Consider the following 71185-nt stretch of genomic DNA (forward strand, 5'->3'; position numbering starts at 1 on the left):
AGAGACAGTCCCTACCGAACAGTGGGCTCACAGTCTAAAAGGGGAGACAGAGAACAAAACCAAACGTACTAACAAAATAAAATAAATAGAATAGATATGTACAAGTAAAATAAATAAATAAATGAATAGAGTAATAAATATGTGCAAACATATATACATATATACAGGTGTTGTGGGGAAGGGAAGGAGGTAAGATGGGGGGATGGGGAGGGGGACGAGAGGGAGAGGAAGCAAGGGGCTCACTCTGGGAAGGCCTCCTGGAGGAGTTGAGCTCTCAGCAGGGCCTTGAAGGGAGGAAGGGAACTAGCTTGGTGGATGGGCAGAGGGAGGCCATCAAGGCCCGAGGGTTGACGTGGGCCGGGGGTCGATGGCGGGACAGGCGAGAACGAGGTACGGTGAGGAGATTAGCGGCGGAGGAGTGGAGAGTGCGGGCTGGGCTGTAGAAGGAGAGAAGGGAGGTGAGGTAGGAGGGGGCGAGGTGATGGAGAGCCTTGAAGCCCAGGGTGAGGAGTTTCTGCCTGATGCGCAGATTGATTGGTAGCCACTGGAGATTTTTGAGGAGGGGAGTAATATGCCCAGAGCGTTTCTGGACAAAGATAATCCGGGCAGCAGCATGAAGTATGGATTGAAGTGGAGAGAGACACGAGGATGGGAGATCAGAGAGAAGGCTGGTGCAGTAGTCCAGACGGGATAGGATGAGAGCTTGAATGAGCAGGGTAGCGGTATGGATGGAGAGGAAAGGGCTGATCTTGGCAATGTTACGAAGCTGAGACCGGCAGGTTTTGGTGACGGCTTGGATGTGAGGGGTGAATGAGAGAGCGGAGTCGAGGATGACACCAAGGTTGCGGGCTTGTGAGACGGGAAGGATGGTCGTGCCGTCAACAGAGATGGGAAAGTCAGGGAGAGGACAAGGTTTGGGAGGGAAGACAAGGAGTTCAGTCTTCGACATGTTGAGCTTTAGAAGGCGGGCAGACATCCAGATGGAGATGTCCTGAAGGCAGGAGGAGATGCGCGCCTGGAGAGAGGGGGAGAGAGCAGGTGCAGAGATGTAGATCTGGGTGTCATCAGCGTAAAGATGATAGTTGAAGCCGTGGGAGCGAATGAGGTCACCAAGGGAGTGCGTGTAGATTGAGAACAGAAGGGGACCAAGCACTGAACCTTGGGGTACCCCCACAGTAAGGGGATGAGAGGGGGAGGAGGAGCTTGCAAAAGAGACTGAGAAAGAACGACCGGAGAGATAAGAGGAGAACCAGGAGAGGACGGAGTCTGTGAAGCCAAGGTCAGATAGCGTGTTGAGGAGAAGGGGGTGGACCACAGTGTCAAAGGCAGCTGAGAGGTCGAGGAGGATTTGGACAGAGTATGAGCCTACTCTGTCGGCTCTGTAGGATGAGGCTCCTACTTTATCCTAATCCTCCTCGACCACTCAGCTGCCTTCGACACTGTGGACTACCCCCTTCTACTCAACACGCTATCCAGCCTTGGCTTAATAGACTCCGTCCTCTCCTGGTTCCCCTCTGATCTCTCTAGCCGTTCATTCTCAGTCCCCTTTGCGAGCTCCTCCTCCCCCTACCATCCCCTTACTGTAGGGGTTCCTCAAGGGTCACTTCTTGGCCCTCTTCTGTTCTCTATCTACACTCACTCGCTTGGTGAACACATTGGCTCCCACGGCTTCAACTATCATCTCTACGCTGATGACACCCAAATCTACATCTCTGCCCCTGCTCTCTCTCCCTTCCTCCAGGCTCACATCTCCTCCTGCTTTCAGGACATCTCCATCTGGATGTCTGCCCACCATCTAAAACTCATTATGTCCAAGACTGAACTCCTTATCTTCCCTCCCGAACCCTGTCCTCTCCCTGACTTTCCTGTCACCGTAGACGGGAGAAGCAGATTCTTAGAGAAGCAGCGTGGCTCAGTGGAAAGAGCACGGGTTTTGGAATCAGAGGTGAGCTGTTAAAATCCCAGCTCCGCCAATTTTCAGCTGTGTGACTTTGGGCATGTCACAACTTCTCGGCCTCAGTTGCATCGTCTCTAAAATGGGGATTAAGACTGTGAGCCCCACGTGGGACAAGCTAATCACCTTGTAACCTCCCCAACGCTCAGAGCAGTGCTTTGCGCACAGTAAGCGCTTAATAAATGCCATCATTATTATTTTATTAGACGGCACTACAATCCTTCCCGTCTCACGAGCCCACAACTTTGATGTCATCCTCGACTCTGCTCTCTCGTTCACACCTCACATCCAATCCGTCACCAAAACCTGCCAGTCCCACCTCCGCAACATCGCAAAGATCCGCCATTTTATCTCCATCAAAACCACTACCCTTCTAGTTCAATCTCTCATCCTATCCCGACTGGATTACTGCATCAGCCTCTTCTCTGATCTCCCATCCTCATCCTCCTGCCACTTCAGTCTACTTAACGCTGCTGCCCGGATCATCTTTGTGCAGAAACGCTCTGGGCATGTTACTCCTTTCCTCAAAAATCTCCAGTGGCTACCAGTCAACCTACTCGTCAGGCAAAAATTCCTCACTCTCGACTTCAAGGCTTTCCACTACCTCGCCCCCTCCTACCTCACCTCCCTTCTCTCCTTCTACAGCCCAGCCCATACACTCCGCTCCTCTGCCGCTAACCTCCTCACTGTGCCTCGTTCTTGCCTGTCCTGCTGTTGACCCCCGGCCCACGTCCTCCCCCTGGCCTGGAATGTCCTCCCTATGCACATCTGCCAAGCTAGCTCTCTTCCTCCATTCAAAGCTCTACTGAGAGCTCATCTCCTCTAGGAGGCCTTCTCAGACTGAGCCCCCTCTTTCCTCTCCCTCTCCCCATCCCCCCGCCCTACCTCCTTCCCCTCCCCACAGCACCTGTATATATGTTTGGACAGATTTATTACTCTATTTATTTTACTTGTACATATTTACTATTCTATTTATTTTGTTAATGATATGCATGTAGCTTTACTTGTATTTATTCTGATGACTTGACACCTGTCCACATGTTTTGTTTTGTTGCCTATCTCCCCTCTCTAGACTGTGAGCCCGTTTTGGGGTAGGGGCCTTCTCTATATGTTGCCAACTTGTAGCTCCAAAACGCTTAGTATAGTGCTCTCACAGTAAGCGCTCAATAAATACGATTGAATAAATGAATGAACAAATGCTAATACTATTATTATTATCCCTGCCCTCAGGGAATTTGTGATTTCTGCTGTCTCAGTCTCATCAGCAAATTGCACTTGGGGTAGGGTCTCAGTCCTCTCTGTGAAATGAAGAGAACAGTTCCTGCTGATAAGAAAGGGACAAGAGATCACTGATTGGGGGCAGTTTGGAGAAAAAAAAACAGAAGGCTGAGTCTATCAGTTTTCCTTTTTTCCAGGTGCTGACAATTCTCCCTTCCATGCCGCTCATCAACACACCACAACTGCGACAGAAGAATTTACGATGAGCAGTCTTTCCTGTGGCAGCATTGCCTGCTGGCTGGTCGGACTACTCCAATTCATGGTCACCAGGGATCTCTAGGACCCTACCTCCCTGGAGTCACCTCTCAGGCTTCTCGGGGACTGGCCTAGTTGGGCTGGTACGGCTTGGCCCCTTTACTGAACTTGGTGCAACGATCTGACCCTGGAGGTTAATTAGCCCTGGAACCTCTTGGCACCAACTGGGCTACTGGTTGCATCAGGTGGTGCGATGCCCATCCATGGTATTTACCCCTTCTTTCACCCCTCTGAGGGCTTATTGATAATGGGCTGAGTCACCGGCCCTTTCCATGCTGCCTGGGGACCATGGGGAGATCACTTCGCTTCTGAGTGGGAGGTGCCAGTGTTGGAGAGCCTGAGTGAGTCTGGGGGTCCCTCTGGGTCAGGACAGAGCCTGGGACAGGGGAGCAAAGGGGAAGGGAGGGCCAGGATCAGGGCCAGTATGCTCAGCTGGGTCCCATTTCTGGCTTCTCTGAGTTCTCAGAGTTTGGAGACGGACCTCTATTCTAGTCCCAGCAGTGCACTGGTCTGCTGTGTGACCTCGGACAAGTCAACTGACCTCTCTGGGTCTCACATTCGTCTGTGAATTGAAATGAACAGTCCCTGTTGCTGGGAGGAGGACAAGAGCACTTAGAACAGTGATTAACACATAGTAAGCGCTTAATAAATGCCATAATTATTATTAGGAGATCCCTGATAGGGTGTAGTTTGGGGAAAGAAAACAGAAGGCTGGGCTTAGCAATTTTCCTTTTTTCCAGGTACTGGCAATTCCCCCTTCCACGCCACTCTTGAACATACAGCTCATAAACACCCAGATCATGAACACATCTGCGTGTCTACCCTGGCCTGCGGTCCTGTGTGTTAAGTAATGGCCACTAGCAGGGAGGTTGAACAACTGTAACCCACCTCCTGGGCAATCAGGGCCATCTGGAAGATTAGGCACCTAGCTGTGCGTGGCAGGTGACATAGTGCTGTGAATCTGTTCTCCAGGGTAGCCAAGGAATAATGCAGGAGCATCCTCTCTCATAGAGGGAAGTGGAGTGGGCAGAAAGAGGATTGGCGTAGGCAGAGATGGACAGAGGATAGGAGTATGGACAGCCTGGCCAAGATAAGGCTCGGTTACCCTGGTGCCACCCATAAGGAAACCCAAACTCTCAGAACTCGAGCCAAAATCCTCTGTGACCCCCAGACCCCAGACCCACAAACCCCCAGACTCCCAGTGGATTTCTCTGTGTGGAGCTTGCCATGGCCCTTGCCCATTTTCTAGCTAACACTGTGGGTGGATGCAGTAGGGCCCGGGAGAGAGAGTCTTCACTCCTTAGGGTCGGGTTCAGACAGGACGCTCCCAGGGGGGTGAAGTGATTAAGGTTAGAGGGAAGGGCCATGTCTTGGGGAAAGGACACTGGGGATGCTATGCAGAGGGAGAACTCCAACCTGCAGGGCCCAGTGCAGGTGGATAAATGTGGATCTGGAGCAGGCAGGGCAGTAGTCAAGGAGTTGTGCTCATACAACATGCTGTGAGAGAGAGTGTGTGGAGGGGGCGGGGAGGTGAGATGGGTCTGGGGACTGGGGGCTCTGGTCAAAATAAATACCCCCAGTGTGGGCGGGTATGACACACTCACTTCAGCCCCTAGCAGGTTCAGTCTTGTTCTGCCCACATTGGACTGTGGCTCAGAGCCAGGCCTGTTTCAGATTCACCCCAAACAAGAAGGTCCAACAGCGAAGGGGTGGACAGTATCGGTTGAGACGTAGCTCAGCCCAGGCCTGGAAGGTGGGTAGTTCCAGGGCTAAGGTCAACATCAGGGGCCACAACTGGACCATGACCTCAGAGAACACAGACCTAATTCCCTGTTCTTGGCTGGCCACAAGCCCCAGGCCTATACTACTGGGCTGGAATGGGCCCCGTATCCAGGCCAGATTGTAGGTGGGGTTAGTCTGTGAGCCTGGGCATGTTACCCACGGGTGGTGAGCAGGGCTCCCTTACATTTTCCGTTGGAATGGGAGTCCCACGCGAGCTTCCCCCTTCTTCACTCTGGTGCTAAAGGAGTCCAGAAATGGGGGAATGGGATCCGTCCTGCCTGGAAGCTGTCCAGGTATTTATTCAGGCAAAGGGCAGTCAATGGGAATGTCTCTCCAATCAATCAGGTTGCTAGGCAAATCTGCCAAAGGAACTCACAAGGAGAAACTGAGGCAATATCACCCAAAATAGCAGGAGGTATGAGGGCTATTGGGTGCTCATGGCTGGCGGGCCAGTGTCCTAGATGGTGTCCGGGACACTCACCTATCCTCACCTCTGCTTTCCTCTGTCTATGCCTTTCTCTTACTCTCTCCACCCTTCTGCCCCTTTCCTCTCCTCTGCCCTTCTTTCCCCTTCCCTGTTCATCCTCCATACTCTCTTTCTCTGCCTTTCCTTCCCTTTCCCCTTTCTCTGCTCTTCTCTCCCCCGCCTTTCTCGGTCCTTTCTCCCCTCTTATTTCTTTGACCTTCTCTCCCCTATCCTTTCTTTGCCCTTCTCTCCCCTATCCTTTCTTTCCCCTTCTCTCCCATCCCTTATTTCTTTGGAATTTTTTCCCCTATTCTTTCTCTGCTCTTCTCTCCCCTATGCTTTTTCTGCTCTTCCTTCCCCTATCTTTTCTCTATCCTTCTCTCCTCTCCCCTCTTTCTGTACCTTTCCTTCCCCCCTCATACTTTCTCCCCCCTTCTTCCCCCTCTCCATCCCTCCTCTCCCACTCCCGCGGGTGACCCGAGTCTGGGATTGAGCCCCATGATCCCTGGGAACCAGACCCCAGTCAGTGAGTTCATCCCGCTGGGTCTGTCCGAGCGCTCGGATTGGCAGCTGGCTGTCTTCGGGCTGATCCTGGCCATGTACCTACTCACGGTCACTAGCAACACCCTGATCATTACGGTCACCCTGATTGACCCCAAGCTGAAGGCCCCCATGTACTTCCTGCTCAACCGGTTGTCCTTCGTGGATATGGCCTTCACCTCCATCACTGTCCCGCAGAGGCTAGCCCACGTCCTCTCCACTAGCAAGGCCATCCCCTTCACCAACTGTCTGACCCAGCTCTTCTTCATCCTGCTCGTCGGCCCCATGGAGGGCTACCTGCTGGCCGCCATGACCTATGACTGCTACATGGCCGTTTGCGACCCACTGTGGTACGGTCATCCTGGTGATCCTCGGCCTCTGCCTGCGTATCATCGTGGGGTCGGGACTCGTGGTACCCGGGAGCGCCTTGCTCAACACTGTGCCCAGGGCGCACCTCGCCTTCTGCTCCCTCCGCATCCTGCAATTCTTCTGCGCCATCACGCCCATGCTCCAGCTCTCCTGCAGCCGCCCCTTCCTCAATGAGATGCTCACCTTCACCGAGGGCATGACCATCATCCTGAGGCCTTTCATCTTCATTCTGCCATCCTACGCCCGCACTGGGGCCACTGTGCTATGCCTGCGCTCCGCCGCGGGGCTGTGCAAGGCCACGTCCACTGTGGCTCTCATGTGCTGGTGGTGACACTGTTTTACGGCTCAGGCATGCCCATGTTCCTGCGCCCGGCACCGAGTGCCTCTGAGGGCCGGATGTGCCAGGTGGCCATCTTCTACACCCTGGTCACGCCCATGCTCAACTCGCTCATCTACTGCTTGAAGAACCACGAGGTCCAGGGCGCCCTATGGAGGCTGACCTCCAAGAGAGCAGCTGCCAGCATCTAGAGGCTTGTTTCCTTCACCCACTTCCCGGATAGAGAAGCCACCAGAGAACACAGTGTCACTGATAACTTTTATTTAGGGAATTCTGAGTGCAGAGAGCCATTCTGGGTGCCTACCGTGTGGAGAGCACTATATTGGATGTCTACAAGGTGTGGAGGGCTGTTCTAGCTTCCTACTGGATAAAGAGTCCTGTGTTGTGAGTCTACTCTGTGCAGATTATTGTACTAGCCACCAAATGTGTACAGAATGCTGTAATAGGTTCTTGCCGTGTATGGGACATGGGACTGTGACCACTGTTTGTAGACCATTGGATAAGGCACATAATGTGTGTAGAATGCTGCACCGAGCTCTTACTGTGTGTAGAGCACTATACTGGTCATTTACTGTGTCCAGTCCATTTTACTGGGCACCTACTGTAGGCAGAACGCCGCAATGGACTCTTGCTGTGGGCATAGAACTTTATTGGGCACTCACAGTACTATAGTGTTGTACTGTGCACCTAAAAATAATGATAACTGTGGTATTTGCTAAATGTTTATTATGAGCCACGCCCTATACTAAGTATGCTTTGGGGTAGATATAATTACTCAATTTGGACACAGTCTAAGCTGGTACCTATTCTGTGCAGAGCACTGTACTCTTTGTCTCCTGTCTGAAGAGCGCTGAATTGGACCCCTGCTGTGAGCAGAGTGCTGCGGTAAGTGCCTACTTCTTTCGGAGCATTTTGCTGGACACATGAGGGAACTAAATAACAGTAAAAGGCACAGCCCTAGTCATTCAGATGATAATCAGAAGGAAATGGGTGGTTGTTGGGGAGGGGAAGGATCCAGTGCTCTTGAACTGGCCTTCGGGGCTTCTGCCAAGAGTCCTCAGAGTAGAATCACCTGCTCAAATCTGGACAAGTCCCGAAATCATCCTCAAACCGAACAATAGCATGTAGTGCTCTCCTACCCTGTTTGAGGCACTGTACTGAGTACCCACTTGGTGTGGTGCACTGTTCTCTTTGAGAAGCTCAAAGAATTAAGTGTCACACTCCCCGTGCACTAGTACTTTTCCAGTGAATGGATATCCCATCCAGGCAGAGAATGTATCCTCTGGTCTCTGTGAATGGAGACCATATCACTCTCTCTTGCATCTCTTCCAGAATAGCATGGGTATATCATGGTATAACTCTTTTACGCCAGCCTGCCGTAGTGCCAGGCTCTGTTGGAATACCAACCCAGAAAATTCAGCTTGTCATCAAGTTGAAACCCTGGATCGTTTAGTGGTGAGCCTGTGTTTCACCACCTCACCAGGCTTGTGGGCTGGAAATTTCTTCCCTAGGTTTCCTGGGTGCACAATCTCTAAGTTGTCCCTGTTATATTCCATCTTGGTTTGATAGCGCTATTTTCCAGTCGATATAGACCACTCTTGAGGAAACCAAACTACTAGCAAAACCCTGCCCACAAGTAACTATCCCCTGTCTGCTCGGTTTAGTGACATTTGCAAATATGCCCTCACCCGGCTCATTAGACAAGTCAGTGGCCAGAGCCGACCCAGGCTCAATCCCCATTCGTCAGATCTTGCACTCACCCAGTCTCTGTAAGCCTTTGGGGGTGCTGGGGGACAGTCAGACTAGACATGCAGGAGAGTGGCCTTGAAGTAATCACCAACCTCTGGTGGACATTGAGGATCTGCAGTGATCACCAGTTCAGTGTGGAAGTCGAGGAGAATGGACCTGCACTGATCATTAACCCAGGGTGGACATCAAGGATGTAGGCTCTGCAGCAATGATCAACCTAAGATGGACATAGAGAAGAGAGGTCCTGCAGTATCCTGGGTTGGGTATTGAGGAAAACAGTCCCGCAGAGATCACCAACACCGGGTGGATGACAAGGAGCGCATCCTCGTACTGTGGCTATGGTGTCAAGACATGTTAGCCACTGCAGGTAATGGTCCAGATACCATACCACCTTGGTTAGTCATTCACACATTATAACAACCTTGGCTACTGGTCCTGTAGCCACCTCAATAAGCATCCAATACCGAACTAATTAGTCGATATTGTTACCCCAGCAGCAGAGACCAGCAAACAGTCATTGCAAGGATAGCAGTGATTCTGCTTTCATCGGGTTGTTTCCTCTATTAATTTATAATAATCATGGAATTTGTTAAGCACTACGTGCCAAGCACTGAATTAAGCACTGGAGTAGATACTACATAATCACGTTGAACTAGGTAAGAGGAAATCTACATAGGAAGGAGTAGGATTTAAACCACATTTTACAGTTGAAGAAACTGAGGCACAGATAAGTCAAGTGATTTCTCTAAAATAATCCAGCAGAGAAGTGGCAGAGCCAGGGTTAGAACTTTGGTCTTCTAACTCCCAGGCTTATGCTCTTTCCAGGAGGCCACACTGCAGTGAGAATATGGTTTCTTCATCATGCTGGATTGCCACAGGGCTGGGGTCTGATTTTTACTGTCCAACTGACCACCCATCCACCCTCATGAGATGCTCCTGTCACACTGGTCAGGAAGATGGAAAGGACAGACTTTCCAAGACCACAGTAGGAAAGTGAAAGAGGCCAAGGCCTGTCACTGGCCATGCTTCTACTCTGGCCACGTTCCCCATCTCTACTCCCCATATTCCTGCCCATGCTCTCAAACTGTCCATCCCCTCTCCTGCCTATGTTCCCTCCTTGGTCATGCTCCATCCCTGCACATGCTCACTCCCTATTCTTGCTCCCTCCCTAGTCATGCTCTGTCTTTAGCCATGCTTTTTCCCTGCCCACGGTCTCTCCCAGTCCCTGTTCCCCTGCCCATGCTCCCTCCCTGGTCTGGCTCCCTCCCTCGTTTTGTTCCCTCCCTGGCTCTGGGCAAGAGAAGGTCAAATGGGCTTTCTCATTCCACAGTTCACCGGATACCGTTAAAAGTTTAATTGTTGAGACTCCTTTCCCACCATTCAAATGCTGACCTCATGGCAGGTCTTTCAAAGTTGATGTTGCAATGAAGATGCACACCAACACCAGGCATTCTATACAGAGGCAACGTGGCTGCAAACCCCATCCCAGAGGAGGAGAACAACGCTGATGGAAAATACAAAGGGAAAAGACTCTTTGCCGTGGAAACCTCTTCTGAACCAATAGGGCCCTCCACTATATCGGCCCTTCCCTCAAAACGTTTGCTGCGGTCCTAGAAGGTCAGCTACTGTTGTTGGGCCCGCCCCATCCTCCAAAGGAAAGTCGCCCCACCATTGCCGGTAGCCTCCCCTCAGCTTCTGGAGTCTCCTTCACCCATACCAGGATCAAATCCACAAATGCAGAAACCACTCCTCAGCCAGGCCCAAGCAGTCTCTTGGTGATATCAGACAGACACAGGTGGAGGGGCTCAGGGAAATGGGTCGAACATCAACTGATGGAGAGATAATAGCAGTAATAGCAATTAGTAAGTGAAACTGTGTGCAATGAATCTTACTAAACGCTTCAGGAGTTCAAAACAAAGTGACATGCTGCTTGCCACATAGAGCTTATGTTCTCTTTGGGTAAGCAGACATATAAGCATTTACGGAGTAATCAAAATAAATGATTGAGTGCTGAGGAAGGGCATAAGTAAGTATATAAATTTTAGAGATGCCTGGTGAATTTATATGACTTAGGATGCTGGGAATTAACTGGGGAAGCCTTGTTGGAACAGGCGGACTTTGAATATGGGGAAGACTGTGGTCTGTTGGATTTGGGGTTGGGTAGAGAAAACAAGCATAAGCACGAGGATGGGGGCAGGGGAATCAAGTTTGAGGAACAGTTAGAAGGTTAGCTCAGGAAAATGAAGAGAGTAGGTTGAGGAGTAGAGGTTGATGAAGGAAGTTATGTAAGATGGGGTGGACTGGTGGAGAGCTTTGAAACTGAATTGTTTTATACAGAAGGGCTCTGGGAGCCAGTGGATGTGCCAAGGGTGTCTTAGGAAGAAGATCTTTGCAGCAGCTTGAGGTATACTTTGAAGAGGGGAGAGGCTGGAGGCTGGAAAATCTGCAAGGCAGTTGATGCAATGGTCTAGGGGTGATATAACCAGAGCTTTCACCAGGAGGGCAACTATTAGGGTGGAGAGGAAGAGACAAATCTGGGAGATGTCCTGTAGGAAGACTGACAGGTTTGGGCTCCAGACTGAATGTTGGAGTTGGAAGAAAGCAAGGAATCCAGGAGAGTTCCAAGGTTATGGACTTCTGGAATAGAGAGCATGGTGGGTTTTAATGTCTGAGATTGGAAAGTTAAGAAGATGAGTTGTTAGGCGAGATTAAGATATTTAGAAGATAAAATGAGTCATTTTCAGCATGTTGAGGTGGAGATACTGGCCGATCAACCAGATGACCTGGAGGCCAGAGATGTGGGATTGCAGGTTAGGTGAGATGTTAGAGCTAGAGAATCAGCGTGACTTAGTGGATAGACCTTGGGCCTGGGAGTCAGAAGGAACTGGGTTGTAATACCTGCTCTGCCACTTGTCTGTTGTGTGACCTTGGGCAAGTCACTTCTCTTCTCTGTGCCTCAGTTACCTTACCTGCAAAATGGAGATTAAGAGTGTGAGCCCCTTGTGGGAAAGGGGCTGTATACTACCTGATTAACTTGTATCTACTCCAGTGCTTAGAACAGTGCTTGGCACATAGTAAGTCTTTAACAAGTACTATTATTATTATTATTATCATTAGTGTGGTAGATTTGGGAGTCATTAAGGTGGAGATGGTATTGGAAGCCAAGGGAGCGGATGAGCTTCCCAAATCAGTGGGTGTATTGCTAGAGCCCACAGGGAGACCAACCCTCTCTCAATACCCACTGAAAACTTCTCCATCCATTGCTGACTGTGAAATACTGCACAATCACAATCAATTAATCAATCGTTTTTATTGAGCGCTTACTGTGTGCAGAGTACTGTACTAAGCGCTTGGGAAGTACAAGTTGGCAACATATAGAGATGGTCCCTACCCAACAGTGGGCTCACAGTCTAGAAGGGGGAGACAGAGAACAAAACCAAACATATGAACAAAATAAAATAAATAGAATAGATATGTACAAGTAAAATAAATAAATAAATAAATAGAGTAATAAATATGTACAAACATATATGCATATATGCAGGTGCTGTGGGGAAGGGAAGGATGTAACACGGGGGGATGGAGAGAGGGGCGAGGGCGAGAGGAAGGAGGGGGCTCAGTCTGAGAAGGCCTCCTGGAGGAGGTGAGCTCTCAGTAGGGCCTTGAAGGGAGGAAGAGAGCTAGCTTGGCGGATGTGGGGAGGGAGGGCATTCCAGGTCAGTGGGATCACGTGGGCCGGGGGTCGACGGCGGGACAGACGAGAACGAGGCTCGGTGAGAAGATTAGCGGCAGAGGAGTGGAGGGTGCGGGCTGGGCTGTAGAAGGAGAGAAGGGAGGTGAGGTAGGAGGGGGCGAGGTGTTGGAGAGCCTTGAAGCCATCGACCCCCGGCCCACGTCATCCCCCGGGCCTGGAATAGGGACTGTCTCTATATGTTGCCAACTTGTACTTCCCAAGCGCTTAGTACAGTGCTCTGCACACAGTAAGCGCTCAATAAATACGATTGATTAATTGATTGACTGGTTCCCCCCAGAATGAACCTGGCCCTTCCCACACAGGACCAATGACCGCAAGGACAGCTCCTGACAAGCCATCCATCAGACCACTCAGTGTCTTGTGGGTACCACGGCCAGAGACACAGGAACACGTGTTGAGGCAAAGACACTGGGGCACTGATGCAGAGTCAGTGGAGATAGAAGAGCCACTGGATGCGGTGACTGTTTCAGAGATCACTGTACAAATGGATTAGATCAGTAATGCTGAAGCGGCAGATGGGTAAGTCTCGCTCACACACATGTACACACACATATACAGACATACACCTAGGGACATGTACACACACATGTACACACGCAAACACACACACTCTCCCAGATCAGCCCCAGGGCCATGTGGACAGCATCTCCCAAGAGACCTGCCCCAAACCCTCCTGGAAGTGATATGGACCCAGTGATGGTCTCAGAGACCAGAGGCGCAGAATCCAGGGATTCCAGATGTTCCCAACCAGTACAGCCTCTAGGGGTCCCGTTTAGCATGGAGTCCCTTCCCCATGCAGACCCACCTCTACTGTTTCCTCCAAGGGAGAAAGGATGAAAAGGTCCTGGGTTCATGGGCAGGACTGCCCAGGGCCAGACCCAGCTACAGGAAGGACGGTGGAAGTCAGGTACCTGCTCTGTGAAATTTAGAGAAGGACAAGATCCCTGCTCTTGTGAGCTTCCAGCCTAACGGGGACTAGAACAGGCAGGAAGACAGAGAGAACTATCTGAGCCTCTTGACCACTTTGGACAGCTGAGACCCCAGCTGCCCAGCACAGCTGAGAGTTAGCCCCCAGAAGAAGGTCCCTTGGTCAGAGGCAAGGTCGAGGGAGATGGGCCAGTTTGGGCGAAAGAGTGATGGAGAATTGTGGATATGGCGAACAGACCTTGGATTTCCACCCTAGCCCTTGTCCAGACATCGAGATGTACCTCTGGACCTACTGGTAGAACGCTGAGAAATGGCAATCACTGAGAAATAGTTTAGGCTTTCCTGTGTTTCATATAACTAGGGATTTGGGGTTGTCTCCCAAATCCCCCAGGTCCAAGCAACGTAAATATACAGCCTCATTACAGAGTTCAGTCTCCTGTAATGTCTACAGCCTAATCAGTCCAGCATCAACTTTCCTGATTTTCCTTCCCTAAAATCCACCTCACTCAAGCAAAAGGCAGCAGTGGCTCATTTGTGTGCTGTTCCTGGGTCTATTGCTGGTTGCTGTCGGAGGGCAGGGGAAGCTGCTATCAAATTATGTCCAAACTGATTACCTCATAGCTACCCCATCGTATAGAACAGTGCTTGCCACATAATAAGCATTTAACAAGTATTGTAATAATAATTGTTAATTATTATAGTACAGGTGTCCTATACCTCAGGCCTTTCTCTGATGCTCTGGGCACTTTTGCTCCTGAGTAGTGGATCTGGATGTGGTCCCCATTTTTTGCCAAACTGCAGGCATCCTTCAGGAGGAAAGGGTGCCCCCCCCCCCCCCCGCAAAGTACCCCGGGCTGGGCCATGCCTACACACCCCATGTGTTTTGAAGAGAACGGCACTGAATCAGCTGAATCAATCAGCACTGAACACACCCAAAGCATGGATTTCTGGTTGGTTAATTCTGTCCCTCCGTGTCCCCCACTAGAATCCTTTCCTCCTTTTAGGGCCAGCACTTGTACAGAGCCATACACCCAGGTATGAGCGCTACCCTCGGGAGCACAGCTCTTTGTTGGCTCAAGTCCCAGGCCAGGGAGCTGGAGAGGCGGGGAGGCAGGGAGTCCAGGAGGGGTTTCTGTTGGAAGGAAGATCCCAAGCTGCTCCTGTCCCTCTCCGGGGGGCGGTCCTTGGGAGACCATGACTCAGGGTGTACCCCGGGGAGGGGGAAGGGCACTCCTAGCTGCATATCCCAGTGGCCCTGCACCATGGTAAATAATCCTAGTGATTGAAACCTACTCTGCGTCTTCCTGCCATCGAGGCAGGTGGAGCTCAGGGAAGACAGTAGATTCCATCCTGCAGTGGCAGCGGTGGTGATTGCTGGCCCGATCAGCCATGTTAGTAATGCTGGGGAGGCAGGTGGAAGGAACTCACTCAGACACTTGGGCACATATATCTCCCCTCCCCAAACCCCACAAATAGACAAAACACACACATACATGCACACTTGCACAGGTATATGCATGTATGCACATGCAGCCAACCGTGGTTTGGGGGCAATGGGCAGACTGGATCTTTCCATTATCCCTGTGGACCCTACCCTACAGCAGCTCTGCATACTCATACTGGGTCACTTGAGCCGGTCAGTAGTGGTATTTGTGAGTTCTAACTAGGTGCCAGGCATTATCCCAAGTGCGGTGGTGAGTGACAAGCGGCCTACCTTGCCATGGCCTCTGCCCCAACGGGACTCACCCTCTATGTAGGGAAGCAAAAACCCATGGGACAGTAAGAGGAAATTTTAACAACAAGGAGATACAACAGCAAGAGCAAATTTGAAAATTAAGAAAGGTTACTGCAGTGAAGAGCTTAGCATACCTATTACGGGATGCTACTCAGCATGGCATAGTGGAAAGAGCCCGGGCTTGGGAGTCAGAGGTCGTGTGTTCTAATCCTGGTTCCGCCACTTGTCAGCTGTGTGACTTTGGGCAAGTCACTTTACTTCTATGTGCCTCAGTTCCCTCATCTGTAAAATAAGGATCAAGACTGTGAGCCCCACGTGGGACAACCTGATCACCTTGTATGCCTCCAGCGTTTAGAACAGTGCTTGGCACATAGTAAGCGCTTAATAAATACCAATATTATTATTATTATTATTACTCTGGCTCTTGCCCACTCCAAGCAACTGTCCTAAAACCACTCAGGATCCCAGGAGCATCTGGGCACCAGGTGTGGGAGGCAGAACATATCCACGCTGCCAGAAGTGGCGAGGCTGGTCTAGAGACCCGATGAGCCCTGGTCCATCCAGCTCAGTTTAAAGTAACTCTGGTATTTGTTAAGCAATTGCTATGTGCCAGACACTGTACTAAGCTCTGGGGTAGACACAAGCTAATCAGGTTGGACACAGTTCCTGTCCCACGAGAGGCTCATAGTCTTAATCCCCATTTTACAGACGAGGTACGTGAGGCACAGAGAAGTTAAGTGATTTGCCCAAGATCACACAACAGATAAGTAGCAGAACTGGGTTTAGAACCCAGCTCCTTCTGACTCCCAGGCCCATGCTCTATCCTCTAGGGAATGCTTCTTCTCAAAAGCAGCAGTTGGCACAGCCTAGGAGCATAGAGTGGTGTTTTTAGGAGGCTTATGTCTCTTTTTTCTTCTTCCTTCCCTCTGCCTCAGTTTCCCCACATGAGAAACTCTAGACTCCCGGGGTCTGGAGTTTGGAGCAACAAACATTCATTCACTGATTCAATGCATTCATTCAATCATATTTAAAAGCAATGTACCCTTTGGAGAGTACAATACAATGACAAATATACATATTCCCTGCCCATAATGAGCTCACAGTCTACAGGGTGAGACAGACATTAATATACTTAAATCAAGAAATGAATAAATACATAAATTATAGATATATACATCTGTGCTCTGGGACTGGGAGGTAGGATGAATGAAGAGAGCAAGTCAGGGTGACGCAGAAGGGAGTGGGAGAGGAGGGCTTAGTCAGGGAAGGCTTCTTGGAGGAGATGTGCCTTCAATAAGATCTTGAAGTGGGGAAGAACAGTTATCCATCTGATTTGAGGAGGGAGGCCGATCCAGGCCAGAGCAGATGTGGGTGAGAGGTCCACAGTTAGATAAACAACACTGTGGACCACCCCCTTCTCCTCAACACGCTATCTGACCTTGGCTTCACAGACTCCGTCCTCTCCTGGTTCTCCTCTTATCTCTCCGGTCGTTCTTTCTCAGTCTCTTTTACAGGCTCCTCCTCCCCCTCCCATCCTCTTACTGTGGGGGTTCCCCAAGATTCAGTGCTTGGTCCCCTTCTGTTCTCAATCTACACTCACTCCCTTGGTGACCTCATTCGCTCCCACGGCTTCAACTATCATCTCTACGCTGATGACACCCAGATCTACATCTCTGCCCCTGCTCTCTCCCCCTCCCTCCAGGCTCGCATCTCCTCCTGCCTTCAGGACATCTCCATCTGGATGTCCGCCCGCCACCTAAAGCTCAACATGTCGAAGACTGAGCTCCTTGTCTTCCCTCCCAAACCTTGTCCTCTCCCTGACTTTCCCATCTCTGTTGACGGCACTACCATCCTTCCCGTCTCACAAGCCCGCAACCTTGGTGTCATCCTCGACTCCGCTCTCTCATTCACCCCTCACATCCAAGCCGTCACCAAAACCTGCCGGTCTCAGCTCCGCAACATTGCCAAGATCCGCCCTTTCCTCTCCATCCAAACTGCTACCCTGCTCATTCAAGCTCTCATCCTATCCCGTCTGGACTACTGCACCAGCCTTCTCTCTGATCTCCCATCCTCGTGTCTCTCTCCACTTCAATCCATACTTCATGCTGCTGCCCGGATTATCTTTGTCCAGAAACGCTCTGGGCATATTACTCCCCTCCTCAAAAATCTCCAGTGGCTACCAATCAATCTGCGCATCAGGCAGAAACTCCTCACCCTGGGCTTCAAGGCTCTCCATCACCTCGCCCCCTCTTACCTCACCTCCCTTCTCTCCTTCTACTGCCCAGCCCGCAACCTCCGCTCCTCCACCGCTAATCTCCTCACTGTACCTCGTTCTCGCCTGTCCCGCCGTCGACCCCCGGCCCATGTCATCCCCCGGGCCTGGAATGCCCTCCCTCTGCCCCTCCGCCAAGCTAGCTCTCTTCCTCCCTTCAAGACCCTGCTGAGAGCTCACCTCCTCCAGGAGGCCTTCCCAGACTGAGCCCCTTCCCTCCTCTCCCCCTCGTCCCCCTCTCCATCCCCCCATCTTACCTCCTTCCCTTCCCCACAGCACCTGTATATACGTATATATGGTTGTACATATTTATTACGCTATTTATTTATTTATTTATTTATTTATTTATTTTACTTGTACATTTCTATCCTATTTATTTTATTTTGTTGGTATGTTTGGTTCTGTTCTCTGTCTCCCCCTTTTAGACTGTGAGCCCACTGTTGGGTAGGGACTGTCTCTATGTGTTGCCAATTTGTACTTCCCAAGAGCTTAGTACAGCACTCTGCACATAGTAAGCGCTCAATAAATACGATTGATTGATTGATTGATAAACAAGAGTGTGGTAGATTGAGAAGGCTAGTATTAGAAGAACCAAGTGTTCTGATTGGGTTGTAGTAGGAAAAGTGAGGTGAGGGAGTAGGGGCAAGGTGGCTGGATGTTTTAAAGCCAATGGTGAGGAGTTTTTTGTTTGATGTGGTTGTGGAAGGGCAAACACTGGAGTTTTTTGAAGAGTGGGGTGACATGTCCTGAACGTTTTTGTAGAAAAATGATCTGGGTTGCAGAGTGGAGTCTGGACTGGAGTGCGGAGAGACAGGAGGAATGGAGGTCAGCAAGGAGGCTGATACAGTAATCAAGGAAGCATAAGTGCTTGTTATTACCACCTCTATGCAGATGATACCCAAATCTACATCTCCATACTTGATCTCTCTCCCTCTCCAGTCTTACATCTCCTCCTGCCTTCAAGAAATCTCTATTTGGATGTCCTCCCATTACCTCAGGTTTAACATTTTCAAAACAGAACACCTTATCTTCCCACTCAAACTCTGTCCTACCCCTGACTTTCCCATAACTATAGACTGTGCCACCATCCTTCCTATCTCACAAGCTCATAATCCTGGTGTTATCCTTGGCTCCTTTCTCATTTAACCCCTATATTCAATCCATTACTAAATCCTGTCTGTCTCAGCTTCATAATATAGCTAAAATCTGCCCTTTCCTCTCCATCCAAACGGCTATCATATTAATTCAATCACTCATCCTTTCCCTCCTGGATTAGTGCATCAGCCTCCTTGCTGCCCTCCAGCCTCTGTCTTTCTCCACTCCAATCCATACTTCACTCTGCTACCCCGATCATTTTTCTACAAAAACATTCTGGACATGTAATCCTGCACCTCAAAATACTCCAGTGGTGGCCCATCTACTTCCACATCAAATGAAAACTCCTCACCTTTGGCTTTTAAAAACTCCACCACCTTGATCCGTCTTACCTCATCTCGCTTGTCTGCTTCTAAGCCCAGCCAACACACTTTGCTCCTCTAGTGCTAACGTTCTCACTGCGCCTTGATCTCACCTATTTTGCTGCCAACCTCTAGCTTACATCCTGTCTCTGGCCTGGAAAGACGTACCCCCTCAAATCCAACAGACAATTACTCTCCCTCTGCTTCAAAGCCTTACTGAAGGCACATCTACTCCAAGAAACGTTTCCAGGCTAAGCCCCACATTTCCTCATCTCCCTCTCCCTTCTGCATCACCCTGATTTGCTCCCTTTATCTTGACACCTCCCAGCCCCAAATATACATAGTTTCATTTATTTGTATTCATGCCTGGCTCACTCCCCAGACTGTAAACTCACTGAGGGCAGGGAACGTGTCTCCTTATTGTTGTACTGTACTCTCCCAAGTGCTTAGTACAGTGTTCTGCACACAGTAAGTGCTCAATACAACTGAATGAATGGGTGAATGAATAATGTCATAATAGTTTGTATGGAGAAGAAGGGGTGGATTTTAGAGATATAAAGGTAGAACTGACCGGATTTAGTGATGGTTTGAATATGTAGGTTGAATGACAGAGAGGAGTCAAGGATGATGCCAAGGGTAGGGGCTTATGAGATGTAAGGAAGGTGGTGTTGCCAACAGTGATGAGAAAGTTAGCGGGAGGACATGGCTTGAGTGGGAAGGTAAGAAGTTCAGAAGGGAGGACATTCAAGTAGAGATGTCTGAAAGGCAGGAGAAAATGCAAGACTGCAGGGATGGAGAGAGTTCAAGACTGGAAATGTAGAATAGGGTAGCACCTGCATAGAGGTGGTAGTTAAAGCTGTGTGAGCGAATGGGTTCTCTAAGGGAGATTATAAGAAACACAAGGACTTCAATTCTACACCTGTTCTCCAAGCCATGAACAGTCTTTCTCTGCTTTCCTGATTTCTAGAGACAAAGTGTATCCTCAGTCTGGAAGTACCTAGCTCACTCCAGCTTGGGTGAGTGAGGAGACTGGGGATACTTGGAGGGATCTGAGAGGAGATGGGGGATCTGGGAAGACTGTGAAGATTAGGAACGCCTGGGAAACAGTGGGACTATGGAGACCTGGGTATATTGGGGAAAACGGGAGATACTAAGGAGATTTGGGGAGACTGGGGAAATCGTACCTGCAGAGTGGAGCAGAGAATGTGACAGAAGAGGGGCTGGGGTGGGGACCAGGTTCGCTGTTGTCCATGTCACGTGGTTACCCTGGGCGCTCAGTCCTCATACCCGGTGGACATGGTCGGGCTGGCACTGTCACGGGCCTGAGGACAGAATCCACTGCCCAGTGGCTGTAACCACTCAGACCAGCTACTCTTCAAGGGGCACCAGGGGCAGTTGGGAGGAAATAATTGCTGCCCCATGAATGGGCAGAACATTTGCTGCTTCCCATCCATTTGGCCCCAGGTCCTGGTTTGAATACTGGATGCCTGTGCCCATGTGCTGCCTCGCGCTGCTGGGGAAAATCTGATCAGGAGGGTAATAGGGTGCAGAAGGAGCAGGGGATGAGACATGAGGCCTACAAATCCCTGGTTCCCCTCCAGGAAACGCAACTCCTCACTGAGGGCTCTATCAACTCCCAGTCAATCAACAATCAGTAAATCATTCCATGTTATTTATTGAACAGTTACTCTGTACAGAGCAGTGTACTAAGGACTTGGGAGACTAAAGCAGAGTTGGTAGACATGTTCTCTGCCCACAGTGAACTTTCCATCTATAGAAGGAGACAGACATTATAATAAATTACAGATAGGGGACATAGTAAATTATAAGGATGTGTACATAAGTGCTGTGGAACTAGGGTGAGCATCAAAGTGCTTAAGGTGTACACATCCAAGTGTCTGGGAGGGCAGATAAGAGAAATGAGGGCTTGGTCAGTGAAGATCTTCTGGAGGATTTGTGAATTTAGGAGGGTTTTGAAAATGGGGAGAGTGGTGGACTGTCTGATATAAAGAGGGAGGGAGTTCCAGGACAAAAGGAGGAGGATACGGGCAATGGTAGGTCGTGGGATACATGAGACTGAGGTACAGGGAATTGGTTGGTGTTAGAGGAGCAGAGAGTGTGGGTTGCATTGTAATAGAAAATCAGAGAGTTAAGTCAAGGGTAATACCAAAGGTATGGGAAAGGGAGGATAGTGGTATTGTCTACAGTTGGAGTTGGAAGATAAGGAGTTTTGTTTTGGACACAGTAAATATGGTTTACCCTTAAGACAGGAGGAATTGTGAGAATGACAAGAAGGATAGAGTTTAGGACTGGAGATGTAGATTTGGGAATCATCCACATAGGGATAAAATTGAAGCTGTGAGAGTGAATGAGTTCTCCAAGGGAATGAGAGTAGCTGGAGAACAGAGGGGAATCCAGGACTGATCCTTGAAGTACCCTCACAGTTAAAAAGTGAGAGGCAGTGGAGAAGCCTGTGAAGGAGACTGAGAAGGAGCTACCAGAGAGATAGGAGGAGAACTAGGAAAGGACCATGTCAGTGAAGCCAAGTTTGGATGTTTCTAAGATAGTAGGTGATGGACAGTGTTGAAGGCAGCCGAAAAGTCGAGAAAGACTAGGAAGGAATAGGAGTCTCAGGATGTGGAAAGAAGAAGGTCATTGGTGACCTTAGAGGGAGTCCCATGATGAGTTGACAGAATGGGGAAGGTGGGAATCAATTCGAGAACTTTTTCTGGAGGAGGTGAGCTTATAATGGGGGCTTTGATTGACCTGAGTCTCCCCAGACCAGGGGTAAGCCAGCTCAAGATGCTGTCTTTGACTGACAGGTCTTCCAGGATGCTGGGAGATAACATGTGCTACTGTCTTCCTGGACACCAGCCTTCCGAGTTAGGGGTGGACCACCCCACTACCTTCTCTGTCCCCTCTCCATCCCTGACTCTCCTCCCAGTGACTCAACACAGTCCATACAAAACCCCTGACTCTCAGGCTCCACCTCTGAGACTCCCCCAGTGACCCAATAAGGACCATCCAGCAACCCTGACTCACCCAGCAACCTGTGCAATGAAATGACCAGGTGGTTCCAGGAAGTTTGGCTAGCTAAATGGAGGGGAAATTCCTAAAGGATGTGTGTGTGTGTGTGTGTGTGTGTGTGTGTGTGTTTGTGTATGTTGGTGAGGTGGTGGTGCACTTCCCCTCTTTGACCCTTGCCCGCCATCAGGAATTCTTCATCCCGGACGAAAAGTCTGTTTCCCGTGCCTCTTCCTTCCAGCTGTTTTCCATGCACCTTCCCTCCAACTGTTTCCTGTACCTCTTTCCTCTAGTCATTTCCAGTGCCCTTTAGTCTTTAGTTGTTTCTGGTGTCCCTGCCATTCCAGCTGTGTACGGTGAACATGCCTCTGCTGATGTTTCTCGTGCTCCCTGCCCTCCACCTCTATCATTTCCCCATGGAGACAAGAAACCAGACCAGTGGCTCCACATTCACGCTCCAAAGCATCGCCAACGCTGGGCAGCAGCGGCTTCTCTTTGTGCTCTTCCTGTGTCTGTACCTGGTCACCGTGGTGGGGAACCTGCTCATCGTCCTGGCCACCAGGACAGACTCCCGCCTCCACGCCCCCATGTACTTCTTCCTCGCCAACCTGTATCTGGTAGACATCGGCTTCTCCTCTACCACTTTGCCCAGCCTGCTGGGGACACTCTTCACTGGACGCCAAGACGTTCATTACCGTGGCTGCCTGGCCCAGATGTATTTCTTCATTACTTTTCGGGCCACCGAGAACTTCCTCCTGGCCGCGATGGCCTATGATCGCTACTTGGCCATCTGCAATCCGCTGTTACTCTGTGGTCATGAGCCCTCAGCATTGTGTCCCGCTGGTGGTTGCCTGCTGGCTGCTTTCTCACACCCACTCCCTGCTGCACGCCCTCCTGATGACCCAGATGACATTCTGTGCCTCCTGTGAAATTCCTCTCTACTTCCATGACATCTTACCCCTGTTGAAGATCTCCTGCTCCGATCCTCACATCAACGTCCCTATGGTGTACACAGAAGGGGCCGCCATAGTCAACATTGCCCTTCTGATGGTCCTGGCCTCCTATGCCCACATTATCACCGCTGTTCTGCGGGTGCCCTAGGCCCTTGGGAAGCGCAAAGCTTTCTCCACCTGTAGCTCCTACCTGGCTGCGGTCGGGCTCTTCTATGGCACCGTCATTTGGGTCTACTTCCAGTCATCATCCAACTTCTCCTCTCAGCGGAACACCGTCGCCACAGTCATTTACACAACTATCACCCCGCTCCTGAACCCTTTTATCTACAGCCTGCATAACAGAGACCTACACCAGGCTTTGCGCTCCTGGCCCTATGCCCTCAGACCCTGAATCCCTGCCCTTGGTCCCCAAGTTCCTGAAACCCCAGCCCGGAATGGCGACATGGGCTCTGAGCATCCAAATCCAGTCCTTCACCTCCTGTCTGTGCCCCTGACCCTATATACCCGATCCTGCTCCCTAGACCTCTCAGACCCTGTGACTCTAGCTCTGTGTCCCTTGCTTTGCACCCCCAACCCTGTGCCCCCAACTCTGCATCCCTAGACCATGTACACCCTGCCTTGGCAGTCGGGAGATTGTTTGGGGAGTCCCACTCGAAGATCAAGAACTTGGATCATGAGCCCACGAGAGAAGCTACCTGATGAGTCTCTGACATTTCTATTGAAAACACGCTCCTCTCACCGCTTGCACCCACAATCTGGAAGGTCATCACTTGTCAGGAAATGTCCTGGATGGTGGGACATTGGTGGGCACAGGACAGGAATTGTAGCCCTGAATAGGGAGTTGGGTGGGGTTGCTACGGCTGATAGCCACAGGGTTCGGAAGCCTGCAGCCCACGACGATGGTCTTCCCCACCCTCTCAAGCCTGCAGGCAGAGGGAAGGATGCATATCCCAGCACAAATCATGGTTGCCTCCAGGGGTCGACCTTCACTCTCTGTCTCTCAGTGGTCTGGATCAGTGTTGTAGACATTCTGACTGTGTTCGTCCTGACCATCGTCGACATCCAGACCCTGGGGCATCTCTTCCTCTCCACTGTAAGGCACTTACACTGGCATCAAACCATCACCACAACTGATGCCATACCTGAACATGGACCCTAGATGGCGAGTGGTGTCGAGGGGAGTGTAAGGACTCCTTCTCGAAAATCTGTTAAGCTACTTTGTGTCACGTTCCTACTATCTTACATTGTTACCTTCGCCATTATTGTTAATAATAATAATAATAATAATAATGACGGCATTTATTAAGTGCTTACTATGTGCAAAGCACTGTTCTAGGCGCTGGGGAGGATACAAGGTGATCAGGTTGTCCCATGTGGGACTCACAGTCTTAACCCCCATTTTACAGATGAGGGAACTGAGGCCCAGAGAAGTGAAGTGACTTGCCCAAAGTCACACAGCTGACAGTTGGCAGAGTCGGGATTCGAACCCACGACCTCTGACTCCAAAGCCCGGGCTCTTTCCACTGAGCCACGCTGCTTCTCTATTCTCTATTCTCTATTGTTGTTGTTGCTTTCACGCATTCATTCATTCAATTATATGTACTGGGCATTTACCGTGTGCAGAGCACTGTACTAAGTGCCGGAAAAACTGCAATACAATCAAAAACACATTCTCTGCTCTCAACGAGCTTACAGTCTGTAGGCATTCTTTTGGGTCTGGATTGGGAGCCCCATGCGGAGCTGGGATCCTGGCTATTTCATTTGCCTCGTATTTACCCCAGCACCTAGCACAATGCTTCACACGTGATAAGTGCTAATAAAAGACCACTGACACAGTTCTTGTCCCCAAGATGCTACTGAACACCTTCTGCCCAGTCAGCAGCGTGGCTTACTGGAACGAGCACTGATTTGGAAGACAGGAAACATGAGTTCTAATCCCGGCTCCCCCACTTATCAGCTGTGTGACTTAGGGCAAGTCACTTAACTTCTCTGGGCCTCAATTACTTTATTTGAAAAATGGGGATTAAGACTACGAGCCCCACTTGGGCAACCTGAATACCTTGTATCTACTCCAGCGCTTAGAACACTGCTTGGCACATAGTTACCATTTAACAAATACCATAATTATCAGTTATTATTAAAAGCAACTCTTATTCTGACTTCCTGGCTCTTAGCTGTTGAAGATAATGTCTCCCAGACCAGGACGGTTATGCCCCATCCCAGGCACCGACCTCATTCTTATACGTGTATTGTCCAAACTCTGTTCCATCCCTCAGCATCCACCCCCATCCCCTGCATCCAGCCCCATACTTCAGCATCCACCCCAATTTCCCTGCATTCATCCTCGTACCTCAGTAACCATCCCCATCCCCCTGCATCTGTCCCCATCCCTCAACATCCATTCTGATCTCTCACAATCGATTTCCATTCCTCAGCAGTCATCCCAATATCCCAGCATCTGACCCCACCCCTCAACATCCACCCCTATCTCAAGGCATCTGTCCCCATTCTTCGACATCTATTTCCCTCCCCTTGCATCCATCCCCCTACCTCAGGATCCATCCTACTCCTCCAGCATCCATCCTGGTTCTCCAACATTCATCCCCATCTTCCTGCACTCGTCCTTATTCCTCAATATTCAAGGCAATCTCCCAGCATTCTTCCCCGTCCCTCAACTTCCATCCTAGTCTCCCAGCATCCGTCTCAATTTTCTAGCAATGGTCCTAATTTTATGGTGTCTGCCCTACCCTTCAACATCTGTCCCTATCCCTTGGCATGCTTGTCTGTCCTCCAACATGTCTCATTGTCTTCTGTCCCTATGTAGTAGTAGTATTAGCATTTATAGAATGCCCTTTGAGTGCAGTGCACTATACTAAGCTCTTGGAAAGTACAAACCTAGCAAGTGTCATGCTCCTTGCCCACAGGGAGCTTGCACTCTAATTGTGGAGGCACACACAAAATGATTTACAAAGATTAACTAAAATTGATCATTGAATGTACAGTTGAATCAGCATGTATACACGAGAGCTGAGGCTAGGTATAAATAGTTCCGTAGGTACTACTGATGGTTGATAAGTTTATTTGTCTCAGGACAGTGGAAATTCATCGGGGATAACATTTTGGAAGAGAAAGCATTTCAGTACCCTTTGAATGTGGGAGATCTGTGGTCTGTAGGATTCAAGGAGAGAGAGTTCCAAGTCACGGGAACATTGTAAACAAAAGGATAGAACAGGGAGAATGGAGAGGGAGGTAGAATTAGAAGGTAAATTTGAGAGGAACGAATAGAGTGGATTAGGGAATGGCAGGTGAAGAGAGTAAATAAATGAATCGGGTGAGATAGCACTTAGCCTTGAACACAATTGTGAATAATTTTTGCTTGACATGGAGGGTCACGGGGAGATAGAGGAGGGTTTTGAGAAGTGAAGAAGTGAGCTCTGGGTGAAATTTCAAGAAGGTAATAGTGATGGTATTTGTTAAACACTTAATATGTGGTATTTGTGGTATTTGTTAAATGTTTACTATGTGCCAGGCACTGTATTAAGCCACGGAGGGGAATCCACAGTCCCTGTCCCTCATGGGGCTCACAGTCTTAATACCCATTTTACAGATGAGGTAGCGAGGCACAGAAAAGTGAACTGACATGCCCAAGGTCACCCAACAGATAAGTGGTGGAGCTGGGATTAATATTAATAATAATAATGATGACGGTACTTAAGTGTTTATTATGTGCAAAGGGCTGGGGAGGTTACCAGGTGATCAAGTTGTCCCACAGGGGGCTCACAGTCTCCGTCCTCATTTTACAGATGAGGTAACAGAGGCACAGATAAGTTAAGTGAGTCTCCCAAAGTCACACAGCTGACAAGTGGCAGAGCTGGGATTTGAACCCATGACCACTGACTCCAAAGCCCATGCTCTTTCCACTGAGCCATGCTGCTTCTCTATAGATTAGATTAGATTAATCTATAGATTAGATTAGATTCTATAGATTAGAACCTATAGACCTTCTGACTCTCAAGCTTGTGCTCGATCCACTAGGCCCTACCACTTTTCATAGCCCATAATAATAATAATAATAATAATTGGAATTTGTTAAGCACTTACTATGTGCAAAGCACTGTACTAAGCGCTGGGAAGAATACAGGGTGATCAGGTTGTCCCACGTGGGCCTCACAGTCTTAATTCCCATTTTACAGATGAGGTGACTGAGGCCCAGAGAAGTGAAGTGACTTGCCCAAGATCACAAAGCAGACATGTGGTGGAGTCGGGATTCGAACCCGTGACCTCTGACTCCAAAGCCCGAGCTCTTTCCACTCAGCCACGCTACTTCTCTAGCCCATGATATGTGTCAAGCACTATTCTAAACCCCGGAGAAGACACAAGTTGAACAGATCAGACACATTGCCTATTCCCCATAGAAATCAAAGTCTAAGGAAGATTTAAGCAGCAGTGTACAGAATAGATTGGAGTGGAGAGGGGTTGGTGGCTGGGAGACCAGTGAGGAGGCTAATACAATAATCTATCCATGGTTCATTCATTCATTCATTCATTCACTCAATCAATCATATTTATTATGTGCTTACTGTGTACAGACCACTATACTAAGTGCTTGGGAAATACAATGCAACAATAAAGAATGACAATCCCTGCCCAAAATGAGCTCACAGTCTAGAGGCGGGGAAATATACATCAATACAAATATACAGGCATCAATATAAATAAATAAAATTACAGCTGTGCACACAAGTGCTGTGGGGCAGGGAGATGGGGAAGAGCAAAGGGATCAGGTCAGGGTGATGCAGAAGGGAGTGGGAGATAAGGAAAAGTGAGGATTAGTCTAAGAAGGCCTCTTGGAGGAGATGTGCCTTTAGTAAGGCTTTGAATGCAGGGAGAGTAATTGTCTGGCAGATTTGAGGAGAGAGGGTGATCCAGGTCAGAGGTGGGACATGGGTCAGGAGTCAGCGGTGAAATAGGCGAGATCAAGGCACAGTGAGAAGGTTAGCAGCAGAGGAGTGAAGTCTGTGAGCAGGGTTGTAAAAGGAGAGAAATGAGATTAGGTAGGAGGGGGTAAGGTGATGGAGTGCTTTCTCATTATGACCAGAAAGGTAGATTTGTGAATTATCCTCGTAGAGGTGGTACCTGAAGCCTTGTAAGTGAATGAGCTCCCTGAGAGAGTAAGGTTCGAGCAAGAAGAACAGAGAACCTAAATATTGTGAGGCAGAAAACCAGACAACAAATTAAACTGAGGAGGGGTAAGAAAAGTAGGAGGAGAACCACATTGGTACCATGTCCACAAAACCAAGACCTGAAAATGTTTCGAGGTGGAGAGTAGGGTGTTACTTAAGGAAACATGATCTCACCAAAAAGAGGGGTGACCATAGATTCTGAATACTGCCTGGCCCAAATAGGACTATAGAATGTAAGGTAGAAGGCTAAATTGAAAACAAGACATAAGATGAAAATCAGGGAACACAGATAATAATAATGACAAAAAATAATAATGGCATTTATGAAGTGCTTACTGTGTGCAAAGCACTGTTCTAAGCGCTGAGGAGGTTACAAGGTGATCAGGTTGTCCCACGGGGGGGCTCAGAGTCTTAATCCCCATTTTACAGATGAGGGAACTGAGGCACAGAGAAATTAAGTGACTTGCCCAAAGTCACACAGCTAACAATTGGTGGAGCTGGGATTTGAATCCCTGACCTCTGACTCCAAAGCACGTGCTCTTTCCACTGAGCCACGCTACTTCCATGTAAGATAAAATATTTGGCAGAAAATCAGATGCAGAACCAAGGGTGCAGACGAGTTGTAATGGCTGTGTGTAAGAAGAAATGTCAGACTTGCAATATAGGTGAAGGGCCAACTACTGTGAAAAGATACAGACCACCAGGAGACAAGGATCAATGAAGGGGAATAACTCAACTACCTTTGAAACTGCCTGACTCTTCATGTCCTATTTCTTTGGGAAGAATGGGAAGCTTATCAGAAAATCCATGACACATCACCCTGCCATGGAGCCAAGGGCTAGGAGTACATAAAAAAAACATTCACCCTGTATCAAGTCTTCTTGCTTGCTGTAGGTTAAGTTGAGAGGCTCCCTTCGAAGTCTGCCCGACATAAAAAGGCAGGGAGATGAAGCATCAAAACAGCTTACTTTTGGGTTAATCTGTCAGGTGACTCCTTTCACCGGGCACTCTAAGTAGGATTGGGGATTGTAGCAATAAAGGATATTCTTGAACTAACCATGGGACTCAGGTTTTAGGGACTTGGGGCTGTGGAATAGACGGCTGTTGGAGCTCTTGGCCACCAAAAATAGGCTTTCTCATAGCAGGTGGTTCACTGGATCAAAGGCTGTCCAAAGGCTGTCAGAAGGAGGGTTAGAACAGAGTAGAGACCTTTAGGTCTTGAGGCCCAAAATTCTCAGTGGAGCCAAGTGGTCCCAAATCCTTGGAATGAATGAAGAAGCGGATTGGTCAGGAGGAAGTGAAAACATTGAGTGTCAAGAACTTTGAGTTCTCCACCCCACCCTACATACCTGTCCTGTGTCTGTGTCTGTCCCCATCTGCCACGTCTACTACTTCTCACCCAAACTCTAGGTCTCTCCACCCATGGATCTCAACTCGTTGTGACTCCCCTGTTCCCCGAGATACACAATGTGGGTCTCTTTCTGACAGTTGTACAAGTACTCAGCCGTCAGTGGATCCCCTAAGCCAGAAGTGAAGCCAGCCCCTGTGTCAGTCCACTAGTGTGGGTATTGTCAACCCTGTGCTGACCCCTTGGGGCAGAAGATGTATAGAGAGTAGTAGCAATAGTAGTTATTAGTTAGTAGTTGTTTATTGACTGCACATTGGGTGTGATGCCTTGTACCTAGCACTTGAGAAAGTACAAGAGAAACACGAAGCACATTTCAAAGTAGTTCTTATTCTAACTGGAGAGGCAAACATAACAGTATCTACAAACGTGGTCATCAAATGTGGGGGTCAAAAAAACCCAAAACCTGAGCCCCATGGCTGGTTCAAGAATATCCTTTTTGCCACAATCCCCAATCTTGCTGAGTTCATAAGTCATAAGGGAGAATATAAATAAATAAATATGAATAAACTAGAGATGGCTGTTGGGATGATGTGATTTGGTTTGGGGGGCCTAATGAAAAAAGAACTGTTGGAGAGTTTAGCCCTCGTTCCATGAGATACAGTAAAGTGGTCCCAGTTTCTGAGTGAGGAACAAACCACTTTGAAGTTTGTTCCTGTTTGCTGTGATGTCGCACCTCAGCATGACCTTGTTGGGTGGCCCACCCATCCCTCCCTTGGTGCAGGAGAGCAGTGTCTGAGGGCTCAACTGGGCTGGAGGTTCTTCCTGGTCTAAACAGAAGTGATCCAGGTTCACATCCAGTAGCGCTACTGGGCAGGTACAGTTTCCGCAGGGCTGTTGAGCAATGTAGGTCCAGCAGCTCAGGAGACCCTCACCCACCTTGGTACTTAAAGATGCAGTTATGGCTGGGTGAACCTCGGGGTGAGAACCCTCAAATCGTCTGAGCCAGGGCTCCCTTGGCTCCCAACGGAGTCTTGCCCACCTTCAACCCCCATTATGTTCCCATGGCAGGTGTGGACGGTTTTCGTAGCAGGAAGGGAAACAGCCAAGAGCCCAGAAAGGAGCACTAAAATGATACTTGCAGGGCAGAGCAAACCATGCAGTTCACAGCCCCCTTTGCTTGAAGACCACCGGTACTGAGCACAAACAGGAGTAAATGTGGTCATGAGCCTGTGGTGACCTTCAGGAAGAATAGCCACAAGAGCCCTAGCCCCAGGGGGAATAACAGAAATCTTGTGAATGCCCCTGCCTGCTAATCACATGCCAGGACACATTTTTGGACACACATCAGGCTAGTCTTCTTCCTGCCATGTGCCAGGCCTTATCTTTGGAAGGCCTCTGTGTGGCCTAGAGGCCAGAAGAAGGGGTGCATAATCCAGGAGAGGAGAAAAAGCCTTGTCTGGACATAGAAAGCAGACCCCTCACTTCCTTAGGGGTTACACCAAGGAGCCCCCCGCCTGAACCACAAGGAGGACCCTGGGATAGTTAAGGACCAGTCTGAGTAGACTCTGAGGCAGAGCAGAGTTGCAATTGTGCTCCTAGCAGATAAAACGACTAGAAGTCTTAATAGAGTAATGATTATTTCTGGGATTATTTTGGGAACTGTACTGAGCCCTAGCAAAAGGGGCTTATGTCCCTTGTTCCAACTTTCCTGCCTCCATCCTCCTGGCTCACACCTTTTTACCCTGCGTGAAATTTCCCCTGGCTCCTGGGAAACTCACCAAACCACCTCTCTTCCCACCAGAAATCCCTGAAATCCCACTTCCCCAGCTAATTCCCACCTCCCCCGTTTGTACCACCTCAGCCTTAGGAGCTGATTGTGTGTGTGTGTGTGTGTGTGTGTGTGTGTGTGTGTGTGTGTGTGTGTGCGAGTGCACAATGTTGTGGGGCTTTCAATTACATTTTTTATATTTGTTAACTGCTCAAAATGTGTCAGGCACTGTACTGAACTCTGGGGTAGATACAAGATGATCAGGTCCATGTGGGACGGTCCATGTCATTCATTCATTCAATTCATCTAATCATATTTATTGAGTCTTGCTGAGTGCAGAGCACTGTACTAAGTGCTTGGGAAGTACAAGTTGGCGACATTTAGAGACGGTCCCTACCCAACAACGGGCTCACTCACAGTCTTAATCCCCATTTTACAGATAGGGCAAATAAGCTATAATTCTATTTGTTCTGACGATTTTGACACCTGTCAACATGTTATGCTTTGTTGTCTGTCTCCCCCTTCTAGACTGTGAGCCCGTTGTTGGGTAGGGACCATCTCAATATGTTACCAACTAGTACTTCCCAAGCTCTTAGTACAGTGCTGTGCACACAGTAAGTGCTCAATAAATACGATTGAATGAATGAATGAATGAATAAGGTACAGAGAAATAAAGTGACTTGCTCAAGGTCATACAGCTGACAAGTTGTGGATCTTTGCAGGCCCACGAACCTCCATGGGTGAATTTCACCATTAATGGTGTCTTCTTTGAGAAACAGCTTTGTTTCTTCTCCTTATGCATTATCCATTCATTCATTGTTCACCATTGATATTTCCATTTACATCTGTGTGTTTCCTCCTGTTCCCACCATACAAGCACAATGGATGTGTACCGACTTCCGCATTAGATTTCCTGTCCAAATCCTGTCCAACCTGCCCCTCTGCAGAAAATAGATAACTAACTGGTAACTAATTTCTCCCCTTCCCTGCAGCTGCTACATAGCCCGGGCCTGAGTGTCTATCCAAGATTTTCAACTCTCCGCTTGAACGATGTCCCCGGGCTGCTGAATTATCAGAGAGCTTTTCTTCGGCAGAACATGCTCAGGGTCCGGCACAGTGCCTGGAGCAGGTCACAGTTGCGCAGGCAGTAGATGAAGGGGTTGAGCAATGGGGTTACTACCGTGTACAGCACAGCCACCACAGAGCCCTGCTCCGCTGAGCGGCCTATTACGGTCCCATAGAAAAGGGACACGATGGCCAAGTGGGAGCCACAAGTGGAGATGGCTTGACGCAGCCCCCGCACAGATGGCACCCTCAGGACTGCACAGAAGATGTGGGTGTAGGAGACCAGGATGCCAGAAAAGGTCCCACCACCACTGCTCCCCCTACAGTGATGATAACCAGTTTATTGACAGAGGTGTCAGAGCAGGAGAGATGCAGCAGATTGGATAGGTCACAGAAGAAGTGTGGGACCACCCTGTCTGTGCAGAAGGATAACCGAGCCAACAGGATGGCGTGGACCAGAGCATAGACAGCAGTGAGGACCCAACCCGTGACCACCATCAGTGCAGAAAGCCGGGGGCTCACGGTTGTGACATAACTCAGGGGCCGGCAGATGGCTACATAGCGGTCATATGCCATTACGGCCAACAGGAAATTGTCCAGATCTCCAAATAACAGGAAAAAGTAGATCTGGCCCAGGCATCCAGTGTAGGAGATGGCTGGGTTGTGTGTCTGCATGTTGGCCAGCATCTTGGGGACGGTGGTGGAGGAGAAGCAGATGTCAGCACAGGATAGGTTGACGAGAAAGAAGTACATGGGGAAGTGGAGGTGTGATTCGGTGCTGATGGCCATGACGGTTAGCAGGTTCCCCACTATGGTGACAAAGTACGGAGCCAGGAACAGCATGAAGCACAGCTCCTGTTGCCCTGGCGGGGTGGGTAGCCCCAGCAGGATGAACTCAGTGATGCGGCTCTCGTTCTCCATCTCCATGCTCTGTTGGACCAGCTGTGAGAGGGAAATGCACTCATCATGGTTGGGGAAATTAGTGGAAGCAGGAAGGCCCCTGAGCCCTGGGGTCGGGAGTGAGGAGGAACTAGAAGCAGCAGATTGAGTGCAGAAGGGAGAGACAACGAGTCAGAAAATGCTGTTCATCCCCGCCACTGCAGACAGGGATCTGGTCCAGGCTGCCCACAGATGGGATGGGACCTTCCTTCCATCCCACTCACCACCACCATGGAGAAGCCCGGGGACCAGGCTTAGTGAATACCTTAGTGAATGCAGAAATGTACAGATTGGGAAATGGCATTCCATGTAACCAATGTTCGATTACTGAGAATGGAAAGGCACAATGTCCTTTGAAAATTGTTAGAACATAGAATTTGGATACTAGGGGAATGTAATGTTGGGGAATGGATGACTAGAATTCACTATACCAACCGTTAGACTGTGCACAATGGAGGCAGGATCATGTGTAATGACCGTTAAAATGTTGGGAATGTTGTGATTGTGTGTTGTTGTTGGGGCGGGGGGCGGGGGGGGGCGGAGACGGTCATAGAATCTCCTATGTCGACCCTCCCTATCTTGCAAGCCCATAACTTTAGCGTTATTCTTGACTGCTCTCTCTCATTCAACCCACATATTCAATCCATCACTAAATCCTGTCAGTCCCACTTTCACAACATAGCTAAAATCCACCTCTTCCTCTCCATACAAATTGCTACCATGTTAATATAATCACTCATTATATCCTGCCTGTATTACTGCATCAGCCTCCTGGCTGACCTCCCAGGCTTCTGTCTCTTCCCACTCCCGGTCTTAATTCATTCTGCTGCCCAGTTAATTTTTCTGCAAAAACATTCAGGACATGTCACCCCGCTCCTCAAAAAAACTCCTGTAGTTGCCTACCCACCTCCACATCAAACAAAAACTTTTCACCATTGGCTTTAAAGACTCCACCACCTGGCCCCCTCAAAACTCACCTCACTACTCTCCTTTTTCAACCCAGGTAGCACACTTCTCTTCTCTAATGCTAGCCTTCTCACTGTGCCTCAGTCTTGCCTATCTCACCACCCACACCTAGCCTATGTCCTGTCTCTGGCTTGGAATGCGCTCCTTCCTCAAATCCAACAGCAAATTTCTCTCCTCTGATTCAAAGGTTTACTGAAGGCACATCTCCTCCAAGAGGCTTTCCCAGAATAATCTCACCCTTTCCTCTTCTCCCACTCCCTTCTGTATCACCCTGGCATGCTCCCTTTGTTCTTTCTCCCTCCCAGCTCCACAGGATGTATGTACATATCTCTCATTTCTTTATTTGTATTGATTTCTGTCTCTACCCCTCTAGACTCTAAACTCATTGTGGGCATTGGATGTGTCTGTTTATGGTTGTATTATATTCCCTCAAGTAAATCCACTTATACCTGTCATCCCCTATTGGTGAGTGTCCCTCAAGGCTCTGTGCTTGGCCTACTTCTTGTCTTCACTGTTATAGCTTCAGGTATCCCCTCTCCACTGACGATTCCCAAACCTATCTCTAGCCCTGGCTTCTCCCCAGCTACTTAATCTTTCATCTCCTCTTGCCTCCAAGACATCGCCACATGGCACGCATAACATTTCTAACTCAATATGCCCAAAATTGAACTTCACATCTTTCCTCCGAAGCCCTCCTATCCTCCCAATTTTCATTTCTCTTCTAAATACAAGAAAGAAGCATGGCATAGTGGAAAGAGCATGCGCCTGAGAGACAGAGGGTCTGGGTCTTATTCCCAATTCTTTCACTTGTCTGCTTGGGTAAGTAATTGAACTTACCTTGAGTAAGCTATTGAGTAAGTCATTTAACAATGAAGCAACAATGAACTTACCTTGGGTAAGTCATTTAACGTCTTTGTGACTCAGTTACTTCATATACAAAATGGAGATTAAATCATCCTCCCTCCAATTTAGATAGTGAGCTCCACGTGGGACAGAGATTGTGTCCAACCTTATTATCTTATGTCTACCTCCGTGATGATGATGATGGCATTTATTAATTGCTTACTGTGTGCAAAGCTGGGGAGGTTATAAGGTGATCAGCTTGTCCCACGGGGGGCTTACAGTCCTAAACCCCATTTTACAGATGAGGTAACTGAGGCTCAGAGAAGTGAAGTGACTTGCCCAAAGTCACACAGCTGACAATTGGTAGAGCTGGGATTTGAACCCATGACCTCTGACTCCAAAGCCCGTGCTATTTCCACTGAGCCATGCTGCTTCTCAGTGCTTAGTACTGTACCTGGCACATAGTGAACACTTAAGAACCATGAAAAAGATATCACTATCCTCTCTGTACCTGAAGCTTGCAACCTTGGTGTCATCTTGGATGACACCACTGATTACCTGGATGGCATCATTGTCGTTCTGCCCTTCTACCCAATCTATTTCTAAACTCTCCTGATTTTTCCTCAGAAAAATGGTCCAGATCCAGACCATGGTCTTCTCCATCCATACCGTCACCACTTGGGTTTAAGAACTCACCGTGTCAGGATTATACTAGCAAATCAACCTCCTCACTAGTCTCCCCATCTCCAGTCTTTCTCACTTTTCGATCCACCTGGACCTGCTGGCCTGATCATCTTCTTGAAACTTTGCTCAGCACACTTCTCTCTAATCCCCAAACTCTGCCAGTGGTTGTCCTCTCCCTCTGCATCAAACAGTCCTCCTTACCTTTGGCTTCCCATTTCTCCTCCAGCTCGCCCCACTCTTAAGTTTCAGTTCTTTCTACCCACTGATCACCAGTTGTCACTCTTTGCTCTGTCAATGTTCATGTTCCAACTGTCCCCTGCTCTAATCTCCCCCCACTCCAACCTCTTGCTCACGTTGCTTCCCTGCCTTGGGACTCCCACCAAAGCATCCACCTTACCTCAGCTCTCCTTACCTTCAAAACCCTCCTAAAATCCCACCTCATCCAACAAACCTTCCCCTATCAACTCCAAACATCAGGAGGGGTATCAACCCAACAGTTTTCTCTAGCACTTATGTATTTATTTATGTCCCTCCTTGGCCCTCTTGAATGAAGGTTCAACTAATTGAACCTGTGATTATTTATTCTATAATTGTTCTATTTGTAAATATGTTCATGTCTGTTTCTCCCTCTAGGCTGAAATCCCCTTGAGGGTAGAGAACATATCTCATGCTTCACTGGAACTTTCTCAGGTGCTTAGTACTGTAATTCGTAACCAGAAGACACTCAGTAAATACCATCATTATTACTACTACCTCTTTATTTGCCACCAAGGCAGAGCAGCCCGTGTCTGGAGGCTGGAGGAGGGAGTCCTCCTCTGGGTTCAGACGGTGGTAATGCAGCAAAGATGTGTGCCAGCGAGGGAAGCTGCCCAGAGTATCAACATCCCCCAGATCCGGTGAAATGGAGGAGAGACAAGAGAGAAGGCAGTAACTTAGTAGATAGAACATGGACTTGGGAGTCAATACGACCTGGATTCTAATCCTGACTCTGTCATTTGTCTGCTGTGTGATTTTGTGCAAGTCACTTCACTTCTCTGTGCCTCAGTCACCTCATCTGTAAAATGGGGATTAAGGCTGTGATCCCCATATGTGACATGGATGCAGTCCAACTTGACTAGCTTGTATCTACCCCAATATTTGCTACAGTGCCTGGCACATAGTAGGGCTTAACAAATACCATGAAAAAATGGTCATTTTCTATTGGGATTGGGGAAGTGTTTGATTTCAAGAAGGAAGAGTGATGTTCTTAGGCCAGGGCCCAGGGCCAGAGTAGAATCAGGCAGTTGAAAACAACTACGATTTGCCCTCCTGGATCCTTCAGTGGGAATTGGACACAGGTGGGGAAACAATCCCCCTCCCCGATCACCACCATCACCGCCTCACACCTCCCACTCCAAAGGACCTGGGAGACCCCTCGCTATTACCCAGATTCCTGTGAGATACAGGGGTTTGAGTGCAAATATGGCCTCCCTGTCCCCTCCACAACCTCAGTGGCTAGTTGCTTGGCTAGGAGCTGGAAGCTGTTTCAATGGTACTGACCCATCCCTTCTTCTTCTCTGCCCAGTGGGCCCGTGAAGCAAGACTGAGCCTGGGGCATCTCTGAAGAGGGCAGCCAAGATGGATATCTGGGTCAAGAAGTGTCCATTCAGGGCAAAGCTATGGCAGAGTCCAACAGGGATTGAGAGCTACCTTCCTGTGACTGACTGACTTCCTGTTCACCAGCCTGTCTGCCTGTGACTGAATGACCAAGGATTTCTGCCTGTCTGCCTCAGATTGACTGCCTGGCTTTCTATTTTGGATCTTTCTGTTTGTACATCTGCACAGGAAAAAGAATGAAATCAGCATTTAGATTCATCAAGAGAGTGTTTTATTATTGGGGGAGGGGAGGCGGGGAGGCTAGGCTTAGTGCACAGAAAAGGCTCAGGCTTTCCAGTGTGTTGACCCCGTTTTCCACCTCAGAGTCCACACATGGGAGCAGCTACTGGTGGATGGTGGTGGTTTCTCGTCAGGGACCTGTCTCCCGACATAGTCCAGGACCAGGCTAAGGGTGGAGAGGAACTCAGACTTTCATATCTGTCCTCTTCAGCTGTAGCTGGAGAAGGGGATGGGAGTCTGATTGGCCTGAACAAGACCAAAGTAACTGTCGGGTGGAAGCTGAGACCGAGCAGCGGAGAGGTAGGAGCTGCAGCAGAGCAGCTGCAGATTAAGCGTATGGACAGAGCAGCTATTAGGTGGGAGGCCCAAAGCCATTATGTCCATATCCGTAATTTATTTATATATATTCATGTCTGTCTCCCCTACTATCAATCAATCAATTGTATTTATTGAGCGCTTACTGTATGCAGAGCACAGTACTAAGCGCTTGGGAAGTACAAGTTGGCAACATATAGAGACAGTCCCTACCCAACAGTGGGCTCACAGTCTAAGAGGGGGAGACAGAGAACAAAACCAAACATACTAACAAAATAAAATAAATTGAATAGATACGTACAATTAAAATAAATAAATAAATAGAGAAATAAATATGTACAAACATATATACATATATACAGGTGCTGTGGGGAAGGGAAGGAAATAAGGTGGGGGGGATGGACAGGGGGACGAGGGGGAGAGGAAGAAAGGGGCTCAGTCTGGGAAGGCCTCCTGGAAGAGGTGAGCTCTCAGTAGGGCCTTGAAGGGAGGAAGAGAGCTAGCTTGGCGGATGGGCAGAGGGAGGGAATTCCAGGCCCGTGGGATGACGTGGGCTAGGGGTCGATGGCGGGACAGGCGAGAATGAGGTACGGTGAGGAGATAAGCGGCAGAGGAGCAGAGGGTGTGGAGTAGGCTTTAGAAGGAGAGAAGGGAGGTGAGGTAGGAGGGGGCGAGGTGATGGACAGCCTTGAAGCCCAGGGTGAGGAGTCTGCCTGATGCAGACTGGTAGGCAATGGAGATTTTTGAGGAGGGGAGTAACATGCCCAGAGCGTTTCTGGACAAAGACAATCCGGGCAGCAGCATGAAGTGTGGATTGAAGTGGGGAGAGACACGAGGATGGCAGATCAGAGAAGGCTGTTGCAGTAGTCCAGACGGGATAGGATGAGAGCTTGAACGAGCAGGGTAGCGGTATGGATGGAAAGGAAAGGGGGGATCTTGGCAATGTTGCTGAGCTGAGACCAGCAGATTTCGGTGACAGCTTGGATGTGAGGGGTAAATGAGAGAGCGGAGTCGAGGATGACACCAAGGTTGCGGGCTTGTGAGACGGGACGGATGGTAGTGCCGTCAACAGAGATAGGAAAGTCAGAGAGAGGGCAGGGTTTGGGAGGGAAGACAAGGAGTTCAGTCTTGGACATGTTGAGTTTTAGGTGGTGGGCAGACATCTAGATGGAGATGTCCTGAAGGCAGGAGGAGATGTGAGCCTGGAGAGAGGGGGAGAGAGCAGGGCAGAGATGTAGATTTGGGTGTCAACAGCGTAGAGATGAGAGTTGAAGCCGTGGGAGCGAATGAGGTCACCAAGGGAGTGAGTGTAGATCGAGAACAGGAGGGGACCAAGCACTGAACCTTGGGGAACTCCCACAGTAAGGGGATGAGAGGGGGAGGAGGAGCCTGCAAAAGAGACTGAGAATGAACGACCGGAGAGGTAAGAGGAGAACCAGGAGAGGACGGAGTCTGTGAAGCCAAGGTCAGATAGCGTGTTGAGGAGAAGGGGGTGGTCCACAGTGTCGAAGGCAGCTGAGAGGTCGAGGAGGATTAGGATGGTATATGAGCCGTTGGATTTGACAAGCAGGAGGTCATTGGTGACCTTTGAGAAGGCAGTTTCCGTAGAATGTAGGGGACGGAAGCCAGACTGGAGGGGGTCTAGGAGAGAGTTGTTGTTGAGGAATTCGAGGCAGCGCGTGTAGACAACTCGTTCAAGGAGTTTGGAAAGGAATGGTAGGAGGGATATGGGGCGATAAATAGAAGGTGAGGTGGGGTCAAGAGAGGGGTTTTTTTAGGAAGGGAGAGACATGGGCATGTCTGAAGGCACAGGGGAAGGAACCAGTGGAGAGTGAGCGGTTGAAGATGGAAGTTAAGGAGGGGAGAAGGGATGGAGCGAGAGATTTCATGAGATGAGATGGAATGGGGTCAGAAGCACAGGTGGCCGGAGTTGCACTTGCGAGGAGGGAGGAGAGCTCCTCTGAGGATACTTCTGGGAAGAATGGGAGAGTAGCAGAGAGTGTTGAGAACCGGGGGGTTGGAGAAGGCGGGGAAGTGACTTTGGGGAGGTCAGACCTGATGGATTTAATTTTGTTAATGAAGAAGGAGGCCAAATCGTTGGGGGTGAGGGAAGAAGGAGGGGGAGGAACCGGGGGCCTGAGACGGGAGTTGAATGTACGGAAGAGCTGGTGGGGTTGACGGGCATGGGTGTCAATGAGGGAGGAGAAATAGTTTTGTCTGGAAGAGGAGAGGGATGAGTTAAGGCAGGAAAGGATAAACTTGAAGTGAACGAGGTTGGCATCATCATCATCATCATCATCAATCGTATTTATTGAGCGCTTACTATGTGCAGAGCACTGTACTAAGCGCTTGGGAAGTACAAATTGGCAACATATAGAGACAGTCCCTACCCAACAGTGGGCTCACAGTCTAAAAGGGGGAGGCAGAGAACAAAACCAAACATACTAACAAAATAAAATAAATAGAATAGATATGTACAAATAAAATAAATAAATAGAGTAAAAAAAATGTGTACCAACATATATACATATATACAGGTGCTGTGGGGAAGGGAAGGAGGTAAGATGGGGGATGGAGAGGGGGACGAGGGGGAGAGGAAGGAAGGGGCTCAGTCTGGGAAGGCCTCCTGGAGGAGGTGAGCTCTCAGCAGGGCCTTGAAGGGAGGAAGAGAGCTAGCTTGGCGGATGGGCAGAGGGAGGGCATTCCAGGCCCGGGGGATGACGTGGGCCGGGGGTCGATGGCGGGACAGGCGAGAGCGAGGTACGGTGAGGAGATTAGCGGCGGAGGAGCGGAGTGTGCGGACTGGGCTGTAGAAGGAGAGAAGGGAGGTGAGGTAGGAGGGGGCGAGGTGATGGAGAGCCTTGAAGCGGAGGGTGAAGAGTTTCTGCCTGATGCGCAGATTGATTGGTAGCCACTGGAGATTTTTGAGGAGGGGAGTGATATGCCCAGAGCGTTTCTGGACAAAGATAATCCGGGCAGCAGCATGAAGTATGGATTGAAGTGGAGAGAGACACGAAGATGGGAGATCAGAGAGAAGGCTGATGCAGTAGTCCAGACGGGATAGGTGGCATGGTATTTAGATTTTTGCTAGCAGCGTTCCGCAGCTCGAGCATAAGAGCGGAGGAGGCGGACAGTGGCAGTGATCCAGGGCTGTGGGTTAGTGGTACGAGAGCGGCGAAGGGAAAGGGGAGCAAGTGAGTCTAACAGAGTAGAAAGGGTAGAGTTGAGAGCAGTAATCTGATCATCAATACTGGATAGAGAGGAGAAGGAGGCGAGGTGGGGTGTGAGGCGCCCCCGAAAGATGGATGGCGTCAAGGGAGCGGAGATCTCTGTGAGGGAGTAATATGGATTTACAGGGGAAAGGAGTGTGAGTGAGGAGGCACGTGAGAAGATTATGATCAGCGAGAGGGATTTCAGAGTTGGTGAGAGTGGACACAGTGCAGCGGTAGGAGATGATGAGGTCGAGGGTGTTACCAAGTTGGTGAGTGGGTGAGGTGGGGTGGAGCAAGAGGTTGGCATCGTCGAGGAGACATAGAAGGCGGGCGGCAGAGGAGTCATCAGGGATATCCATGTGGATGTTGAAATCTCCGAGGATCAGAGTGGGCATGGAGAAGGAGAGAAGAAAGGTGAGGAAGAGGTCAAAGTCGTTAAAGAAGTTGGAGGTGGGGCCAGGAGGGCGGTAGATGACGGCTACAAGAATCTGGAGGGGGTGGTAGAGGCGAATAATGTGAGCTTCAAAGGAAGGGAAGGAAAGGGAAGGGGGAGGAGGGATAGTGCGAAAGCCACATTGGGGGGGGGCGAGAAGGAAACCGACACCTCCTCCTTTTCCGGTGAGTCTGGGGGAGTGGGAGAAGAAGAGGCCTCCACTGGAGAGAGCAGCAGAAGAGACCGTGTCGTCCGGAGACAACCATGTTTCAGTTAGGGCGAGGAGGAGTAGAGCACTGGAAAGGAATAGGTCCAGGATGAAAGGTATCTTACTTAAAACGGAGCGGAAGTTCCAGAGGCCACACTTGACAGCATCTGTCGAGGGAGGGGAGGAACGGGGAAGGCTGCGAGGGGTGGGGAGGGTTTGGATTGGGTTGAGTTGGTGGGGGCCTGGGCGTGGAGAGTGGAAAGAGGGGTGGCGATCGGAAAGGAGAACTGGGATGGGGTGGGGGCGGGGAGGCGGGGAGTGAGGGGGCTGGGAGGGAGGAGCGGACGACCTGTGCTGGTACAGAGGGATCCTTGGTAGGGGGTGAGGGGGAGTGGTCTTGGTGGGGGAGAGGGAGGGAAAAAGCTGGGTAGGTGAGGGGAAGGGGAAGGTGAGGAATGGGAATGGCAGTTGGAAGCAAGGGAATTGAAAGTTCATGGTGAGTCAGCAGAACGAGTGACAGTACAGCGGGAGGTTAACAATAGAGATGCAGAAGCAATAAAACAGTAGCAATGATATGAGAAGGTGATGGCATCACAGGGTGTAGTTAAACAATTAATATGCTATGTCAATAATAAAATTGGCAGATAATGATGTCAAAGAGAGCAGACTGTTCTACAGTCTAGAACTTACTAGACTGTAAGTTCTTTGTGGGTAGGGAATGTGTCTGTTTATTGTTATATTGTGCTCTCCCAAGCGCTTAGTATAGTGCTCTGCACACAGTAAAAGCTCAATAAATACCATTGATGGATTGATTAATTAATTGGGAAGCCTTCTCTGAAGGCACATCTCCACCAAGAGGCCTTCCCTGACTAAGCCCTCCTATCCTTTTCTTCCCTACTATCCTTTTCTTCTACTCATTTCTGTGTTGCCTTGACTTGCTCCCTTTATTCATCTCCCCTCCCAGTCCCAAAGCAGTTATTCACATATCTTTAATTTATTTATTGATATTAATATCTGTTTCCCCCTCTAGACTGTAAGCTCAGTGTGGGCAGGCAATGTGTCAGTTTATTGTCATATTTTACTCTCCCAAGGGCTTAATACAGTGTTTTGCACACAGTAAGCACTCAATAAATACAACTGTCTGACTGACAGAGCAGCTGCGGGGTGAGAGCTGGGTCAGAACAGCGTTTTGGGAGGGGCTGGAACAGAATAGCTCTGGATGGGGGGTTGGAAAGATGAGCTATGGGATAGGGTCTGAGACAGAGCAGTTGTGGCAATGGGAGCTTGGGAAAGAGCAGCTGCAAGGGAGGTGGAGGCAGAGCTGAAGGTGTTGGTGATTCCGGACCAGCTCCAGATTCCTTGCCCTGGACTGGCAGGACACAGCTCCTCGGGAGAGTCCCCAAAGCACTTACCAGGCTGGAGAGGAAGCAGCTGTTCTTTCGCTTCTAAGTCTTTTCTCCCACCCTTAGGGGCCAGGTGAAGCTTCTAGATCCTGGCAGATTGGAATGGGCTGGCTGAAATGGTTGTGCTGTCCCTGGCTTCATGGATCCCCACAACTATTTACAGGGCTGGGGACTCCAGGGACCCAACTCCCACACCTGTTCCAAGCAGGGAAAATCATCCGGCTTCTCCTGGGGCTCCCTGCGGTCTGGGCAAGACGTCGGGAGTGGGGTTGAGGGCACCGACAGTCCATATATGAGGTGCATTGGGTGGGGAGTGGATTTCCAGCCTGATCCCAGCCTTGGGAGTCCCCCACCGGAGTGTGGGGCTAAAGGCAAAGCAGTCTGGGTCGAGGCTGAGAAGGTTGGGGACCTCTGCTCTCTGCCACCAGAGATTAGAACACTTCCTTACAAAACTGCCCAATGCTCTAATAATAATTATGGTATTTGTTACTAATAATACTAATAATGATGATGGTATTTGTTTAGCACCATGTGCAAAGCACTGTTCTAAACACTGGGGGTATACAAGGTGATCAGGTTGTCCCACGTGGGGCTCACAGTCTTAATCCCCACTTTATAGGTGAGGTAACTGAGGCACAGAGAAGTTAAGTCACTTACTCAAAGTCACACAGATGACAAGTGGCAGAGCAGGGATTAGAACCCACGACTTCTGACTCCCAAACCCTTGTTCTTTCCACTGACCCATGAGCATGGGCTTGTTTAGTACCTAGTCAAGGGCAGTACCAGAATCTCCTTCTTCTTGTCATAAAGACCCAATCTCTGCCCAAGATTCTCCAAGCTCATTGGCTTCCTTCGGCCCTCCACTCCCCATACTGAGGCCCTGGTGGACTCTACTCCCTGCTCACCCATTATTGGGTAGGATGTAGTGAGGCAGAGAGGAAAGAGCACAGTATTTATCCTGATTTTAAGCACCTTTGTCCATATCCTTATACTCTACTATTTCCCTTATCTGTAATTTATTTTAATGTCTTTCTTCTACTGAAGACTGTAAGCGCCTTCTGGGTAGGGTTCAGGTCTAACAATTCTATTTTAATGGCACTTGGCATGCACTTACTATACGCCAGGCCCTGTGCTTAGAGGTGATAAGGTTGGACACAGTTCACGTCCTACATGGGCTCACAGTCTTACTCCCCATTTCACAGATGAGGTAACTGAGGCTCTGAGAATGGAAGTGACTTGTCCAAAGTCACACAGCAGACAAGTGGCAGAGGAAGAATTAGAACCCAGATCCTTCTGACTCACAGGCCCAGCAGACAAGTGGCAGAGGCAGAATTAGAACCCAGATCCTTCTGACTCACAGGCCCATACTTTATCCATTAGGCCTCACTACTGATGTGGTCCTTTCTCAAGTGCTTAGAACAATGTGATGCAAACAGTTAGTGTTCAATAAATGCCATTGATTGACTAGAAGACAGGAGACCTGGGTTCTAAAACCGGCTCTGCCACTTGCCTGCTATGAGACCATGGGTGAGTCCCTCAACTTCTCTGTGCCTCCATTTCCTCATATGTACAGTGTGTTCTCTCTAACCCTTAGACTGTTAACCCCATGTGTCCAGATTATCTTGTATCTACACAACAGTTTAGCACATTGCTTGGCACAGATTAAACAGTTAACGAATATCACAATTGTTGTTATTAGTCTCAGTATGAAGGTGAGGTGAGAGGGGCTGACTCCTGCCAGCCCTTTGGCATGGCTCCATGAAAGATAATAATAATAAGAACATTGGTTATGTTCTTACTATATGCTGGGGACTGTTGATAAGCACTGGGGTAGATACAAGATCACTGGGACACAGGACACAGTCCTGTCCCAAAGAGCACCCACAGTCTTTATCCCCATTTTACAGATGAGGTAACTGAGGCACTGAAAAGTTAAGTGACTTGCCCTAGGTCATACAGAAGAGAAGAGGCAGAGCCAGGATTGGAACCCATGTCCTTGTGTCTCCCAGGTCTCTGCTCTAGGCCAGACAGGACTGAGTGTTCTGTCTCCACTCCTTGCAGTGGGGGAACCCAGGAAGTCCCTGGTCCTAACAGACCCCTGGGTGTAGGAGCAGGCCCTGACACATCCCCTGGCCATAACTCACTCCCTCTCACCCAGTTAACGTTAGCAGAGCAGGAGTTCTGTAAACTACCAACTTGGGGGTTGGGGCCGCGTTCATAAGATCTGGGTAGACCAGATATCCTCAGATCCTCAAACTTCAATCGACCAATAAATAGCATTTATTGAGTACTTATTATTTGAAGAACACTGTACTAAGTGCTTAGGACAATAAATTAAGTTGGTAGGCACAATCCAAGCCCTTGAGGAACTTACAGTCTAGAGGGGGAGACTGATATTTAAAAAAAATTATAGAGTGGAGGAAGTAATAGCGTATGTCTTGTCTTACGCTGTTGAGTTGTTTCCAACCCATAGGGACACAACGGACACATTTCTCGGAGGACACCTCACTCTCCATCTGCAATCGTTCTGATAATATATCCATAGAGTGTTTTGGTAAAAATGCGGAAGTGGTTTCGCTTTGCCACCTTCAGCGTAGTAAACGCGAGTCTCTGCCCTCGACTCTCTCCCAATGCCGCTGCTGCCCAGCATGCGTGAATTTTGACTTGTAGCAGATTGCCTTCCACTAGCTAGCCAGTGCCCAAGCTAGGAATGGAATGGGTATGCCTCTGCTTGACTCTCCCTCCCAGAGCTGAGACTAGTAAGAGTACTGGAAACTCTCCAGGTGTGACCCTGAGAGGGGAAGCAGTATATGTACATAAGTATATTTATAATAATATCTACTAATATTTTCTTCTATTGATATATTAATATTTATTCATTTATTACATATATGTGTATTAATATATTGATAATTGTTCACATTAATGCATCTCCCCCTTCATACTGTAAACTCGGACTGTGATTGGGTAGGGATTGTCTCTGTTGCTGAATTGTACTTTCCAAATGCTTAGTACAGTGCTCTGCACACAGTAAGCACTTAATAAATACAATTGAATGAATGGGCAAGAAATGTGTTTGTTTATTGTTATATTGTACTCTCCCAAGCACTTAACACAGTGCTCTATGCCAAGAAACACTCAATAAATGCAATTCACTGACTGACTGACTGACTGACTGACTATGAGCTTTAGGGTTGAGGGCGGTGAGTGCAAAGTGCTTATCATTAAGTGTTCCCCAAAAAGCCAAAGGGGGCTCTGTGCCCAGCCTGTACTGGCAACATAGATTCCAACTTCTCATTGAGATTATAGAGGTGGAAGAGGGCAGGCATTGGTTTTGAGAATGAGAACTAGGAGGTGGTAAGCTTCAAAGAGCAAACAGCAGACCATCATTTTGGGTCTTTTCAGCCTTGACTGGAAAGGTGCCTTGTCAGAAATCTGGAATGAGTGAGATTGGTAGTCCAGTTCAGGGATCACTCTAAATCTATCTTGTGAGCCCTGAAAATTCTGAGAGTCCTGTTATCCTTGAGACTGGTAGCCTAATTTAACTTTTCCTCCTGTCTCCAGGACACCTCTACAGAGATATTCCACTGACAGGTCAAGCTCAACATGTTCAAGACTGAACTCCTCAACTTCCTTCCAAAATCTTCTTTTCCAACTAGCTTTCCCATAATAATGGACAGCACCACTATTCTCCCTGTCTCCGGTTTACAACATTGAGGTCATCCTCTCTTCTTCCACCCTCATATTCAGTCTGTTGCCAAATACTGTTGGGTTTTCCTCCATAACATTTGTAACATCTGCCCTTCCTCAATGCCAAACTGCCACTCTGCTGGTCCAGGAACTTCTTATATCTTGGCTTGGCTATTACGTCACTGATCTTCCTGCCTTTTGTCTAATCCCTCTCTGGTTCATACTTCTTTCTGCCACCTTGATCATTTTTATGTACCATCATTTTATCTACATCTCCCCATTAAAAACTCAAAAACCTCCAATTATTGCCCATTTCTCTATACTTCAACCAGGAACTCCTAACCATTGGCTTTAAAGCACTCATTCAGCTCTCTATCCCTCCTATTTATCCACTCTATTCTCCCAGTCCATCCCAGCTTGCACTCTTCAATCATCTAAACTTAACATAAGTCACTGTGCCACATTCTAATTTTTACCACTACTGACCTCCTGTTCATGCCCTTCCTTCCTTCCTTCCTTCCTTCCTTCCTTCCTTCCTTCCTTCCTTCCTTCCTTCCTTCCTTCCTTCCTTCCTTCCTCTCCTTCCTCCATAAAATCTGCCAAAGCATAGCTCTCCCCATCTTCCAAACCCTGCTGAAATCACATCTCCTTCAGCAGGCCTTCTCTGTTCAATTTACAATACCCCTACCACCCCATTCTCCCACACCTAAACACTTAAGTATCCACAACCCCCACCTGCAGTATTTATGTTTATATGTTTTTTCTCTGTTGCGTCCTCCTTCCTGAATGCATTTTTGGGCCTGTCTTCCCCCACTAGACTGTAAGTTCCTTGAGGATAGGAATTATGTCTCCCAACTCTGTTTCTGAGTGCTCTGTAAATAGGAGATTCTCAGTAAATGCTATTGATTGACCGAGTGGGCACAAATGACTTGTGATGATGGGACTGGGATTGCCACTATAGTGTTTTGCATATTTCAGGACTACCGACTTGGGGCCAAGGAGGGGTGAGGTGGGTATGTCTTCCCCTCCTCAGGCCTCTTCCTCCTGCCCAACTCCCCCTTTTCCTGAAGCAGCAGTGTCACCTATTCCATTGGAAGGTCCTGACCAGTGATTTTAAGGGTCCTATTCTCCCTTCTTCTGCTCGGTTAGCTCTCTTGCCCCTTTACACCCCTTGAATGTGTCATTTGTGTGCTTTGCACTTCCCAGTCGCTTAGCACAGTGCACTGCACCCAGTGGGCACTCAATAAATACTATTACTACACCTGTAGCCCAGGTTGTATTCTTCTTTCCTTCCAAACTCAGCTCCTGTGCCCCAACCACAAGGCCCATAATATTGAGCTCCTCGGGGAGATTCTACACTCAGGGCCCCTGCCCAACATACCACCGGGATCCCTGCTGAAAGTTAGAAAGGGGATAACTAGTGAATGAACTCACAGGGTTAAGGGTTTAGAGTAGGGAGATGCCCCGGAGGAGTCTGTGTCCAGAAGGGTGGTGTCCCCAACTCCTCCTCCTGTGGCCTCCTGAGCTTCTTTCTCCCTGGTTTCTTGGTGAAGGAGCCAGAAAAGATCAGGAAGTGGCCCCTTCTCAACGCTGGATGTGTCCTCCCTCCCCCCCCTCCCCCCGCATCTTCCTGCTGGCTCCAACCCCTCCCCCACTGCTCTCCCTCCCGTCCATGATCCATCACCGCCCCGCCGCCCCCCACACACTTCGAGGAGCAGGGGACTGGCAGCCTGCCCTTCAGTCTCCCTGACACTGCGGAATAGGGGCCTGGGTGGGAAGGGGGTCAGTCCATTCCTGCCTTTAGGCTGACTGTAAAATTTCTGTCTCATCTCCCCTACCCCAGCTCTGGCTCTGCCTAGGCCATCACAGTCTGCTAGACCCCCAAGAGGAGGGATGACCAAGCATCCAGGTATCCAGTGCCCCTGCCAACCCCTGCTTCTGATTGGGCAGGATAAATAGAAACGTGTGTTTCCCCATTGGACTACAGGGCTGTAGGGAAGGGTCTACTGTCCATACCCAGCCCTGTGGCATTTGGCCTTGTCGTGTAATGTTCTGTTCCATGGTTTCCTGCCCTGTAGAGCTCTGCCCTGTGATATCATGCCTCACTGCTCCCTTTCCAATGGTTCCTTGCACAGTGATGCCCTCATGCTAGGAAACATTGATGCCCAACTTGCAGCAGCTTGCACTATGGTGCTGCAGAGCCTCGCAGGGACAGGGGAGACATCTCATACTGCCTGGGAGTTGCAGAGGTGGGTGGAAAGGAGCCTGGGTCCTAGACAGTTCATAGCTGGGAAAGAAATACTGTTAGAAGTTTGGGGAATGTGCCTGTTATATTGTTGTGTTGTACTCTCCCTAGTATGAATCTGATATTTGAGATTTCAGGACCAAGAACCTGCACAGTGGAATCAATCCTAGTGCTGCGAGCTTGAGAAGTGTCACTTGTGCTACCTCACCCCCGCCAATCACACTAGCCTGTAAGTTCATCATGGGCAGGAAATGTGACAGTTTATCGTTATACTGTACTCTCTTAAGGGATTAGTTCATTACTGCGCACACAGTAAGCACTCCATAAATATGATTATTGATTGGGGGAAATAACCACGATGGAAGAGAGTTTAATCAGGGAAGGCCTCCTGGAGAAGATGAAAGGAAGGCTTTCAGATAGAGCTGTGGCCTGCTTTATGTAGATGGAGAGGGGGTTTGGGGCAGGGGGTGACCAAGAAGTGGGTAGTGGGGTAGAAGAGGTTGTCTTGGTTGGAATAAAGAATGTAAACTGGGGGGTAATGAGTAAAGACTGGGTAAGTAAAATATAGGTACTGGGTATTAGTCAGAGAAAGTGAGCTCCCGTCACTTGGAAACCAAGGCAGCCAAGGGATAATGAATCAAGCCTTCACAGGGATTACTCCAAGAGGTTTGGAGGTTTGCTGGGATTCACGGAGAAAGAGGGAGAGGGAGAGAGAGAGAGAGAGAGAGAGAGAGAGAGAGAGAGAGAGAGAGAAAGGGAGAGATAGAGAGAGAGAGAGAGAGAGAGAGAGAGAGAGAGAGAGAAAGGGAGAGTGAAGGAGAGGAAGAAAAGGAAAGAGAAAGCAGAGAGAAGGAGAGGGAGACAGAGAGAGAGAATGTAAGAGAGGGAGAAAGGGGAGAGAGAAGGTGAGGACAAAAGGGTGAGGGAAAAGAGAAGAAGAGAGGAAGAAAGAGAGAGGGGAAGGAAGGAAGAAAGAAAGTCAGATGCTTGGAGATTGGTGAGACGTTTTTCTCACACCTTCACGGATTGCTCATTCATCTTGGCGTCAAATAGAAACTCCCCACTACTAGCTTTAAAGCACTCAATTACCTTTCCCCCTCTCATCTCACCTCACTTGTCTCCTACTACAACCCATACCACACACTTCGGTCCTCTAATGCTAACCTCACTCTACCTCCATATCATCTATTTCTCCACTGATCCCTCACCCATGTCCTTCCTATGGCCTGGAATGCCCTTCCTACTCATAATGACAATTACTGTCCCCAACCTCAAGGTCTTACTGAAGCACATCTCCTCCAAGAGGCCTTTCTTGAGTGAGCCCTCTTCCTTTTCTTCAAATACCTTCTGCATCTCCCTGACATGTTCCCTTTATTCATCCGCACTCCCAGCCCTGCAACACTTATGTAGATACCTGTAATTTATTTATTTATTTATATTAATGTCTGTCTCCCCCCGTCCCAGACTGTAAGCTCTTGTGGGCAGGGAATGTGTTTGTTGTATTGTTAAATTGTACTCTACCAAGCGCTTAGTACAGTGCTGTTCATACAGTAAGCACCTAATAAATATAATTGACTGACTAACTGACTGACTGACAGTGATTGTTGCAGTTTCCCTGGAGGTCATCAAAGGGGGAAACCACAGGAAACTGGGTATGACTTGATTGTCTAGGATCTGACCCAGTGCTTATCCCAGGTCCAGCACACAACAGGGGCCAAATCAGCCCCAGAATTACCAGTTGTATCCACAGGAGGTTTTGGGAAGAGATCATGCTCCGAGAAAATGAAATGGAATGACTTCCTGGAAGTTCCCTTCTCCTCCACTCTCCCCCCACCATCTTGTCTTATGTCATCAAGTCGTTTCAGACCCATAGCGACACCATGGACACAACTCTCCCAGAACGCTCTGCTTTCCATCTTCAATCGTTCTAGTACTGTATCCATAAGGTTTCCTTGGTAAAAATACGGAAATGGTTTACCACTGCCACCCTCCCATGCTTCTGCTGGCCAGCATGGGTGAGTTTTGACTTGTAGCAGATTGCCTTCCACTCGCTAGCCACTGACCCAGCTATGAATGGAATGGGTATGCCATTGACACTGGTCATGTGTGGGAAGAGACCGTTCTGGGGGTGAAAGCTCTTGAGAGGAATCAAACCCAACCTGGACCTAAAGCATCGCTGATTTCTGATGTACCCCAAGAGCTACCTAGCCAAAGTCTCTGGTCCCTCATGTCATCTTATAGTCTCTACAGCTCTGCCCGCGTACTTTGCTCCTGTAGTGCTAACCTTCTCGTCTGTTTTGCCGCTGACCCCTAGCCTACATAATAATACTAATAATGGTGTTTGTTAAGCGAGCGCTTACTATGTGTGCACCACTGTTCTAAGCGCTGGGGGATACAAGGTGATCAGGTTGTCCCACGTGGGGCTCAAAGTCTTAATACCCATTTTACAGATGAGGTAACTGAGGTACAGAGAAGTTAAGTGACTTGCCTAAGGTCAAACAGCTGACAAGTGGTGGAGCCAGGAATAGAACGCATGACCTCTGACTCCCAAGCCCATGCTCTTTCCACTGAGTCACGCAGCTTCTCCTGCCTCTGGTCTGGAGTGCTCTCCCTCCTCAAATCTGACAGATAATTACTCTCGCCACGTTCAAAGCCTTACTGAAGGCCCATCTCCTCCAAGAGACTTTACCAGACTAACTCTCCCTTTTTCCTCTTCCCCCACTTCCTTCTGTGTCACCCTGACGCTCCCTTTGCTATTCTCCCCTCCCAGCCCCACAGCACCTATTCATTCATTCATTCAATCGTATTTATTGAGCACTTACTGTGTACAGAGCACTGTATTAGGCGTTTGAAAAGTACAGGTCGGCAACATATAGAGATGGTCCCTACCTAACAACGGGCTTACAGTCTAGAAGGGGAAGACAGACAACAAAACAAAATAAAACTTATGTACATATCTTTATTTTTATTTATTTATATTGGTGTCTGTCTTCCCCAACTTGACTGAAAGCTTGTTATGGGCAGGGAATGTCCTGTTTATTGTTGTGTTGTACTTTCCCAAACACTTAATTCAGTGCTCTGCACACAGTAAGCATTCAATAAATTCGATTGAATGAATGAATGAATGGTGGCTCACTTCACCTCCATGGGCATCATCTGTAGGCATACTGGGCTTCCTATTGCACGCGATTTATATTTTTATATTAATGTATCTGCCTGAATCAGATAGGCTGTTAGGGTGTGAAGCTGGAGATGTCCGTTTTCCTGACACAACTTTCCTTGGTTTTAGGAGATGATGACAAGTTCGTCTGTGGCTGTGACGTTAGGCCATTCCTTCCCTGTCTACCATCTGGAAATTCTGCTCCTTTGGAGCAGAGATCTTGTCTACCGATGCAATTGAATTGTACCCTCCCAAGAGCTTAGTACAGCTTTCTACACCAGGTAAGTGCTCAATAAATACCATTTATTGATTGATTAATCGGTATCCCCTGGTGACACTTGGGTCATGAGGAGGGCCCTGTGAAACCTCCTTCTCGAACCCTGAGGAAGCGCTATTGTGTGATGGCAAAGGTCAAAGCACTGCCCAGGACAGGTTGTTTCTTGCCTGTGCTTGACTTTCCTGCCTGCCATTGCACATATGTCTGCTTCCCTCAAAGGCTCCCTTTGGGTCTAGCTTCTGCTAGTGATATTATCCTTACTTATTTTTATTCATATTAATGTCTGTCTCCCCCTCTAGACGTAAGCTTATTATGGGAAGGGAGGAAGTCTGGTAGCTCCGTTGTATTGTGTTTTCTCAAGTGCCTAGTACAGGGTTCTACACATAGTAAGCTTTCAATAAATATGATTGATTGAATTATTGATTTATCGATTGATTGCCACAATACCCCAGATTGCTCACTTTCCCTTGCCCCCGAGGGATCCACGCCGTGGATCCAGAGCTACCCCCTTCCCCACACAGAACGTGCTTTCTCCAGCACCTGCCTTCCCCATGGTGGATGGGAAGGACTATTCTGGGCCCCTCCTTTCCTTTCCTTCCTGCGCTCTTTGGGGAAAGCCCCAACACTTTCCCTCTCCAACTAAGGGAGCTAGGAAACCCCTAGTCAACTCGCAAGGAGTAAGCAGCCTGGGAATTGTTTAGTGATGTTCAAGGATTTTGACCCCTGTTCTCCCCAACCTGCTCTAGTTCGTGTCTATTCACCCCATCCTGATTGAATCCTACCTTCTCTTCCCCGGGTTCCTGACACTTTCTCTCTCCCTTTCCTAGGTGTTGTATCAGAGAGTAGACCTGGCAAGGGGATGAAGTGGAAAAGGGGGATTCCACACCCACATCTCCACCTTTGGGGCAGCAGGCTTGAGAAGGATGATCCCTTCTTGTATGGCTAAGGCTTGGTACCCAAGCAGGGACTGCCCCTGCCCACCTCTTTCTCCTCTGGCCCTACCCCTTGTCCTGTTCCTGAAGCCTCAGCAAGACGAAATAATAAAGGCCAGGCAGTGGTGCTGACTTCCCGAAATTTGGCTCAAGGTCAGCAACTTTCTCCTTCACTGATGACCTGCCTCAGAAGCCCAGATCGAGGTTCCTATCATTTCCCAGAGATTCATATTGTGCCCTCCCACTCATTCTCCCTAACACTCTCCCTCCTTTCTTCCTCCCTCCTTCGATAACTCAGGTGCTTTGGGAATTTCCTTCAGAGGCAGCAATCTCGGCTTGTTTTTCTACCCTGAATATAACTTCAACTTCTTAACTTGGCAACTATTTCTTCACATACTCTGAGACAAATTTTAATTGCCAATTATCGCTGCTTCAGTTACTTGTTACTTTGGTAGTTTGTTTCCCTAGTGGCTTCTGGTGCTTCCTTGTTCCCCAAAGTCTCTTCTGTTGTACCCGTTTGCTAAATATTCCCCCTGCCTCATCTTCCGGCTGTGTTTAGTCAGCGATCCCAGCTGTAGGGACCCAGAGTTTCTCTGCATATACCGGCATGCAGCAATCACCCATGTTCTGGCAGTGGTCCTAAGCAGAGCTCTCCCTGACCTCAGCTATTGTTTCAGGGAGATGTTTTTATCTCTCTGCCAATACGTATTTCTGGTTTCTATCAGCTGGTGGCTCTGAGTCTGGCTCAGCAACCCCGGGACAAGGACTGTGCCAGCATCTGCTAGCAAGGAGAGAGGAACAGGAACACCAGGGGAAGTGTGTACACAGAGCAGGAGGGACAGGAAGGGCAGGCTAAGTTGTTCAGAGGAGCTGGAGAGTCTTCTGGGAAAGACATGAGACCACGGAGAGGAAATTCCCCTGCTGGATCCGTTTACATACATGCACACACTACCCATAATAATAATAATGGTGGTATTTGTTAAGCACTTACTATGTGCCAAGCACTGTTCTAAGCACTGGGGTAGAAATAAGGTAATCAGGTTGTCCCACATGGGGTTTACAGTCTTAATCCCCATTTTACAGATGAGGGAACTGAGACACAGAGAAAGTAAGTGTCTTGCCCAAAGTCACACAGCAAGACACAAGTGATGGAGCTGGGATTAGAACACACGATGTCTGACTCCCAAGCCCATGCTCTTTCCACTGAGACAGGCTGCTTCTCAATATATATTCACAATTGCACACACACCCACAGGATAAATGTCACACACACACATACACATGCAAACCCTACACGCATGGCCCCCAGTCAAGCATGGACCCCAGTCAAGCATGGACTGTCCCCCATGAAATGAATCGCCTCTAGGCTTGTGACAATGCCAATTCACAGCTGATGGGGCTGAGATGGCTCTTTTATATATACAGCATGAGCTTCCTCGAGGCAGTGTCACTGCTTAGAGGAGATTGCTCCTCTGTATACGGAAGGTGTGTCCTCCAGGCTATGTCACTGCTACTTCATAGCTGTTAGGCCTGAGGATTGCTATTCTGTATAGAGAAGGAGTCTTTTTCACAGGTTCCTCTTCAGCCTCCCACCCTCTAACTGTAGGAGTGTTCAGCACATAGTAAATAAGGCAATCTGGACATTCATATTAATGTCTGTCTCCCCTCAGGACTGTAAGCTTATTGTGGGCAGGGAATGTGTCTGTTATATTGTACTTTCCCAAGCGCTTAGTACAGTTCTTTGCAAATAGTAAGTGCTCAATAAATATGATTGACTGACTGACTGACTTCCTCAGTCCTTTTGCACCTTCCCTCGTCATCCCCAAACTCACACTTTCTGGGGGTTTCTCCAGCTTCTCCTATAGTATACTCACCTCTGTCCCATATCCCAAACTCTTCTTAGCCTAGGTTCGAACTATTTAAATGAACATAAGAATCTTTGCTGTGAGCTGTTAATGATACAGCTGTTAATGAGCTGTCAGTCCGGGACTGGACGGAAAGACAAAGGGGCTGGAGGGGAGAGGCTGGGATGCCACGGAAAGATATAGATACTTCCTATTGAGGGTCAGCAGGGGAGCAGCTTGGGAAACCATCTAGGGGGTGCAATCTGGCCTAGTGGATGAAGCAGCGTGGCCAAGTGGATAGAGTATGGAACTGGGAGTCAGAAGAAACTAGTTTCTAATACCGGCTCCACCACTTGTTTGTTGTGTGGCCTTGGTGCTCTCTCTCTCTCCCTCCCTCCCTCTCTCTGTCTCTGTCTGTCTGTCTGTCTGTCTGTCTGTCTGTCTGTCTGTCTCTCTCTCTCTCTCTCTCTCTCTCTCTCTATCTCTCTCTCCCTCTCTCTCCATGAATCCCAGTAGTGGTACTCAAACCTCTTGGAGCAATTCCTGTGAGCTCCAATAAAACTGACTTTCTCCCTACCTTCCTCTCTGTCTTTCTTCCTCTTTCTCTTCTTCTCTTCTTCTCTATTCCCTCACCTTTTTGTCCTCACCTTCTCTCCCCCCTTTCTCTCTCTCTTTCATTCTCCCTCTCTCCCCCCTCCTTCTCTCTCCACTTTTTTTAGTACAGTACTCTACACACAGTGCGCACTTAATAAATACGATTGAATGAATGAATGAATGAATGCATAATACAGTGCCTGGCACATAGTAAATATTTAACAAATACCAGAACCCGTTTCCATCTCTAGGTTAATAGTGTCAAGAAGTTAGAATGTGATGCTCCAAATTTTCCCAGAGGCAGAGAACACTGGGCAGAAAACCTGTGTCCTGGGGTCCAGGAAACATCAAAGAAAGGATTAGTTTCTGCAGAGATGTCCAGGTGCTTTTATTGACATTCCACAAGAATGTGAAAGGGACAATGGTAGAAACAAAGAAGCTGGGATGGAGGCAGCTGGGGGCTGCTGCTGCGGTGAGGTTCCATATTAGAGGTGGGTTATGGGGTTCCAATTAGAATGGCCTTTTTTCCAGCTTGGAAGCAGCACCTGTGTCCAGAGAGGCCTGGAAGGTGTTCACTGCAGAAGATTGATCCCCTAGCCTACTAAGAGATTAAAGAAGGGAGAGACACCATCAGCTCAATTGAAGGCCGAGCAGTGGTCAGCATAGACCATTAATTCCTCATCTGAAATAATGGGTCAGATGCTGAGATATTGGGATGGATGTTGAGGAATGGGGATAGATGGTGAGGGATTAGGATGGATGTTGAGGGATGGGGACAGATGCAGGGGTCTGGGGATAGCTGCTGAGGTACAAGGATGGATGCAGGGAAATTGGGAAGAATGCTGAGGAATGGGGCTGGATGCAGGGTAAGGGGGTGGATGCTGAAGGATGGGACAGATTTTGGACAATACACGCAGAAGAATGAGGTCGGTGCCTGGGATGGGGCATAATGGAGAGGGTGATAGATATCCATACCATGCCACACCATCCTGGTCTGGGAGACATTATCCTCAGCAGCTGCGGGCCCGGTAGTCAGAATAAGAGTTGCTTTAAATAATAATTGATAATTATGGTATTTGTTAAGTGGTTACTATGTACCATGCACTGTTCTAAGCGCTGGAGTAGATACAAGGTAATCAGGTTGACCCTAGTGGTGTTCGCAGTCTTAATCCCTATTTTACAGATGAGGTAACTGAGGTCCAGAGAAGTTAAGTGACTTGCCCAAAGTGACACAGCTCATAAGTGGCAGAGCCCAGGTTAAAACCCTTGTCCTCTGACTCCCAAGTCCATGTTCGTTCCACTAAGTCACGCTGCTTACTGGGCAGAAGGTGTTTAGCAGCATCTTGGGGACAAGAACTGTGTCAATGGTCTTTACATAGCACTTATTACATGTGAAGTACTGTGCTAGGTGCTGGGGCAAATTCGACGTAAATGAAATAGACAGGGTCCCAGCTCCCCATGGGGCTTCCAATCCAGGCCCAGAACAATGCCTCTAGACTGTAAGGTCGTTGAAAGCGGAGAATGTGCTTTTCTATTGTATTGCACTCTCCCAGGCATTTAGTACAGTACTCTGCACACGGTAAGTGCCCAATAAATATGATTGAATGAATAATAATAATAATGATGGCATTTATTAAGCGCTTACTATGTGCAAAGCATAGTTCTAAGCTCTGGGGAGGTTACAAGGTGATGGGGTTGTGCCACGGGGTGCTCACAGTCTTAATCCCCATTTACAGATGAGGTAACTGAGGTCCAGAGAAGTTTAGTGACTTGCCCAAAGTCACACAACTGACAAGTGGCGGAAATGGGATTTGAACCCAGACTGAGCCCCCTCCTTCCTCTCCCCCTCCTTCCTCTCCCCCTCCTTCCTCTCCCTCTCCTCCCCCTCTCCATCCCCTCAGCCTTACCTTCTTCCCTTCCACAAAGCACCTGTATACATGTATATATGTTTGTACGTACTTATTACTCTATTTATTTATTTATTTTACTTGTACATATTCTATTTATTTTATTTTGTTAATATGTTTTGTTTTGTTCTCTGTCTCCCCCTTCTAGACTGTGAGCCCACTGTTGGGTAGGGACCGTCTCTATATGTTACCAACTTGTACTTCCCAAGCGCTTAGTACACTCCTCTGCACACAGTAAGCGCTCAATAAATACGATTGAATGAATGAATGAATCAACCCATGACCTCTGACTCCAAAGCCCATGCTCTTTTCCACTGAGCCATGGTGCTTCTCTCCCCACCCAACTCCCCATTCGGGGCTACAATTCTTGTTCTGTGCCCACCGCTGTCTCACCATCCAGGACATTTCTTGGCCAGTGTTGACCTGCCAGATTGTGGGTGCAAGCAGTGAGAGGAGCGTGTTGTCAATAAAAATGTCAGAGACCCATCAGGTAGCTTCTCTGGTGGGCTCATGATCCATGTTCCTGGTCTTCGATTGGGGCTTCCCGAACAATGACCCGGCTACCAAGGGCAAGGAGTACAAGGTCCAGGGATGCAGAGTTGGGGGCACAAGGTTGGGGGTGCAAAGCAGGGGACACAGAGCTAGAGGTGCAGGGTCTGAGGGCACAAGTTTGAGGGTGCAGGATGAGGTATGCAGGGTCGGGGGCACAGACTGGGGCTGAAGGATAGGTTTGGAGGCACAGAGCCCATGTAGCCCAGTCCGGTGACATAAAGCTGGGATCTCAGGATGCTGGGGACCAAGGCCAAGGATATAGGGTCTGAGGGCACAAAGCCAGGAGGGCAAGGCCTGGTGTAGGTCTCTGTTATGCAGGCTGTAGATAAAGGGGTTCAGGAGAGGGGTGATTTTTGTGTAAATGACTGTGACTGTGGTGACCCGCTCAGAGGAGAAGCTGGATGATGGCTGGAAGTAGACCCAAACGATGGTGCCATAGAAGAGCCATACTGCAGCTAGGTGGGAGCTTCAGGTAGAGAAGGCCTTGCGCCTCCCATGGGCCGAGGGCACCCGCAGAACCGCGGTGATAATGTGGGCGTAGGAGGCCAGGACCATCAGAAGGGCACTGTTGACTATGGCGGCCCCTTCTGTGTACACCACAAGAAAGTTGATGTGGGGATCGGAGCAGGAGATCTTCAGCAGGGGGAAGACGTCACAGAAGTAGAGGGGAATTTCATGGGAGGCACAGAAGGTCATTTGGGTCATCAGGAGAGAGTGCAGCAGGGAGTGGAGGTGAGATACCAGCCAGCAGGCAACCACCAGCAGGGCACAATGCTGACGGCTCATGACCACCGAATAATGCAGCAGATTGCAGATGGCCAAGTAGCGATCATAGGCCATCACTGCCAGGAGGAAGTTCTCGGTGGCTCCAAAAGCAATGAAGAAATACATCTGGGCCAGGCAGCCACTGTAAGAAGCAGCCTGGTTTCTAGTGAAGAGCGTTCCCAGCAGGCTGGGCACAGTGATAGAGGAGAAGCTGATGTCTACCAGACACAGGTTGGCGAGGAAGAAGTACATGGGGGAGTGGAGGCGGGAGTCTGTCCTGATGGCCAGGACGATGAGCAGGTTCTACACCACGGTGACCAGGTACAGACCCAGGAATAGCACAAAGAGGGCCCGCTGATGCCCAGCGTTGGCGATGCTTTGGGGCATGAATGTAGAGCCACTGGTCTAGTTTCTTGTCCCCATGGGGAAATGATAGAGGTGGAGAGCAAGGAGCACGAGAAGCAGATCTGGAGAGGCATGGTCACAGTAAACAGCTAGAGGGGCAGGGGCACCACAAACAACTAAAGGCTAAAGGGCACTGGAAATAACTAGAGGAAGTAGGTACAGGAAACAATTGGAGGGAAGGGACATGGGAAACAGCTGGGGGGAAGAGACACGGGAAACAGACTTTGCCCCTAGGACGAAGAAATCCTGATGGCGGGCTGGGGGCAAAGAGGGGAAGTGCACCACCCCCCTCACCAACACACACACACACACACACACACACACACACACACACACACTCATCCTTTAGGAACTTCCCATTCATTTAGCTATACAAACTTCCTGGAACCACCTGGTCATTTCATTGCACAGGTTGCTGGGTGAGTCAGGGGTTCTGGGTCACTGCGGGAGTCTCCGAAGTGGGGTGAGTGACTCAGGGGGTTTGTATGGACTGTGCTGAGTCACTGGAAGGAGAGTCATGGATGGAAAGGGGACAGAGAGTGTAGTGGGGTGGTCCACCCCTAACTCTGAAGGCTGGTGTCCAGGAAGACAGCAGCACATGTTATCTCCCAGCATCTTGGAAGCCATGTCAGAGACAGCAACCTGAGCTGGCTAAGCCCTGGTCTGGGGGGATTCAGGTCATTGAAAGCCCCCCTTTACAAGGTCACCTCCTCCACAAAACGTTCTCTAATTGATTCCCACCTGCCTCATTCTGTCAACTCATCTTGGACTCTCTCTAAGGTCACCAATGACCTTCTTCTTGCCAAATCCCGAGACCTATATTCCTTCCTAATCTTCCTCGACCTTTCTGCTCCTTCAACACTGTCCATCACCCACTATCCCAGAACCATCCAACCTTGGCTTCACTGACAAGGGCCTTTCCTATTTCTCCTCCTATCTCTCTGGTAGCTCCTCAGTCTCCTTCACAGGCTTCTCATCTGCCTCTCACTCTCTAACTGTGAGGGTACTTCAAGGATCAGTCCTGGATTCCCTTCTGTTCTCCAGCTACTCCCATTCCCTTGGAGAACTCATTCACTCTCACAGCTTCAATTCCAACCCTATGTGGATGAGTACCAAATCTACATCTCCAGTCCTAATCTCTATCCTTCTAGGCATTCTCACATTCCCTCCTGTCTTCAGGATAACTCAAATTTAATGTATCTAAAACAAACCTCTTTACCTTCCAACTCCAACTGTAGACAGTACCACTATCCTCTCTGTCCCATAACTTTGGTATTATCCTTGACTTCCCTCTCTGATTTGCTATTACAACCCAATCCACACTCTCTGCTCTTTTAACACCATCCAATTCCCTGTACCTCAGTCTCATGTATCCCACCACCGATCATTGCCCATATCCGCCTCCTTCTGGCCTGGAACTCCCTTGCTGTTTATATCAGATAGTCCACCACTCTCCCCTCCTAAAATCATATCTCCTCCAGAAGGTCTTCCCTGACCAAGCCCTCATTTCTCCTATATTTCCTCCCTTCTGTGTCACCTAGGCACTTGGATATGTGCACCTTCAGCACTTTGATACTCACCCTAGTCCCACAGCATTTATGTATGTATCGTTATATTTCACTATTTCCCCTATCTGTAATTTATTATACTGTCTGTCTCCTTCTATAGATGGAAAGTTCATTGTGGGCAAGGAACATGTCTACCAACTCCGTTGTAGTCTCCCAAGTCCTTACTACACAGTACGCAGTAACTGTTCAATAAATAACATTGAATGATTGACTGATTGTTGATTGATTGGGAGTTTATGGAGCCCTCAGGTAGTAGTTGCGCTTCCTGGAGGGGAACCAGGGATTTGTAGGCCTCATGTCTCATCCCCTGCACCTTCTTCTTCCATGACCCTCTTGATCAGATTTTCCCCGTCAGCCAGCACAGCGAGGCAGCACATGGGCATAGGCATCCAGCCTTCAAACTAGGACCTGGGACCAAGTGGATGGGAAGCTGCAAATGTTCTGCCCATTCATGGGGCAGCAATTCTTCCCTCCGAGCTGCCCCTGGAGCCCCTTGGAGAGTGGCCGGTCTAAGTGGTTCCAGACACTGGGCAGTGCCATCTGTCCTCAGCCCCTTGGCTTTGCCAGCCCAAACATGCCCCCAGGGGATGAGGACTGAGCACCCAGGGTAACCACATGACATGGACAACGGCGAACTTGGCTCCCACCATAGCCCCTCTTCTGTCACATTCTCTGCTCCCCTCTACTGGGACGATTTCCCCAGTATCCCCAAATATCCGTAGTATTTCCCGTTTCCCCCAATTTACCCAGGTCTCCGTAGTCCCACAGTTTCGCAGGTGTCCCTAATCTTTACAGTCTTCCAAGATCTCCCATCTCTCCTCAGATCCCTCCAAGTCTTACCAATCTCCTCACTCACCCAAGCTGGGGTGAGCTAGAAACTCCCAGAATGAGTACTTTGATACTCCTTCAATACTTCCCTCCTCCCCTTCTTAACGTCCATCTTCAACCGCTCACTCTCCACTTGTTCTTTCCCCTCTGCCTTCAAACATGCCCACGTCTCCTCCATCCTGGAAAAACCCTGTCTTGACCCCCCCTCCCCTTCTAGTTATCACCCTGTCTCACTCCTACCCGTCTTTTCCAAACTCCTGGAATGAGTCGTCTACACTCGCTAACTCGAGCTCCTCAACGCCAACTCTCTCCTTGACCGCCTCCAATCTGGCTTCCATCCCCTACACTCCACCAAAACTGCCCTCTCAATGGTCACCAATGACCTCCTTCTTGCCAAATCCAATGGCTCCTACTGTATCCTAATCCTCCTCGACATTTCAGCTGCCTTCGACACTGTGGATCACCCCCTTGTCCTCAACACACTGTCCAACCTTGGCTTCAAAGACTCCGTCCTGTTCTGGTTCTCCTCTTATCTCTCTGGCCGTTCATTCTCAGTCTCCCTTGCGGGCTCCTCCTCCCCCACCCATCCCCTTACTGTAGGGGTTCCTTAAGGGTCAGTTCCTCAAGGTTCAGGTCCTCTTCTGTTCTCTATCTACACTCACTCTCTTGGTGAACTCATTCGCTCACTTTTAGACTGTGAGCCCACTGTTGGATAGGGACTGTCTCTATATGTTGCCAACTTGTACTTCCCCAGCGCTTAGTACAGTGCTCTGCACACAGTAAGCGCTCAATAAATACGATTGATTAATTGATTGATTCGCTCCCCCGGCTTCAACTATCATCTTTACGCTGATAATACCAAATCTACATCTCTGCCCCTGCTCTCTCTTCCTCCCTCCAGGCTCTTATCTCCTCCTGTCTTCAGGACATCTCCATCTGGATGTCTGCCCGCCATCTAAAACTCAATATGTCCAAGACTGAGCTCCTTATCAGTCTTGGGGGCCACTGGCCTCCTTCTCTTTTTCACCTCCTCCCCATGGCCCTACCTTTGCCTCGTATAGGCATGGCCCAGCCCGGCATACTTTGCCAGGGGGCACCCTTCCCTCCTGAAGGATGCCTGCAGGGAGGCAAAGAGTGGGGAGGGCTGACCACATACAGATCCACTACTCAGGAGAAAAAGTGCTCAGAGTATCAGAGAAAGGCCTGAGGTATAGGACATCTGTGCCATACTGATAATAATTATTATTATGGTACTTGTTAAATGCTTATTATGTGCCAAGCACTGTTCTAAGCACTGGGGTAGCTATGAGGTAATCAGGTTGGACACAGTTTGATAGCAGGTTCCCCCTGCCCTCCGACAGCAACCAGCTGCAGACCTAGGAACAGCACATAAAGGAACCACTGCTGCCCTTTGCCTGAGTGAGCTGGATTTGAGGGAAGGAAAAACAGGAAACTTGAGGCTGGAGAGATTAAGCTGTCTGCTTTACATTACAGGAGACTGAACTCTGTAATGAGGCTGTATATTTTTTATGTTGCTTGGACTTGGAGGGCGTTTGGGGGTTGCTGGGCCTGGAGCTTGGGAGGTGGGATTGGGGCAGCGCCTAGGGCCTGGGGTCAAGGGCACTGGGTGATTTGAATTTGGTATGGGCCAGGTAAGATGCACTCTTTCTCTCATCTCATCCTGATTGGCTCTTTATCCATCCACCCTGGAAACTGAGGGAACAAAATAAAATCTACTTTGCAGAGTGCTGTACCTGGTGCCTGCTGTGTGTAGAGCACTGAACAAGGCACCTACTGTGAGCCCAGTGCTGTATTGGTGTCCCCTGAAGCCTATTGGTACAGGGTCCTCACTGGATGCAGTGGACTGTCCTTGTGCTTTCTGTGTGCAGAGCACTGTCCTGGATGCTTGCTGTGGGAAGTATTTCATAAAAGTAATTTTATCACCATCAATGGTCTTTATTTAGCTCTTTCTATGTGCAGAGAATTTTACTAAATGTTTGAAAGAGTACAATACAACAAAGTTAGTAGACACGTTCCCTGTCCACAAAGAGCTTACAGTCTGCCCTTAGCTAGATCCTGCCTGCTTCGTCCAGGCCCTCTCAGATGCTGGAGAGCCAAGAAGATCATAGGAGACTGGCAGTTTGGTTTCTCCCTGGACCTGTCAGGCGACCTGCCCTTTCAGACAGGATATGTCTGCTCCCTGATAATTGGGCACCCACAGGGATCTAGGGTGGCAGCGATGCCTTCCAGAGGCAAGAGGAAATGATACTGCAGGGGCTCTGGGAAATAGCACCATGAGGTCCTAGGAAGAGGGCATGCCAGAAGTTGAGGATATGGCATCCTGGAGGGCTCAGGAAGATGGCCTCCTGGAGGACTCAGGAAGATGGCATGCCAGAGGCTCAGAGGCTCTGGGCACCCTGGAGGCCAAGAAGGATGGTATTCCAGGGGCTCGGGAAGATGGCATCCTGGGGGCTTGGGGAGATGGCATGACTGGGACACTGGGAGATGGCCCTCATGTCATTGTTCATTCATCACTCCTACTTATCCTACTGTTTATTTCCCGGGGGATTGCCCCGACTTAGATCGGGAACCCCTATGGACAAAGAGCTAGGCCTCATTGATCATCTTGGAGCCTTCTCCCAGTGCCCAGGGCTTGGCCCACAGAAAGGCTCAATAAATGAAATACGTAAGAAATAACAATAGTCAATGCCTGACTAATGCCTGACTAATCAGAGACATTCCAAGGCAATAGGAGGAGGGGCAAGGAGGAAAGGGAGCAAAATAGAGTTAGGTCAAATGCTTGCACTGCTTACCTGGTCCACAGCCAAGGGCCACACAATTTACCAATTAATGTTGTGGTGGCGGCAGTGGTGGTGGTGGTAATAGTGACTTTTCTTGAGCCGCAACTAAGTGTCATGCCATTCCCTTCATATCTATTCCAGCCTCCTCTCCATTCACCTTTGACAATTCCCAGGGAATGTTCATTGCTCACTGTAATCTGTGGTGGGGTTTTGGGATTCACCTTCTTTCACCGGGAAATGACTTCCTCCAAGAGCAAAAAAGACCTGAAATCCTTGCAATATTCCTCAGGGGATAGGCTCCCTGCCCTGGTGGGTGACAGTCACATATGGACACGGTCAGCTCAACTGAAGGCCGAGCAGTGGTCAGTATAGACCATGAATTCCTCACCTTTGCATTAGTCTGAAATGTTGAATTTCTGAAACTGGAGTATATGCATGCAGCCACCCACATGCATATTGTGATTGTGCAGTATTTCTCAGTCAGCAATGGATGTAGCAGTTTTCAGTGGGTACTGAGGGAGAGTGCGTCTCCTTGTGGGCTCTTGCAATTCACCCACTAATTTGGGGAGTGCATCTGCTTCCATGGCTTTCAATAACATCTACACCTTAATGACTCCCAAATCTACCGCACTAATAATAATAATAATAATAGTAGTAATAATAATAATAATAATAATAATAATGGTACTTGTTAACGACTTACTATGTGCCAAGCACTGTTCTAAGCACTGGAGTAGATACAAGTTAATCAGGTAGGATACAGCCCCTTTCCCACAAGGGGCTCACACTCTTAATCCCCATTTTACAGGTGAGGTAACTGAGGCACAGAGAAAAGAAGTGACTTGCCCAAGGTGGGGAAGGTATTAGAACCCATGTCCTTCTGACTCGCAGGCCCAAGGTCTATCCACTAAGCCACGCTGCTTTTCAAGCATGGCTTCTCTAGCTCTAACGTCTCATCTAACTTGCAATCCCACATCTCAGGCCTCCAGGTCATCTCCCCATGGGTGTCTGGCCAGTACCTCCACCTTAATATGTTGAAAACAGAATGACTCATTTTATCTCCTAAATTTCCTAATCTCTCCTAACAACTCTTCCTTACTTTCCAATCTCAGACATTAAAACCCACGATGTTCTCTAACCCAGAATCCATAACCTTGGAACTCTCCTGGATTTCTTGCTGTCTTCCAACTCTCACATTCAGTCTATAGCTCAAACCTTCCAGTCTTCCTCCCAGATTTGTCTCTTCCTCTCCACCCAAACGGTTGCCCTCCTGGTGGAACCTCTGGTTATATCACCCCTAGAGTATTGCATCAACCGCCTTGCTGATTTTCCAGCCTCCAGTCTCTCCCCTCTCCAAAGTATAACTCAGGCTGCTGCAAAGATGTTCTTCCTAAAATTCCCTTGTCATAATCCCCCTTCTCCTCAAACAATCCACTGGCTCCCTGAGCCCTTCTGCATCAAACAATACAGTTTCAAAGCTCTCCACCAATCTGACCCATTTTATATAACTTCCCTCATCAACCTCTACTCCTCAGCCCACTCTCTTTATTTTCCTAAGCTAACTTTCTAACTGTTCCTCACACTTGATTCCCCTGCCCCCATCCTCGTGCTTACGCTTGTTTTCCCTACCCAACCCCAAATCCAACAGACCACAGTTTTCCCCATATTCAAAGTCCTCTTCTTCCAACAAGGCTTCCCCAATTAATTCCTGGCATCCCAAGTCATATAAATTCATCAGACATCTCTAACATTTATATACTTACTTATGCCCTTCCTCAGGTATTCAATCATTTATTTTGATTACTCCATAAATGCTTGTATGTCTGCTTACCCAAAGAGAACGTAAGCTCCATGTGGGCAAGGAGCATGTCGCTTTGTTTTGAACTCCCCAAGCTTTTAGTAAGATTTATTGCACAGTGGCACTTACTAAACACTATTCCTGCTATTACCTCTCCATCAGTTGATGTTCGACCCATTTCCCTGAGCCCCTCCACATGGCTTAGTACCACCTGTGTCTGTCTGATAGCACCAAGAGACTGCTTGGGTCTGGCTGAGGAGTGGTTTCTGTATTTGTCTGAGTCCCCTCCTTCCTCTCCCCCTCCTCCCTCTCCCCATCCCCACGCCTTACCTCCTTCCCGTCCCCACAGAACCTGCATATATGTATATATGTTTGTGCATATTTATTACTCTATTTATTTGTTTTACTTGTGCATATTTATTCTACTTATTTTACTTTGTTAATATGTTTTGTTTTGTTGTCTGTCTTCCCCTTCTAGACTGTGAGACCGCTGTTGGGTAGGGACCGTCTCTATATGTTGCCAACGTGTACTTCCCAAGCGCTTAGTACAGTGCTCTGCACACAGTAAGCGCTCAATAAATGCTATTGAATGAATGAATGAATGACTTTGTGGATTTGATGCTGGTAGGGTTGAAGAAGACTCCAGAAGCTGAGGGAAGGCTATCGGCAGTGATTGGGGGACTTCCCTTTGGGGGATGGGGTGGCCCAACAACACTAATTGATCTGCTAGGGCCGCAGTAAGCATGTGGAGGGAAGGGCCGGATTAATGGAGGGCCCTGTCGGTTGAGTACAGGTTTCCAGGGCAGAGAGTCTTTTGTCTTTATCTTTTCCATCAGCGTTGGCTTCTTCCTCTGGGCTGGTGTCTGCGGCCACGTTGCCTCTGAATAGAATGCCTGGGGTTGGTGTGCATCTTCCTTGCATCATCAACTTTGAAAGACCCGCCATGAGGTCAGCATTTGGATGGATGGGAAAGGAGTCTCAACAATTAAACTTTGAAAAGTGTCAGGTGAAGGTAGCTGAATGTGTGGAATGAGAAAGCCCATTTGGCCTTCTTTTGCCCAGAGCCAGGGAGGGAACAAGGCGAGGGAATGATCCAGACCAGAGAGGGAGCATGGGCAGGGGAGCGGGGGGCTGGGAGGGACCGTGGGCAGGGAAAAAGCAAGGCCAAAGACAGAGCATGACTAGGGAGGGAGCAAGGTTAGGGAAGGAGCATGTGCAGGAGAGAGCACGGGCAGTTTGAGAGCATGGACAGGAATATGGGGAGTAGCGATGGGGAAAATGGCCAGAGTGGAACCATGGCCGGTGTCAAGCCTTGGCCTCGGACACTTCCCTACTATGGTCTTGGATCCTTCCATCTTCCTGACCAATGTGACAGGGGCTTCTTATGAGGATTGCTGGGTGGTCAGTTGGACAGTACAAATCAGATCCCAGCCCTGTAGCAATCCAGCATGATGAGGAAACCATATTCTCACTGCAGCATGGCCACCTGGAAAGAGCACAAGCCTGGGAATCAGAAGGCATGAGTTCTAACCCTGGCTCTGCCACTTCTCTGCTGGGTGATCTTGGGGAAATCACTTAACTTATCTCTGCCTCAGTTTCTTCAACTGTGAAATTTGGTTTAAATCCTACTCCTTCCTATCTAGATTCCTTCCTACCTAGTCCAATCAATCAATCAATCAATCGTATTTATTGAGCGCTTACTATGTGCAGAGCACTGTACTAAGCGCTTGGGAAGTACAAATTGGCATCACATAGATGCCATACAATCAGATTATATTGTATCTGAAGCAGTGCTTAATTCAGTGCTTGGCATGTAGTAAGTGCTTAATAAATTCAATAATTATTATAAATTATTAGAGGGAACAACCTGATGAAAGCATAATCCCTGCTGCTCTTGCAATGACTGTTTGCTAGTCTCTGCTTCTAGGTCAACCACATTGATTAGTTATTTCGGTATTGAATGCTTAGTGAGGTGACTACGGAGTCTGAACCAGTAATCAATCAATCAATCAATCAATCGTATTTATTGAGTGCTTACTGTGTGCAGAGCACTGTACTAAGCGCTTGGGAAGGACACGTTGGCAACATATAGAGACAGTCCCTACCCAACAGTGGGCTCACAGTCTAAAAGTAACCAAGGCTGTTACAACGTGTGAATGACTAACTAAGGTGTTTATGGTATCTGAACCACTAACCACTGTGGCTAAGGTGTCTTGACACAATAGCCACAGTACGAGGATTTTCTCCTTGTCATTCACCCAGTGTTGGTGACCTCTGAGAGGTTGCTTTCCTTAATAACCAGCCTGATCACTGCAGAGCCTATATCCTTGATGTCCATCCTGGGTTAATGATCAATGCAAGTCCACTCTACTCGACGTCCACCCTGGTCTAGTGATCACTGCAGAAACTCTATCCTCAGTGTCCTCCCTGGGTTGGTTATTACTTTAAGGCCACTCTCCTGGATGTCTGGTCAGACTGCCCCCCCTACCCCGCAAAGTCTTAGAGCGAGTGGGTGAGTGCAAGGGCTGACTGGTGGGAATTGAGCTTGGGTCGGCTCTGGTCACAGACTTGTCCAGTGAGCCGGGTGAGGGCAGATTTGCAAATAGCACTAAACCGGGCAGACAGAGGATAGTTTCTTGTGGGCAGGATTTTGCTAGTAGCTTGCTTTCCTCAAGAGTGGTCTATCTGGACTGGAAAATGGTCCTACCAAACAAAATTGGAATTTAACAGAGGAAATTTAGAGATTGTGTACCAAAGAAACCCAGGGAATAAATTTCAAGCCCACAAGCCTGGTGAGGTGGTGAAAAACAGGCTCAGTACTAAACGAAGTAGGGTTCAACTTAATGACAAGCTGAGTTGTCATTATTGTCAATTGTCAATTGACTGAATTGTCAATTCTAGACTGTGAGCCCACTGTTGGGTAGGGACTGTCTTTATATGTTGCCAACTTGTACTTCCCAAGCGCTTAGTACAGTGCTCTGCACACAGTAAGTGCTCAATAAATACGATTGATTGATTGATTGATTGAATTTTCAGGGTTGGTATACCCAAAAGAGCCTGGCACTATGGCAGGCTGGCGTGAAGGAGCTTTAACATGATGCACCCAGGCTATTCTGGAAGGGACTGCAGGAGAGCGTGGTATGGTCTCCATTAACATGTGTCCCATACACAGCAAGAACCTATTACAGCATTTTATACACATTTGGTGGCCAGTACAATAATCTGCACAGAGTAGACTCACAGCACAGGACTCTGCATACGGTAGACAGCTAGAACATCCCTCCACATCTTGTAAACATCCAATGTAGTGCTCTCCACACGATAGACACCAAGAATGACTCTCTGCACCCAGAATCTCCCAAATAAAAGTTATCAGTGATACTGTGTTGTCTGGTGGCTTCTCTAACCAGGGAGCGGGTGAAGGAAACAAACTTCTAGATACTGACAGCTGACCTCATGGAGGTCAGCCTCCTCAGGGCGCCCTGGACTTCGTGGTTCCTCAGGTTGTGGATGAGCAGGTTGAGCATGGGCGTGACCAGGGTGTAGACGATGGCCACCTGGCACTCCCGGCCCTCAGAGGCACTCACTGCCGAGCACAGGTACATGTGCCTGCCTGGGCCGTAAAACAGTGTCACCAACAGCACATGACAGCCGCAGGTTGACATGGCCTTGCGCAGCCCCGCGACCGAACACAGGCGTAGCACAGCGGCCCCAATGCGGGCGCAGGACTTCATTCGCACCTACTCAGCCTTCCCATGCTATTTGGCTGTTCACTCCTCTCCCCAGGTATCTCTGCTCCCTGATCCCCTTAACAGGTCCACCCTACTCCAGGACATAATAGTTTGTATCTGCTCTCTGTGACATCATTATCTGCCAATTTTATTATTGCCATAGCATGTTAACTATCCCCTTTGATGCCATCGCCTATTTATATCATTGCTACTGTTTTATCGCTTCTGCATCTCAATTGTTAACCTCCCGCTGTACTCTTACTCGCCCTGCTGACCTCACCATGAACTTTCAGTTCCCTTGCTCCCAACTGCCATTCCCATTCCTCACCTTCCCCTTTCCCCTCCCACCCAGCTTTTTCCCTCCCTCTCCCTCACCAAGAGCACTCGCCCTCACCCCCTACCAAGGATCCCTCTATACCAGCGCCAATCCTCCACTCCTCCCTCCCAGCCCCTCCCTCCCTTCCTCCCCGCCCCCACCCCATCCCAGTTCTCCTTTCCCATCGCCACCCCTCTTCCCACTCTCCCCTCCTAGGCCCCCACCAACTCATCCCAATCCAAACCCTCCCCACCCCTCGCACCCATCCCCCTCCCTCCCGTCCCTCGACAGCTTCTGCCAAGTGTGGCCTCTAGAACCCCCGCTCAGTTACAAGTAAGATACCTTTCATCCTGGACCTATTCCTTTCCAGCTCTTTACTCCTACTCGCCCTAACTGAAACATGGTTGTCTCCGGACGACACGGTCTCTTCTGCTGCTCTCTCCAGTGGAGGCCTCTTCTTCTCCCACTCCCCCAGACTCACCGGAAAAGGAGGAGGTGTCGGTTTCCTTCTCGCCCCCCAATGTCGCTTTCGCACTATCCCTCCTCCCCCTTCCCTTTCCTTCCCTTCCTTTGAAGCTCACATTATTCGCCTCTACCACCCCCTCCAGATTCTTGTAGCCGTCATCTACCGCCCCCTCGGCCCCACCTCCAACTTCTTTAACGATTTTGACCCCTTCC

The 71185-nt window shown here is 48.9% G+C and overlaps 2 protein-coding genes, 1 non-coding gene and 1 pseudogene across 3 annotated transcripts; 2 read left to right on the top strand and 2 right to left on the bottom strand.

Annotated features, from left to right (window-relative positions):
• Positions 1 to 6233: 6233 nt before the first annotated feature.
• On the top strand, positions 6234 to 6975 carry LOC119923186 (olfactory receptor-like protein DTMT). The gene is made up of 2 exons (XM_038742693.1): positions 6234 to 6625; positions 6723 to 6975. The coding sequence occupies exons 1-2, from the start codon at positions 6234 to 6236 to the stop codon at positions 6973 to 6975; spliced, it is 645 nt and encodes a 214-aa protein (XP_038598621.1).
• A 6009-nt stretch (positions 6976 to 12984) lies between these two features.
• On the top strand, positions 12985 to 23243 carry LOC119923187 (olfactory receptor 1361-like). The gene is made up of 5 exons (XM_038742694.1): positions 12985 to 13003; positions 14174 to 14232; positions 22247 to 22684; positions 22728 to 22949; positions 23001 to 23243. Exons 1-5 carry the CDS (start codon positions 12985 to 12987, stop codon positions 23241 to 23243), a joined length of 981 nt encoding a protein of 326 aa, XP_038598622.1.
• Positions 23244 to 32223: 8980 nt separating this feature from the next.
• On the bottom strand, positions 32224 to 33143 carry LOC119923188 (annotated as a pseudogene).
• Positions 33144 to 45756: 12613 nt separating this feature from the next.
• On the bottom strand, positions 45757 to 45895 carry LOC119923198. Its single transcript, XR_005448789.1, has one exon. It is a non-coding gene; the product is annotated as a small nucleolar RNA SNORA7 (small nucleolar RNA).
• Positions 45896 to 71185: the final 25290 nt, after the last annotated feature.

The sequence above is a fragment of the Tachyglossus aculeatus genome, unplaced genomic scaffold (assembly GCF_015852505.1).
Source record: "Tachyglossus aculeatus isolate mTacAcu1 unplaced genomic scaffold, mTacAcu1.pri scaffold_153_arrow_ctg1, whole genome shotgun sequence".
Taxonomy (NCBI): domain Eukaryota; kingdom Metazoa; phylum Chordata; class Mammalia; order Monotremata; family Tachyglossidae; genus Tachyglossus; species Tachyglossus aculeatus.

What these genes read in the sequence shown, in the direction of transcription:
- LOC119923186 (XM_038742693.1), top strand. Translation starts at nt 6,234, where the DNA reads ATGATCCCTGGGAACCAGACCCCAGTCAGTGAGTTCATCCCGCTGGGT. An exon ending in GCCGTTTGCGACCCACTGTG is followed by an intron (nt 6,626 to 6,722) that starts GTACGGTCATCC and finishes CACTGTGCCCAG; the next exon opens with GGCGCACCTCGCCTTCTGCT.
- LOC119923187 (XM_038742694.1), top strand. An exon ending in TGGCCTATGATCGCTACTTG is followed by an intron (nt 22,685 to 22,727) that starts GCCATCTGCAAT and finishes ATGAGCCCTCAG; the next exon opens with CATTGTGTCCCGCTGGTGGT. An exon ending in TCAACATTGCCCTTCTGATG is followed by an intron (nt 22,950 to 23,000) that starts GTCCTGGCCTCC and finishes CGGGTGCCCTAG; the next exon opens with GCCCTTGGGAAGCGCAAAGC.